We start from the raw sequence: 70,075 nt of genomic DNA, 5'->3' as shown, positions 1-70,075 counted from the left end.
TGAGCTCAGCTGGGGTTAAAGCAAACATTTTCTAGTGTGCAAAACAGCAGCACTTATTCCTGCAAGCATTATTAAAACCTTTATTTGGAAAAAGCTGGTGGGAGTTCTCCATCAAACCACCTGTTTAAAAGCCTTCAACGTGAAGAGAAGCAAACTCTGTAGTCATCCTCATTTTTGTTTTTTCCACAAGGAAAATCTACAGTAAAGCTACTGAAGTTAAAATATGGAGATGGGCTGTTAGCTTAGTCTGATAAGATGTTTAGATTAGGCAGCTAGCTAAAAGCTGCAAGCAGCTGTCCTACTTTATATCAGAGCAATACCTGCAACAGGGGTGACTCAACGAAATGGGGACATAGGGTTTAGTAACCCATATTTATATCAAAGCTTTAGTAACGTTATGCAATCCAAATCCACAACATAAAATATACAGTGTTATATTAATTGTATCAATATTTAATAATATAAAAATAAAAGTTTTTTTTCACAGGCTGGTCAAGCTATAGAAGGGCCAATAGCTGCCCTCTTTGCCACCGGAGAGCATTGAACAACACTTCAGGAATTTGGAGTTATCATAAATGTTAACATGCTAACATTTGCCGTTTAACTATTAGCAACTAAATGATAGCAACATTAGCCACCTGTCATCAGTAATGTAGCAGCCTGTGGACAGTGAGTCACAACTTATTATGGACAAATGGAGAACGACACAGGTTACTTGGCTGTGCAGTGTCAGGGGAACAATAGCTGAACCGAGCAGAGAATCCAGAGGTTTGTTGAACTAGATCTGAAGACCAGAGCTGAGGATCTAACGAGCTGCACACTGCAGCAGAGAAAATAGTGGTTTAAAGAGAGACTGTAGGCAATTGTGGACAAAATGACAAACTTTAACTTTTCTACTTACAAAAATGTTTTGAAAAATGTCTCATTTAGTTTAGCCAGCTGTGACTTGGCTTTGAAATTGTTTTGTGACAAAACCTGAGACAAAAACATGCATTAAAACATACACATGATCACACATCAAATCTACCTAATCCAGGAGCTACAACCCTGTCAGAACTTGCCTGCTGTAAGAAATCTTTTGTGTTTACATGTATGTATTCACGTATATAATACAAAGGGTGGGGTACTGCAGGGGCTGGCAGAATTTTACGTATATATGTGACTGTTTGTTGTTTTCGTTTGTTTGTTTTCTCAGCTTCAATCTGGGATTTTGCAAACATAACACTTTTTAGACATAACTAATTGTTATTCTGTTAAATTAGGACGTTATACAGGCAGGACTTTTTCTCATTTTCTTCTTATCCCTCACTTTAACGTTTTTGTTTGATTATTAGCTATTGCGACTGGCCACTACTTTAATGATAACGTAACAAGCGGTTAATGTGGCTTTTTCACAAATGTACTTTTAACTATAGCAGATAGATCCACATTAAAATTATTTGATTTGGCACAGTTTTTACACTGCATGCCCTTCTACACGTAACCCTCCCATTTATCTAGACTCTGGTCTAGGAGTGCACTAGCTTGTGACTGACTTGAGTTTGGGTTTCTGTCTTTCACTGTCTTTTACGTTTATAACTGTTTAATATGTCAAGGGTATTGAAACGAGAGCTTAACCAGCTTTTCAACATCCCTCAAAGAATTGCTCTGTTGACTATCTTGCAATTTTGGATTATGCAAATTAGCAACTTGCTATTCTCATGATGAGCTGGGGACCTATTCAGGTTATAGCCCACCTCTCAACCCTGAGATAGGCTTCATATCCTGCCCCTGCAACCCTGAGTGGAATAAGCGGTAAAGAAAACTGATGGGTGAATGATGGATTGAGGAAACATGGTGGGTGTATCACTCGTCTCTCTGGTGGAACTTTAAAGTAGAGCCTATATTTAGTATTAATTTCCTCATAATTACAAACTGATATGCAATACATTCCTTGGAATTCTGTTTTTTGTTTGTTTGTTTTTTACATTTAAATATTAAATTAATTGAAAGTTGTCATTACATTTAAAAAAAAAAAACAACAAAAACAAACAAAAACAAAACAATTCTGTGAACTTCATTTACCAAAATGTAAGTGAACACAGTCTGAAATGGCTCTCATGCTGTTGGCTGATTGCAACTTGGTGCAACACAGTTAACTAAAGCAGTCATTTAGCAAGTTTGGAGTGTCATTGCTTTGAAAGTGACCAATCACAATAAGACCAGTTCCTGCTGTGGTTCCTCCCCTCTGTCATTTAACTTTAAAGGAGAGCTTGTACACTCTGCAGTGTTCTGAGACGAATGTGCTGTGTGCCTGGTGGCTGTTGTGCACTTATTTCTATGTGCTGACATGAGTGAGTCTACCACCTCTTGTGAAATATTTATTTGTGACTATGTTTTAGTTATGATCTGCTTGTGACATGTGCCATAAATGTAGTTTCCTGTAATTGTGTGGGCCATGCGCAGCGTGTGAGAGGGCATGATGTTTGCAGGTTTGTACACAGAAACTTTGGACGATGTCCGAGCGTGGCAGTTTCTGCAGGAAACAATTTATGTAATAAAGAGGAAGCCATATACTGCTTGTATGTAGGCAAGCCATGCTGTAAGGATATAAAGTAATTCACTCAAACTGTACAGTAACTCAGCAATTTTGTTTTCTTGTTCCCTCTTCAGCTCTCGATCCTACAGCCGACACAGAAGAAGCAGAAGCCATGAAAATAACAAGTGGGCTCATTTCTGTCCTCTTGTATTTCAGTAATCATATAAACATGGCACTGTACTCTGTAATGATAGTAACTGTAATGATAATCCCAATAGGCACAAAGCTCCTCCCAGTGACCACCACAGAACGCACCATGAAACGGCCTCACACTCCACCTCCCGCTCCCCATCAGCGTCCAGGTCAAGACCAAAAGGTAAAAAGAGCCAGTCCAGGTCTCACAGCCCTGCCGAAGACTTCCACCCATCCCAGAAACAGTCTGTCAGGAGATCCCCATCACGCTCCTACTCTAGATCCATGTCCCGGTCACGCTCTCGCTCCAGGTCCTGGGCTGGACGCAAGTCTGGAGGCCACTGACAGACTGTTCTCCAAAGCCCTGTTTATGTTTCTCTAGAGGTTTCTGTTTAATGTTCACCTCTAGCCATTTTGGACATGCATTACTTCACATTGTTGGCTTCAATAATCTGGTTAATGATTAATTAACTGGTTAATAATGTTCTGTTACGTTCCTCCCAGGTTTTTTTGTTTTTTGTTTTTTTTTTTGTTTTTTTTTTCCCCCAGACGTACAAGCAGCAGTGACAGGAGAACCACAGTATGTGTGCACAAGATTTTTTGCTTTTGTAGCTACAAGCATTATCAGTATTGACTCTAGCGTGTATAACATTTGGTTCCCTGCTCTTGCTGCTGAGAACTGCACCAATTCCCTCCCACACAGAGAGAAGGCTACCTTCTGGATTGGGAAAGTTCGTAACAGAAGAATACCTTAAAGTTGTAAATTTAAAAAAAAAAAGATTGGATATAAGCTACTACTGTAGTGAGCTATGGAACTCATGCAGAGCAATGATTTTGTGCGTCACTATCTATCAATGTAACTGCATGCACTCAAAGTTGAATGCTTCAAGGTCCAACTGTGTTAAGAACTGCTGTTGTGACCTTTATGAAGAGACCAGGGTGCAAGTAGACATGTTAAAAGGTTGTATTTATAGAAAGGTGTGCATGTGTGAAAGGAGTCTTGTGCTTCCTGCTTTCATTTCTTATTTGAATACGGAGGAATCTCTTGCCAAAGGTAAATAAACAATTTTGTTATGTTTGTAAGAAAAGCACATTTGGCTCCTGCTTTTTTTTTTTTCTTTTTTTTGTGTACATGTGTTAAATTAAACTGAAGGCCTGCTTTGCCAGTATTCACAACATGCCCTGGTCTGGTTTAATTTCAGCAGGCCAACTTGTATACTATAGTTATTGTAATTGCTGTGACAATGAAAGATATGCTGATACAGCTGGTACCCAGAGTCATTTTGTTATGTAATAATATACTAAAGATAAGAATCAATTGTTTTTCGTGTCCCTAAGTAACTCCCTTGTTTAAACTGTTATACCTGATATCTTTTGACAATAAATACATTCTTACACTGCTCTAGTTGAACAAGCTGTGTTGTAAAGGTAGTGTCAAACAAGTGTTACTATATCAAGTCAAAAATACTCAAACACAAAGTAGGGGGGTAGGGGAGGGGATTTAATTTTTTGTTTGAGGTTTTTTTTTTTTTCGTTCAAGTTTTTCATCAATTCAAAGAGTGCTTTCTTGTTTTACATTTTGTAACAAATTAACACCAATTGTAAACAGGGCACATTTCATTGTTCTTGGTGACATTTCATCCGAGGGACAAATTAAAAAGCCAATTCACTGATTAAAATTTTGAATATGGAGACTGCCATGCATGATTTAGTCTGGGCAAGAAAAAAAGGTTTACATGAACCAAGAAAAGGCAGTAATTAAAATAATAGACATTTTCAATTGTCAGCAGGCGGAAGAACAGCCAAGAACTGAAAATGTCTGGAAAATATTTGGTCAACTTGGGAATTTCCACCAATGATTATGGTCAGTTTCAGTATGAGTTTTAACTTAGGCACAGTTTTTCTTTTTTGTAAAAAATAAAACAAAATAAAAAAGTGCTATGCTTACACACCATTGTAAGCACATTCACAACTCAAATCTATACATATGCAAGTCTCCTAGAGTCCAATTGGGAGTTTTTTTTTCTATTTTACTTGTTTTTCCCATTTAGCATCTTTCAACCTACACTGCACAATACACAATAAAAAATGTGCAATAACTCTGGAAAGATCAGAGTATAGGGGTACTGATAGATGCTATAGGCAGCTTTTTTTTTTTTAACAAAAATATTCTTCAGTATTGAAGTCAAGACATGACCTTAGCATGTCTCATACATTCAGTGTTATTACTAAAAATACTTTTGTCAAACAGGCCACAAACTTGGCCTGCAAATGTACATATGCTACAAGTGTTTTATACAGTTCATTATTTACATGGCTCTTGAACTCACAAGCTTTCATACTTTGTTTTGTCATCTTTAAGCTGGCCATGAATGGCTCCAATTCTGCAAAGGGAAAGCAAAGAGCCTCAACAGAGAACTGAAAGAGAATCCATAGAAGATAGTCAATTACGCCTCCGTTAATTGAACAGCATCCTGGCCTGTAACTTATGAAAAAAAGAAAACAGTCTGATTGCAGTGCAGAAGGTTAAGGGACAGAAGTGCAAGAGACAACAGGCAGCAAGTGTCTGTTGATTATGGGGTAGTTAACCATTGAGACTTAATTTGTAAACACAAACACCAGCCTCCTGTCTCACATTGAGGCGCTTGGGCCTCTTCAGAAACATTCCTTAGCTCTGTCTCGCCTTGTGCACAAAAGCATACAGCCAACAGGGCCAGGCAATGTGGGTTTTTTTTGAGAAAACAAAACTCAGTAGTCCCACATTTAAGCAAGGCCCCCTTCCGCATGTTGGAGCTGCAGGCACTGTCCTGAAGAGGCAGAGACTGAGGAGCAGTAACGGTACTGATCAGAACAGGTGATCAAGGAGACGTCAAACCATTCACTTCGAGTTGGCAAGTGGAAATGGCAACACTGCCTTCTGCCCAAATGTCCAAAAAAAGAAAAGCAAAACATTGCTTTGGTTATACACAGCACATTATACATCTTTCAACAACCACAACAGAAAGCACTTATACAAAATAATGCTATGATAAGAGTGCTGTAGACCTTGGACACACTCAACTCCAAGTGCATGTGCGCACAGCGCAGTAAAAAAGGGTACGTGAGTTGGTGGTCCAAAGCCAGTGTGCCATGGTCTCTTACTACCCTTCGTTTGAGGTTATACCATTAACCTGTAGTTACACTACAGCTCATCTCCTGTAAAATATCTTTTTTTCCCTGCAGAACTGCAGTTGAGTGCCTTCTTTAGCCAAACAATGAATGTGATATATAAACAACAGTGGGCCCTTGATTAAAAGAAATAAAATTGCTACAAATATGAACCTGCTTTAGCACCTAAAGCTTAAGGAGATAACTCCAAAGATCATTCTTCATAGAAACATAAATGAAACACCATGTCTGTCCAAAGAAGTGGACCGTAAAAGTGATGGGAATTTACCTGACTAATGTTACCATCCTTGTTTGGGGAAAAAAGCACACTCAATCTGCCTTGGCAGCCAAGATTAAAAATAACAAAACAAAACATAAGTACAAAGAATATCCAGTTTGTCATAGTCACAGAAACTCCGCTAAAGGCATCACCGACCAGCAAGGCTGCAATTCTGTAAATTTTAAATGATCAGTTTTTTTAAAATGGATGATAAACAGGAATTGCAAAACATTGCTCCTGTCAAGCATCCACCAACTTTGAAGGTCAGCCAAAAAAAGGAGAGAAAAAGAAAAGAGCTAGAAATACTACAGAACTGAGGCGTTCCTGGTGGGTGGGTCCATGCATTGGCTTATTTTTTTTCTTTAAATGAAGAACTGGTATCACCCCCATCAGGCCTGCACCTTCAGGAGGCTCTTGAGCTGGAAGGTCATAACTTCCCTGTTGTCACAGGAGCCGATAGGGAAAGACACCCAGTGACTAGGGGGTTTGGGCAAAACACTGGGTGAAGGTGGCTCACTGAATTTAGGCCCTGCATAGCTTGGGCTGCCTTGGGTTGCCAGGAGTGTGTTGAGATGAGACACTGCACCCTCCCAGTTCTGATCATAGTTGGTGGAAAAACGGACAGAAGCATTCTTCTCTGCAGACACGGCCTGCCGTGTCTCTGGAGACCTGTGGTAGGCAGCGCCTTTCTCGCTCCGTCGGTGGCCGTGGTGGTGAAGGCCCCCTGCCCCCCCTACGGATGCAGCTGCTCCGTTCTGGTCACGGCTTCGCTGCTTTGCCCGGCCAAGCTGGTGGTTCTTCTTGGCCAAAGGGCGCTCAGGGTGGGTAACTGGAATGTTGTACCTCTCTCCACCTCCCATACTGCTTTTGCTCTACGTGTCACCTAAATTGTGAGAATAGTATTATTAAAAATAAACTCTGGTTATACATTTCTATTCACGCTAATAATCTATGCAATTACAGCGCAAGTTGTTGACTACCAACCGCGAGCACAGGCGCACCACATCACAATAAAAACAAGTACAGAGACTACGTGCAGAAACACCAGACAGCGAGGCTCGCCCATCCCCCACACGGACACCAGGAAAACAGCGCCAGCTCACCTCTTTGTTGTCAGAAAGTTAACCGAGTAGACGTCTCTCTTCAATCTTTCTCCTCCAATCGGGCCCCAGGTCCTCGAAGTAGTCTTCTGTCTACCTCTCGCTGCACATTTGTGTCCAGCAGGGTCTGAGGTTTTCATGTGCCAATAAGCGTTGTTTTCTCGTGAAGCCGAGCTGAACATCAATTCACCTCGGCGCACGATACTCCAAGAAGTCGCCGACCCTTCGGGGCATTAACAAAAAACGCTTATCAGATATGCTAACTTGACAGGACTTAACGTCCATTAGATATGCTAAATAGACAGGACTCAACATAACAATAGCGCTCACAGTGTTGTGACGTGTGACTGGGAACTGACGTTTTCTTCAAATATTCTATTACATAACATTGAAGTACCGACAAAATGACATTTCCTCGCCATTACATTTATAAAAACCTTGCATATAACTTGTAATCTATAGCGATTATCACACGAAAATGTTATGTAAGAAAAGTGCGACATCATAGCCCACTCCTGTTTGCTCAGGCTGGGCTTAAACTGCGGCCAATTTTTCCCTTGTTCTTGTGTAGTAAATTAATAATAAAACGAAATAGTTTGTATACCCTTCATATAGGATCATTTAATTAATTAGCAAATCCAGTGGTTCAAATTCTAACGTTTTTTTATGATCTAGGACGCTCTACTTTGGCACAGAACCAAAACAAAGAAACTCGGTTTAATATGGCGACGAGGTACAAAACTGTTTCTTACCAACTTCTTCAGGCTTGGTTGTTAAAGCCTTTCGTCAGAAAAGAATTTACAGTTAGCTTCTAAACTCCCTCTACGGACTATGTAGGAAGCACAGCAAACTATATCTCCTACAAATCCGTCACTCTCGAAGCTTATTTGGTGTTAAAGGCCGGTGAAGAGATCTCACTTCTCTCTCTCCCGACTCAGAATTGCGACAAAATGGACTCTACAGCAGCGGTATGTACCCCCTTGCAACGCAAATCTAACCAATCATAAAGCGACTACGAAATAAACAACCAATCATCGAAGAGGCAGTCGACAAGTTGCCTGTTGCCAGACTGGTGACGTTAATTGCCGACCCTCCTCTCCTTGCCTTTGTTGGAGCTCGGGTATTTCCCGAGAGAAGTGAAATAAAGAAGGAAAAAACACCACTTTCGGGCTCTGGAAGTTAACGTAATAGACAGGAAATACCCGAGATGGCACGTAAAACATTACATAAAGGTTTAGAGTGAGCATAGAGGCAGTTAAGTGTTATGTAACACCAAGACACCAAGCATGTCCGCTACCCCTTCGGTTAGGTTGTAAACACGTCCAGTGTTTAGATTTACTGAGGTTTGTGCCACAGGAAACTGTTTTGGTTTGTTTTATCACATTTCTTGCTTTTTCAGGTTAACCCCTTTTATGCCCACTTGACACAGCAGCAACAGGCTGTAATAACAATGTCTATGAGCGGTTGTCCATCCCAAAAGTGTTTTGTTTTATTTAAATTCATTGGGTGGAGGTCTTAATAAGGGTTGGGGGGCTATATTACATATATTACCCTGTTTGTCCCTTTGATGTTGGTCTCACTTTTCCTCCCAATCTTTTCAAAGGACTTTGAGGTTTGACTTCCATGGCAGTCTTCCAGTAGGTTTTATGAGCGCAGGCAGGGCTAAGTGTCATCGCTCTGTGTCATCGAGGCCTTGCCTTCTTTTCTCGCCTGGATTTTTAAAGAGTTGCACAACGCTGCTGAAGGCTGAAGGCCATGGCAAGGCAGGACACTCCCCAAAGCAAAGTAATCTCTGAAATGGGGCTGTGCCAATCAAGAGTCAGCTATGTAGGTCACCCAGAGACTGGGTAGGTCGCTAGAAACACATGGGGGGGGTGGAAAGGACTACTCGCCATATTTGACTGGCTGCAGAAGCCAAGCAGTGTCAACACGTCACACAGATAGTGTACAATTGGAAAGTTGGATGGAAACTTTTTTCCTCACACAGAGAAAAAGAACAAAATTACAGATTATCTATTGGCCTGATTGTTTACGGAGTCCTGTTGGCCTACAAACAAGTGATTGAAGTTATGAATATGAACTTGAATGGTGCAAAATGTATGTCATATGCCCACACAAAGGGAAGTGGGGAAAGTACAGAAGCAGTTTCACACAGCTCAGCAATAAGTTCAACACATATAAAGAAAATCTGTACACTCAGTAAACATATTCAAATTAAACCTTGTACATTAGTTACTTAACAAAGAAACTTAATATGCTATAAAAGTAACACATAATTTACAGAATTTAAATATTAAAATGAAACCCATGGTGAAATTGATCTATAAGTGGGTTTGGGTAAAACAGGCACATTAAATTGGAGGTCCTTCTCATCCCTACTGTTATTTAAGATTTATTTAGTTAGCACCACAGTGCGCAGATGAAGTTGGTACACTCAGATAACACTTTTTTTTTTTTTTTGAAGATGTGCCAGCCGCAGATGGTTTTCTGTGAAAAATGCCCACAGAGCATATTTGGAATGAACCACTGAAACCAAACAGGAAAAAATACCATTTCAGATGAAAAAGTTATTGTTGACGTGTAGTTGACAGAACTATTTTCATATATTTATATATATATATATATATATATATATATATATATATATATATATATATATATATATATATATATATATATATATATATATATATATATATATATATATTATTTTTTTATTTTTTTTATTATTATTATTATTATTTTTAATGTGACTTTTAACAGACCACTGATTTACAAAACAGATGAGAAATAATGGCAGTTTTCAACAACATTTCTCAGGTTTCCCAGTTTCCGTCATTACATGAGCAAAGGCTCAATTCACTTGTATTATTTTACAGCTTTATGAATCTAACAAGCTGTTTAAATTACAAATACATTTAACTCCTTATTTGTTTCGACTAATGCTGGCATCACCACACCAGAAATAGCAGTGCATGATTTCTGAATTATTAATGACTTCCTTGCAATCACGGGTATGGGTTTCATTTTACTTTTTGGGGGCAGGGACACCAAGTGCAGGTTATCATCCAATAATTAGAATTTTCTGCATCTGCATGCATGTGCATGGCAGGTGTCATTTTTATTCACTATTTTAATAGAAAATATCTATTATTCTCATTTAAAGTATTTAAGTGCTTATGCATATGCTTAGATGGAGTATGTGTATGTGTCAGCATGACCTTGTGAAAACTGCTTAGCTTTGCTTAACGACGTTTCACTATGTTATCTGCTAACTGTTAGGGCGTAGAAGGACTAAACTCCCAAGATGACCAGTGCCAAGAGCTTCCTGGGAAAAGATAGTGGGAGTTGTTTTCTGCCCAGAAACAGCCCATTGGACAGAAACCTGTTGTAACTGGGAAGATACAGAGAGTTGTTTGTGAAGGTATAAAAGAGGAGCTGAGACACCCCAAGGGCAGAGCGCTCGTAACTCAGACCTGTGATGTTTTGATGTGTGTGTTCACTCTCCTGCATGCATGCAGTAATAAAATAGCTTGACCACAGCTGACAGTGTTGCAGACCTTTTTTTTTTTTTACAGAAAATTCCACAACACTACAAATGAGTCATCCAAGTTTTATGAACTCAGATTTTCATATTACAAATGACCTCTTGTATTCATGCAATGCAAGACCTTGTGTGCAGCAAAGCTAACATAAGCTGAGGGGCGTTGAGCCTGATGACCTACCCACTGCAGTGACCCAATTTAAATAGATAACACAAATCAATACATATATGTAGTCCTAATCCTATACTATGATAAGGTATGCTATTCCCAGGCGCTTTGTTACCTGTGACTGACGGAGTGGGATCCTGGTTATAGGCTGGCCTTGTATCGTCTCGTTCAGCTGTGCACTAACTTGCTCAGGAGTTATTCTTTCTTATAAAATTTGCTGCTGAACTGACTCGGTTAGTGGTGGGTAAGGGCCCAACAGGAAACTTCTGCACGTTTCAGCATGACTGCAGTTAAAAGACTGTTGCCTCAGACCTGAGAGCAGAGCTGTGTTTTTAATTCTCTTGTTGAGAAACAAATAGAACTTACGCAGTTGTGGGTTGTGGGAAGTCTGGTCAACGCTACAGGATGTGGCTGTGACCTATTAAAATATATATTCTCTTTACAGATAAACAGATATCTCTGTGAACTCCATCGAGGTTCCTGCGGCATTCATAATTCTCATGTTGAATTAAAAATTGTAGCTATCACTTTTCATATTTCGTATTCCCTCAAAAAGAACCCTGATCATGTCCCAGTTGAAGTGAAAGTAAACAACGCTCTAGATTGTCTGTTAAATTTCAATTTTTAAGCAAGTGAATATCCTTGTCCTTGTCATAATTAATTGATATCTTTCTCTCACTCAGTTATTGCAATAAACATACAGTTAGGTCCATACATTTTTAGACAGTTGCACTTTTTTTTTTGTAATTTTGTCACAGTACACCAGCACAGTAAATTTCAAATCGAACCGTCAAAATGTGATTGAAGAGCACAGTTTAATCTTTAATTTATGATGTATTTTAAGAAGTACAGCCATTTTTATACAGGTGTGAAAAAGATTGTTTTGAACAACAAAGATTAAAATGAACTTGTATCAGAATGATGACAAGATAAAAGTATGGTGAAAGAAAGGAACAGCTCATGATCTGTCTGTGAAATATGTTATATGTAGGCATGTGTGGCTACCGGTGGAACTGGGCCACTAGTATTTATTGATGTGACTGAGGTGCACAGGGTTATACTCTCTGCTCAGATCAACCAAATGCTGCAAAAGTAGTCAAAATGTGCTTCACAGTACAAATGAATAACGACCCAAAACACTCTGCAAAAGCAAACCAAGAGTACATAAAGACATAAAGAACATAAAGAAATTGGGCAATCTTGAATGGCCAAGTTAGTCACGTGATCTTGAACCTAATGACGCATGCTCCTCGGTTACTATAAAGATGCTATAAGTTGCCTTAATTTCTAATATGAAGGCAGAGAGACCCATAAACAAGCTGCAACTAAGAGGAAACAATTGGTGATATGCACAATTTCCAGGGGCACAGACACAAACAGTGGCAAAATTACAAAACTGTATTATTGTCCAAAACATTATGAACCTGAATGTAACTCTCTGCATGTCCTCCTTCATTACGTATATCCGTGAATCTTCCTTTTTTACTCCTGCCTGGCAGCTCCATTTTCAACCCACTTCGCTGTCCCTCCTCTGTACATGTCCAAACCGTGTCAAACCTGAGCTGTCCCTCTGATGAATTCATTAATAATCCCATCCATCCTGGTCACTCCCACTGAAGGTCTCAGCATCTTCAGCTCTGCCACCTCCATCTTCAAATCGTCCCCAAACCATACATCACCTGCTGCTATCCTTCTGTCACAAATCCCCCCTGGACACACGTCTCCACCCACTCCACCCCGTTTCCCATGACGATGTAATTGAAAGCTATTTGAGTCAGAGATTTAGATTTATCTGTGTGCTTTTGCAATTTTCATTTGGTGCGTTTCATTTCCATATTTAGAAGTCAAGCCTTTCATTTAACAAAAACAAAGTAAACAATTAAGCATGATTAAAGAATTAAGCATCCAAGTAATTAGATTTTTTGCCTGATCATTTTTTCCTGTGTTCTTCATGTCAGTGAACTGATACTGCTCCCTGAGGGTCTGGCAATCTGGAAATGAGGAGCGGAAATTTGATTAATGGATTTAATCCAAATCTGTCTGAAGCAGCAGAGCTGGCCCTGATGTTTGTGTCCAAGGCAATTTCTAAAAATGGATTGTGTAACAGGATGATGCAGTTCAACAGATAATTGAACATTTCAGCTTTTAGTCTGCCCTGTTGTCTGTCGTGTTTATGCTGCACCTGGACAGACAGTGAGCGAGTAGAAATCTTATTGAAGCTGTGCTGCCTGCTCCTAATCACATTTCCTGCTTTCTGTCCTGCTGACTTTATCAGGTCAAAGTAGGAGAAGACACAGCCCGTGCACCAGATATCGCTGCCTTTCCGCGAGACATTTTTTGTTTCCTTTTCTTTTAAAACAGTCATGTAGTAGAACACTAACTCCTTTCCTTCATGAAATTTGATATATTACTTAAATTCGTCAGACCCAGTTACCGACGCATGATTTTCTCTAAATGCTAAAATAGGTTGCTAATTTATTTCAGATTGCCTCGGGTATGTGGTTTAGAGATCTGATTAAATTGTTGTCAAACTAATGCAGCCTATTTTTACCACATGGGACTTAATCTAAATTAAATGACCTCATTGCTGAGTGGACTGCTTGTTGCATTTGTATCTCTAATGAATAATCTTTAAACAAACTTTTAACTTGTCACCTTTAGTCTGATGCTTTTGGCCAGTTTCCTGACTCAGTCATATTGCCTACTGAATCAGGGTTGCCTAGTATTGCCCCCTATGTACTGCCACCAGTACTACAATACAATGGGCGAGTGGACTACTCACATAAAAGGGTTTCAGGTCAAGTGAGTCAGTGCTATCACTATGCAGATAGTATTTGACTAGTTCAATTTCAAAATGCTGAACTGGACACTTGAAATCCTGTCAAAGTAGAGTGGCTCACATTAGAATGAATTTGGTGGTGAAATATAAGGATCAAAAATCAAACATGTAGTCAGATTTATTGAATTGCAACACACACACAGAGGAAAAAACTATAAAGTTGTCTGTTGTACGGGTTTTGATGAATGCTCAATCATCCAGGTAAGGAAATCCCAAAAGTAGCATTTTTAATGTAGAGGCCTTCGGTAAATGGTCTTTGATCATGAGAACTTGCATATTAATGATCAAGGAACTGACCTCATAGCCCATTGTTCATTAAGTTTCAGTCATTGTGCAGATGCATTGTTTATAAAGTTGGGGGAACTTGGAGTGAGCTAAGACTGAAAAAGTCACTTAAATGAGTGATGAAACGTTTCTACCACTGAAAACACTACGCCCAGATGAACATAATCAACTTTTATTTCCTAACAGATTTGTCGCAGTCTGGCGAGGGCAGACTGTATGAATTGACAAGAAGGACCCAAAATGCAGACTCCAAGGAACAGGGAACAAAACTTGAATGTTAACAAAAAGCGAGCCGTTTAATGAGGCTGGTAAAAGGTACAAACAAAAAGCAAGGCAAACTGAAGCAAAATTAACACAAATCTAAACTGGGAAATCTAAACAAACACCTGGTGTAAAGAACATGGCGTGAACAACAGACGACCTGACAAAGAATGACCAGAACACACCGACTAAATACACACAGGAGGATAATGAGGGAAATGGAAACACATGGGGAAACAGCTGACACACATGAACATAAGGACATCACAAGAGGAGAGCAAAACTAAAAACATTGAACATAGGAACATCGGACCTCTGCAAAATAAAACAGGAAACATAATGAGACGCAGACATGACAAACCTGCACTTGACAACGTAAGACACAGACATGAAACACATGAAGGGCAAGGGAGACTTAACAGGGGTTGGAAGACACAAGGGGAATCTAATAACAAATGAAATAGAAAAACTAATGAGCTTAACCATATACTATAAACATCAAAATAAACTAAAACTCAAAACACTGGGTCATAAGACCCAGGATCGTGACAAGATTATTTGTGAGTGCAGAATACACGTTTCATGTCTATCCACATTTAACTGTTCCGTGTTCTTGCACCATATTTGTCATAATATGTGTGCCAGCCAAATGCAGGATGCCAACTTTTACATCTAAAAATCTTTATACGGGTTTGTCGCAATACTGTAGTAACCATCTGTTTTCTTCCACTTATCCAATTCCTGGCTCATGTTGGGGGGGGAGTCTACCCCAGCTCTCATAGGGCAAAAGGCGAGGTACATCCTGGGCAAGTCAGCAGTCTACTGCAGGACAAACAAGAAAACCAAGGAATTAAAGCCATCTTTTTATTATCTACAATTCCTTTACTTCTATAAACTGCAACAAGGTGTTCTTCTAATCCTTCAAGCAATGTTTTATGAGTATAGAATTAATGAGTGAAGCAGGGGTAGGCAACTCCAGGCCTCGAGTGCCGGTGTCCTGCAGGTTTTAGATCCCACCCTAGGTCAACACACCTGAATCAAATGATTAGTTCATTACCAGGTCTCTGGAGAACTTCAAGAAATGCTGAGGCGTCATTTAGCCCTTTAAATCAGCTGTGATGGATCATGGACACATCTAAAACCTCCAGGACACCGGCACTCGAGGCCTGGAGTTGCCTACCCCTGGAGTAAAGCATTAACTAAGTGATCCTGCAGGGACAGGGTATACGCACATATTTCTGTTATGATAGATGTTGTTTTGTCAGATGAATATGAGTAGAAGATAATAACAAAAAGAGGTGGAAAACAATTGCTATTTAAATAGAAATAATCTAATTGAAAGAGGGCTTCACATTGACTAGGACAGTTCAATCTTGACCTTAGGTAGTTCGTTAGAAATAACAAAAGTTCTCTTATTGAGATATTTAGGCACCATAAGAAGCTGTTGGCACTTGCAAAATATGCTGCAAAACCCAATGTGATTATGGCCCACTTCCTCTTTTTTTATGATCATGCTTTTTACACTTAACATTTGATATCTGACACTCAATAATCTTATTGGCTTTTCGCCACAGTCCAACCTCATGAAGCATACTTGAAATATATGAGAGACTTCAAAATTCAAAAGGGTTGATCTTTGAATGATCTACTGGTAATCTCTATTTCTGTTTAAGAAAATATTACGGAAAAAAACAAACAGAAGAAAATTGGAATTTGTGACAGAGAGTGGATAATTGATCAAAAAGTGGGCTTGGTTTTTGTTTTATCTCAGATGTCGTCTAAGCAGCTCCCGCCCCCTCATGTCATCACAGCTATACCCTCCTTGTCTTCTCCCTTCACATGCACACCAGTACTCACGTCTGCTGGTTTGCGTGTCATGCAGCTTCAGCTCTGCGGCTAAGAGGCAGGAAATCAGATATTTCAGTAGTTTGCCAAGAAAGAAGAGAAGGTGAGCTCTAATAACTTTATTTAACACAGTTAAAATTTTTCTCTTACATATGAGATTTAGCAATTTGGTTTAAGTGGCATTTTGCAAGTGTGAAATTGTTAGAAAAAAATATGCTTTCTGCAATATTTCTAATCTAATGTGTAGAGAGTTGACCTGCTGTTTCTGACTTATTTTAATAAAGTCTCTGTTTCCTGCAATACATAAAAGAAGAGTGACTTCAAATAGTAGTTTTATTCTTTTTTTATTCCAATTCTGCCCAAAGGGTTCATGATCTTTTGTAACAATGTGTCAAGGCGCAAAAGTGACTCAAGGGGTTATTGCCACACGACGCTGCGCATGTCACCACAATGTTCATAAAATGTCTCTCAATAAGGATCTTTCTCAATACGTGCTTCCTTTGGCCTCATACATATGCAATTTTTATAGTCTTCACATGGCCGTGTCACAGATACAGTGGAAACAGTATAACGTGGTATAATTGGAACAATGCCACACCTAATCTTATTTATATAATTTCTGAGTGTTTATCAGCTGCTCTAGAAATATATTGCTTCAGGAATATTTTGATTAAACCCTCTGTATTTCATCAGTCATGCTGTTCCCCGCCAAAAAAAAAAAAAAGAACAAAGAAATCCTCAATCTTAAGCCACTTTGTGCAAACATTTAAAGGCAGTTCTTTTCATTTATAACAGCATAATTTACTTCAATGTAATGTTTTTGCCTCAGCTTTCCACAAACCCTTTAATCTATTGATTGCATACAGGCGACGCACTTCACTGGAGATCATTTAATTCAACTGTGACCTTCACCCGCTGATAAAACGACTAAATACAGTCTCCTCTGATTCCACAAGAGGGCACCAACATGGAGCTCCTGTACAGTGACGGCGCAACAGCAGTCTGGAAATATTTCAAAAAAAGCCAGCTAACAAAAACTACATAATTTTATAATGCAGAGTATCCACCCTAGGGGATAAACATTTATGTGATGTGCATAGATGTTCCTGACATGAATGGGAAAGCTAAATGTTTTAGAGATATAGTAGCTGAAATTTCACTATAACACTGAACATATCATGATGAAAAATTGGCTTATTTTTTAACATAACAGGCACAAGGATAGATCTCTGTGTATTTTTAAACTCAATTCAGCCTTCAGTAAAAATCAAAGTGTTTTATGGCTTGCTTGAAACCATGTTCTACCAGGCGACTATCTCTCCCGTAACATCATCAGCTGAAACTGTGATGATCGTGTGTTTGTTTTGGCCTCTAAATGACTTTCTGTCTTGACTCAGAGACGTTTATGTTCCCTTTAAGCTCCAGCTTCAATGTTGACAACAAGATAAAAAAGTAATCCCGTTTTCTGCTTTGTTTGTTTCACCACGGGAAGTTACCTGTCCCGTCCAACCTAATGTGACATACGTCAAAGTGACGGAATCTTAACACATAAAGATGTGAATGAAAGATCAGATTCTGTAGAGACATCTGTGCTTCATAAATAACTTGTAACATTTGTTACAGCTTTTTTGTACTTCATTTCCTAATTATAGTAGCTGGAATGACGGACGGGGAGAAAGCTACTTCTGTAGAGCATGGACACACAGGTAATATCTCATCAACAATAGCTATGCAGCTTTCCATTAATGGTAAAATTCAGTTCTGTGTTATATAAAAAAAAAGGACATCTGTATGTACAGTTGACTGGTCAGCTAAGACTTGTCACGGTACTGATAGTGTTTTTTTCTCCTAGTTAACAAGTCCTGTGTGAATCTGACGTGCTACATGGTCCTGAGTGACGAAGAGAGGAAAGCCATCGGCACCATCTGTTTCCTGGCAGGCCCTGTCACACTACTGGAAAATGTTCTTGTGCTTGGGGTGATTGCTAGCACAGCCACCTTGCGAAAGCGGCCATCCTATCTGTTTATTGGCAGCCTTGCTCTGGCTGATGTCTTTGCCAGTTGTTTCTTCACCATAAGTTTCTTACACTTTCACCTCTTTCATCTCAAAGATGGTCCAGGCGCCTACCTCTTCAAGCTAGGCGGTGTCACCATGGCCTTCTCTGGTTCAGTGGGAAGTTTACTGCTGACTGCTCTGGACCGCTACATCTGCATCTACCACTCCTCGACTTACAAGGTGTTGCTGACACGGCGCAGAGCCCTGCTGAGCCTTCTGATTCTCTGGAGTACAATCATCTTCCTCTCCTTCTTACCTCTAATGGGCTGGAGGTGTTCCACAGGCCTTACTCCACCTTGCTCAAACTTGTTTCCATACATCAATAAGCACTATCAAGCCTTCTGGACCAGCTTCGTCCTTGTGATTCTGGTTCTGATTTTGGGGGCTTATGCTCTCATCCTGTGGAAGGCCCACCGCCATGAGTGCTCAATGACCAGCTTCCAGGGAGCAGCAGGAAAAGCTCAATCTCGCATGAGGATGGATATCCGGTTGGCTCGCACCTTTGGCCTGATTCTGCTCATACTGGTGGGCTGTTGGGTTCCTGTGCTTTCTTTCATGCTAGTAGATGTCTCAGTGATCCTGACCCGAGACCAACAGCGAGCCTTTGCTTTCTGCAGCACCCTCTGTCTGGTCAACTCTTCAGTCAACCCACTGCTGTATGCCCTGCGCTTTCGAGAACTAAGAATTGCTCTTTTGCGGATGCTGCAAAAGCTGTGTTGCAAGGGAAGGTGTAAAAAACTCACAGAAGACTCAAGCCATGGACTACCCTCTGCAGAAGACAACTGTACTGCTTTATCTGACGATGCCCAAGGCCAGAACCACCAGACCTGACTCCATTTCAGAAATGGTCTACAGTCACCAGCTGACCATGAGAAAGTGAAGGAAGCTGAACGTTAAAATAAAAGAGAAGCAATACAGTTCGTGAAACACTTGTTTTCACGACAGCTGTTAGCTAGTGATCAACACCATCACTGTAGATCAGGATAAAATCTGTCTATACAAGGAAATGTCACTTACTGCTTTTTTTTTTATTGTAATTGCGAATAAGCTTGTAAATAAGTAAACAACGCATGATAACAGTACTTGTCAAAACAAAACACAAACCCTGGGAATTACAATGTGACCATTACACATTACTTTAATTATAAGAGATTATAAAGTATGTTGTTGACCATTAATCCGTAATGTTATTACCAGTTAATATGCTTAAAATAGAAAATGATAGTTACACAGAGGACACACGGAGCTTTTTTCAGCATTTTGCAATAACTGCACCCAAAAGATTTAAATGGAAATAAATACCTCTGCACTCAATCAGACTAAGTAAATTGTTTTGTACAAATGTATGCTACTATGTGTTACTAATATTTAAGCACATATAGAGGTCATTTACCTTTGACCTCCATGTTTCCCCTCTTACTACTTTAGCATTCCATGAAATCCTGGTTCCGTGAACTGAACTGCTGACTTTTGGGTTTGCCATTTGTTGCTAGCATGATTCTTTATTTTTCAGTGTATGACCCAGAGCACGCAGGAACAGAGGAAGCAGTGGGTCGCCAATCTGCACATGAATGCCAGGACCCCACAGAATTTCACACAATGCTCACTGCACAAATCCAAGCAGTGTGTAGAGGTGAATGGAGCAGATGTTAGGAAGAGAACGAGCACAGACACTAGAACAGTCTTTGCGATAGTAAAAGCTGGCAGCTGCAGTAGAGCGCACACTGATATGCAGTTACACTCACAGTGACACACAGCGTAACAGAGGTAGATAATCAGAGCTGATGCTTGTTGATTTAGACTTTAGAACACCTATTTCATCCATTGTGTGAACTTATTAAAAATAACACTTGGTCTCGACTCTTTGTATCTTTTTTTAAAGCAAATTACACAAGTACATTTCTTTAATCTGATAAAGTGGGCCCATCTCTGTATCTGTCTTTAAGATGACTAAAGGGACGCTCTCTACCACAGAAGACAATCTGTGAAATTAGCTAGCAGTAAAGCACATGACTGCATTGGAGAAGAAATAGCAGCAGGTGGTGAACGGAACGAGTATGTGGCTTAATTTTTCTCACTACAGCAGCAAAAAGTAGGGCTACACAATTACTGTAAAAATTATAATCTCGGTTACTTCAGGAAGTATTAGGATTGATTATTTTGTGTCATAATCTGACTTCTGAAACGCTGAGAAAAAAAATTGCCTGTTATTCTTCGCCTAACTGAAACCAAAGCGTTTATAAAGAGCCGAATCGGTTTTACAATTCTTGGTAATCAAAGTCTGCCTTCCTTTGATGTTACCTCAAGCTGAAGTAAACCTACCCCCACCTCTAAGGGAGTGAGTTGTAGAGAAGCATGAAAACACACAGCTGTAAAGGAAAGACAAAATGAGAACTGCAAAAAAGAATGCAAAAACAAATTGGTTATTTCTTGGTCATTTTCTTTTACATAATATAAGATGAGCTTTATTGTCACTCCAAGCAAAACTGGAACTGTTGGGAGCCATCGATTTAATCAAATTAAAATTTTAATCATTAGCAAAAATTTAATGTAAAGGATGATCATATGTATACATTCATTTTAAACTAGTCTAAAGTTATAGCCTTGCAATATATAAACAAATAAAGTTATTTTATAAAGATTTGGTGGAAAGTGTTATACAATCAGGTGGTATTTATAAAATTCTTATATTGTTGAGGAAAATGCAATACAATGATTGGAAACTTGACAATAAACAAATGAAGAATACAACAGTGGAGGAAATTAATACATTTTTAAAGATTTACGTCATCATCATCTGCCTCCATCTCACCCTTTACTACATCCATGAACTTTCTCTGTGGTCTTCCTCTTTTTGTCTCCATGTTCAACAGCCTTTTCCAATACATATTCGGTATCTCTTCTCTGCACATATCCAAGCCATCTTAGCCTGGCCTCTCTAATGTTATACCTCTGATATACTTATTTCCAATACTGAAAGTCTTAGTATCTTCAACTCTGCTCGGCCTCCAGTCTTTTTGTTAGTGCCATCATCTCCAAACCACATATCATAGCAGGCCTCAGTATTATCTTGTAAACCTTTTAAACCTTTTCTTTCAGTCTTGCCAAAGTTACTAATGCAATCATGGATAGGTTACTTATTGCCGAGTCTGTGCTTGGTCACTGATGTGTTTTAAGAGATCAGATAGCAAACTATCTCTGTGCGCAAATGTTTGAATGCAAGACATAGCAGATTAAATTTAGATAGATAGTGTGTGTGTGTGACAATAAAGCTCAGTTGTAGAGAATTTATGCTCTAAACTGTTACTTAACCTAATTATTAAACCTATTTAAACCTAACCTAAATATTAAATCTAAATTTTTCCATATGTCGGTAAAAAATTTGGGGTCCGTTTTTAAAATACCTAATTTACCTGAACTCTACGGCGAGACGTCTCGTGAACCTTGAATTTAAGTTCAAGGGAACGGCATCAACATCAACAACAGGGTAAGACAGCCGGAAAACTCAGCCTAGAAGCGCCGTATTAAAAAAGTGAAAACGACAAATTAATCTAGTTAGAATTAATCAAGACATTACAAAAGCAATTCTGGATAAGAATTACATTTCAAATCTGCGAAAAAACACAGAACGATTCGTTGTAAATATTTGAAGACCCCCCTATTTCCGGTAATGGTAGGCTCTGGCTTTGTGACGTTTTAAAAATTCAGCAGGCAGGGTCGGCAGTTGCTTTACTACTGAGAGAAGAAAATCCGTTGTTGTGGAGCGGAAGAAAGGCGAAGAAGAAAACCGAGGAACGTTAAACGTACACACGCACGAGCGTTTAAAGCCCAGCGTTTGCGGGTCGTTTTTCTTCCTGCTTATTATTTTCCGTTTTGTTTAGCTATAATGGCTTGTGGAGCTACGTTAAAGCGGTCGATGGAGTTTGAGGCCCTCCTCAGTCCCCAGTCTCCCAAGCGGAGAAGGTGCAATCCACTACCGGGGACTTCTAGCACTCCGTCCCCTCAAAGATGCAGCCTCCGTCCCGCGGTCGACAGCCCGGCGCATTCGATGTCTCCTCCGGCTACTGGCGGCGAACACAGGCTCACTCCAGGTATGGATTTAGACCAAATTTGACGGCTTTTTCTCCCTTTCAGGGTGGGTGTCATGGGGGAGGGGGTTTGGGTGGAGTGGAATGGATAGCTAGCTACTTGAATGGGGGTTGGAGGCTAAATGTTAGCTTACCTCAGCTAACGTCAGGAAAAGGGAATGTCGTCGCTGATTTACCAGAACAGATCTCGTTACCAATCATAATGAATCAGTATAGGCACCGAAAAGTAGAAGCGACTCTGTAAGTATGGGGCTTGTGGCGTCACTGCAGCTCTCCGTTTTCGTCCTATTCTTTGCTGAGCTGGCTTACATTGGCTAAATTTGTTTTGTCCGTGAAAAAAAAAATTAGATCCAGAGTTGTTCGCTTGGCTAATTCAAACAGTCTATGGCGATAGGGGAAGTTGAATAAACATGACGCCCTTTTACAAGCTTTGCTCAGACAATCTTCAGCCGTGTTACCACGTTCAATTAATATATTTCATTAAACTTTAATTCGTTTAACTAAAACTGGACTGAAAGGACTCAACAGATCTTTCTTCTTTAACCCCTGCTCGTTGGCTCTCCTGCAGACAAATGGCATCACAGCAGCAGCCACATCATTGCAGACTATTAATTAGGAGGTGCCTGGGTAATGTTCCTTAGTTTCAATGCCAGAGTGCCACAATTGTGTTGTATTGAGGTGGGGGTTACCATTATGCACCACAACCATTTCTTTTCCTCCTCAGGCATGGAGGAAGGCATTGTTCATTTCCTTTATGCCTGTACTTCACTCTCCCATTGATTTGAAAATGCAGCTCCATCCACTGTGAGTCTTGGATGGGTGTGTGGGGTGCACAAATAGGCCCAGACTAATTGCTTGTGTATATCCACTGCATCAAGTAGCCTTAATGTATGTGCCAGTCAGTGATATTTGGCAGGATGGCAGCATGAGGCCTAATCAATCGGTTAATTCTGCCAAAAAAAAAGATTGCAAGATTAATTTAGCTCTCTAACTTGCAGAAAACCACACAATTATAAACCCCTAGATTTTTTGGATTTAAACACAAATGTGACTCAGGAGGCAGATAAAGTGTTCTTTTTTGCCTATCATTTGGCAAATACTGAACCCCAAAAACTGCTCCTGATATGTAGAAATTCAAGGCTTTTACTCCTTATTGAACAGTTTGGAACTCACTAGAAAGGTTTTAGCTATAAAACACAAAAGTAAAATTACCAGAACTGAGAAAATCAAATTCACCAGGTCACTGTTGTTGGCCCAGTTGTCTCCTCCATGAAGTAGTTTTAATAAAAAAAAGGCTTAATTATTATTTTTACTTGAGTTATTAAGCAGCTGGAACACGATTTGACTTGATCATTATAGCTATTATTGCTGTTTCTTGCTGGGATTGTGTTACTTGACCTAACTACTGAGTGGGTGTGCATGTCTGTTTTCATTTTCTTTTCCTCCTTGGAACAGCAACATGGATGATGTTAAAACCGAGTGATATTCGAAAAAAGAAATATGCTATTAGTCAGGGTTGTATTCATCAGAACATTAAACCAACGCGACTCCCAGTTTGCACAGTATGCCTGCTGGGCTGCACGTTTGTCTAGTATTGTTTGAACACAACTCTTTGGAATTTAGCTTTCAGTTTTAATTTAAACACCCCAGGATTATGTCTCAGTCTGACCTAATAGAAAGTTTTGGAAACAAGTGAGCAAATACCTACATTTGCTTCCTGATTGGCTTAATATGTATGACTGATAAGAGCTAAAGCTTAATATAGAACTTCTACTTGTGTCTGCCTTTGGGTACTTTTCCTCCATTTGCTATCAGTTCCTCTTGGGTAGATACTGTAATATACTGAAATAATAATACTGAAAATAATACTGAAATACTGAAAATATGTTAAGTTTATTTTGTGACCCAGAAAGATTAATAAGAGTAATTTTAAAACTTAGTAGTGGCCGCCATTGCCGGAAACTGGAGTTTGGCTGGGCCGCGCTATGATTTCTGGGATATGGTGGGCCACGAAGGACACACCCAACCCATCCTTCAAATTCGGGGAAAAGGACGACGCATTTGTCGGCTGCATTCGGAGGAGTCTACGAATTTGGACAGCCTAATCGGTCTACAAATGCGTCCTCAGGAGGATGCAGTCCTTGGTTTTGGACACAGCTATAGAAAACCATCTGGGTGATAATTTGTGATAATTATATGTATAGCAAAAATGTACTGAACATTTTACTGCTTGCAGGCAGCAGCGCTTATTAGTGCAACAATAATGCAAGGTGTTTTCTATAATTCTTCTTCAATGAACTGCTGTCATCTGTCACAAATTGCTAAATTCAAAGTGTGAATGGGCTGATCATCTTGTTGCGTGTGCTATGGAACATAAATTCATGGTGCACAGCAACTTGGGATTCAATTGACTTGTGTGGAAAGGTAGGACAAGTTTAAAAATGATCAAATAAGAACTAATCTCATTGTGCAGTAAGGTTAAATGCACACATTTGAGCTTCTGTTGAAAAGATTCAAGATGGAGTTTCAGCTAGCTTTCATGCTCCCGGTTTCTCATAAAAACGCAACAAAATGTTAACACTTTGGGGGACTCATGCAAAGGGACATAAATGAGGTACCATGAATTTACTTTCAGTAACACTTCCTCATGGTCAGTTCGAGCAAAGAAAACAGTTTTTTGGGTTGTTTGTTTTTTTAATGCCCTACATCAGTACTTTGTGTGGGTTACATTAGTTTATACTGAAATTGTATGTAAAATGTTGATCTAAACCTCATTGAGGTTTGGTTAGGACGCAATCTCTGACAAAGGGGTCTCTGTTGTTGCTGTTGTCTGGACTGTAAGGAAAAAATGTGCTTCATTGTACACATTATTGTATGATGAGGCTGGGGGCAGTGCATGATATTTGTCAGAGATAAGGCGAAGCTGCCCTGTTCCTCATAGATACAGGTGTTTATGGTGGTTGGCTTGCTGTGAAATGTGTTTGATCTCTGTAAATATTAGCAGAAACTAGCCAAAGAATCAGGAGTGTTTTTCGTTTTGAGGGAAGACGGGGCAGTTAAAAACAGTCTTTTTCTTCTTCTGCTGATTTGTTTATTTTGTTTTGTAATTACAGCGTGGCTGTGTTGTAAAAGAATTAGAGTTCAGGAGCTTGGAGTAATGAAGATTTTCCTGCTTTAGAGACACAAAGTCCAGATACCTGATACTAAGCTCATCTTCCCTGAAAGAGGCCTCCCATGGGAGCAGCTCTGCAAGGCTGCCTTTCTGATGTGGTGTGCTAAGCGAAAGCAGCTTTGTATTTAACGAAAGGTCAACTGTCATCCCTCCCACCCAACTCTACCCGCACATGTTTTCCAGCTAGTCAGGTTCTCTCGTGTGCAGACGAGAAGGCAAGAAAACAGGATTGGACGTTGCCAGTGGATCTTTAAGCAATTTCATTTCATACTGTAGATAGGACACCTCTTCTCCTCTGCCAGTCTGGGCTTGTACTTCTGTGAAATTCCCGAAGATGACAAATGAGCGGAGTGTTTTCTTGAGAGGCGTTACTTAAAAGGATAAACTGTGTGGCACTGTTAATTTATAGGTTGGGCAGAAAGCTTCCCAGGTCATAGTTCAAGTGATAACCATAAAAAAGAACATTTAGCATACTATTAGACAATATATCAGGGTCTTTCCTGGCTCAGAATGGGTCTTCGGGTATGACTATGCACCAAAACACAGTCTGAATGTAGTTAAGGCGCCATTGTGTTTCTGTGCAGGAGTAAACTCTGTACTGGTGTTAAATGAAGCCTATTTATCAGAGTGTCTGTACTGACCTAAATGCATAGACATAAAAGGGCTAGTATTGGTAGGAAAAAGTACCAATATGGTGATTTTATTCAATTACATTGATACACTGCTACCAAAACATGTAGGCGCTTTAAACAGATCCCCACACCATTTTCACTTACCAGAGTCACTATATCAAAACAACTTGTAGTGCAGACTATAAGAGCAAATATTAAATATTAAGAGAGAATAAATAGAGAAATTTTGCCCTTTTTTTTGTTCTTCTTTACTTGTTTTAATGTATTATAGGTTATTTTTATGCATTGTATAGACAATAAAAAAAACCACATTATCTTGGTAGTGTATTGTTTTCATTTTAACATGCTGTAGTTATATGTCGTTAAGACTTTTCACAAAGTCTGAAGTAAAGAAAATATCAAAGTTCTGGGAATATCCAAAAGCCTGATTTGTAGTACTGCACTGAGTACCCGCTGTAGTTGGGGTTGTTGTTGTTTGCATACTGTGAATTGGCGTGTCTGCCGTCACTAGGCAGCCAAGCTGTTGATGTTGGACTTGGAGCTACTAAATTTTGAACAGCACCTATGTTTTCTGAATTGCAGGGAGAAGGGGCCAACTCCATACTAGTGTTTTCAGAGCTACAAACACAAGGAAATGCATTTGTTTTTACTGGCAGAGCACTAGCCAACTATTGGCATGATGAGTGAGATAGAAGCAATGAGAGTGTATTGCATGTAACTAGTTTCTACTTAGCTAAACTCTGCCAACCAATCTCACATTGTGTTTTCTACATTATATGTGACACAAAGTGCAGCAACTTTTAAAACATGATTAACAAGAAAAATAAAGGTTTTGGATAGCTTCAAAAAATACATACAAAATACTGCTTTTGTTTTTTAACTTTACTAATTAGTGTTTTGAATGCTTTGGGTGTTGTTTTATATTAGTTGAGTAGTCTGATGTTAGAAAGTCTGATCTCTATGTTAAATGACTAGTTAATTAGTCATCAGAAACCTCCCTACCAGTAAAGCCTTGGTAATACTCTCTTATGGACATGGTTACCTGGAGACCTGATGACCGAGTAGTCATTCTTGTTAGACTTCTTTGAAGTCCACCACCTGGGGCACATGGATGTCAGTGGAGTCACAAAAAACAAACAGGCATACAGACATCTGCACAGACCCTCGTGCTTACTGTGCGATAATATTTACGTGGTTCTGACCTGAACAGATGCTGGTGAACTCGTGGACGTGGAGAGTATAATCTTACATCACAACCTACTTCCCAACATTCGAGATATTTGAAACCTACCTCCCCTACCGCCCTTTACGGGTGGAGGGTAAAATGAAGTGAGTCAGCTTTGTTTTCTCTCCACCATGTCCATGTCTAGCCGATCTTCTGCATATTCACTGCTTAGCCCTTCAGCTTCTCTACAGTGTTGCTCTGGCTTCCGGAAGTCTCTGTGATTGATTGCTTGGTCTAGTTGTGGCAGGGTCATTGTTGCCAAGCAACCCTGTTGAGGCACTGGCAGTTGGCAAAGCTTTAAGTGACATACAGCAGGAGAGGGGTTTCACTTGTCATTTAGATGAAAAGACCAGTGATCAGTGGATACTGTATGCATACAAAGCATGCACTCAGAGGATTGTGTTCTCACTGATACTCTTAATTGATGATATTAAATGGCTAAGGTTTTTGGAGTGACTGTGGTTGAGTGGATCATCGGCTAATTGGAAGGTTGGTGGTTCAATCCCTGGCTGTTTCAGTCTGCTTGCCAGAGTATCCTTGGGCAAGGTACTAAACCCCAAGTTCAGTCTTCATATATGTTCAGTCAATGTGAATGTTAGAAAGTACTTGGATATAAAAAGTAGCACTCATATGACTGTCTGTATGAATAGGTGAATGAGTTGTGTTGTATAAAGAGCTTTGAGTGCTGAAGTAGACTAGAAAAGTGCTATATAAGAACCAGTCCATTTGAACTCTTCAACACATTTGACTTTAAGCGTCTGGCCTTGTCTTCTCACACATATTCATGCAGGCTTTGTTTGATCAAATGTCAGTTTGAGTTCCCTTTACAAGTGGAAGGTTTCCCCTAGTAAACTGGTTCGTGGAGATCTGTAGATCTACCAAGTGGCACTTGGTAGAACTCATAGTAAAGGCTAAAAAAATAATTTCAGCTATTCTTTTGGCTTCCAAGAATTAAGTTTGCCATGATAAAAATTATTAATTCTGTTTTTTCCTTTCAGCACATCCTTTACTTTTGGGCCTCCATAAAACCCTGCCAGGTTGTTGAATGTTTAGTTCATTTCACACTTTATTTTTCAGCAACTAATATAACTTGATGTTTGATTTGTCTTCAGGACAGCTTCAGCATTTTGCCGTTTCTGCAGTTTGTTGTCAAACTTCTTCAACTTCAGTGGTTTTTAAATGGCATCAAAACAGTGATCTGCTTAAACATTGTCCCACATCCCTTTTCTCTTCATACAGCTGATACGAAGCTGCAGAGCCTCTGTTGCCTGTAAGATGACATTGTTCTGTTTGCAGTGACGATGTTTTATTAGTCGCTAAACAAAAAAGTGCCTTCTAGATTGGTCTGATGGTGTTTATGCTCAGAGGGTTTAGAGGCGCGACTACATCCAACAGGAGGATGCATCTCGGAGGACAACAGTTCACCGCACAACCGTATAGAACGCAGTAAATCCTCTGGGTCTCCTCAGGTCTAAACAAGCATATTGATGAGTGGGTTGAAGTGAAAGAATGGCTTCTTACTCTATCCCCAGCCAAAATAAACAAGGCACTTTTCCTCATATAGAGATGCAGAGTGTGTCGAGACTTTATCTTATTCGACTTACAGAAAACTTTACTCTCTCTATATTCTGTTATCAGCTCAGTTTCAGGCCCCTGTGTAGATCTCACCCCACCCCGCCACTTGTTATGTGAGCATGCAGGCCATGATATTAGCTGTTTTTAACACTGGACAGCAGATTAACATAGACTTCATTCTGAGGAAAGGTGCTAGTCGATAAGTTCTTAGATACTGTACAGGAACAAAATTTACTTGTTGTGACACAACTTAAGGAAGAGATGGACATCCATGAATTAGTAGAGTGTGACACTTTTTTACCTTTCATGTCAAGGTGAACTTGAGGTATTGTGTTTGGGATTATTTTGTCCAACTAACAACCTGAAAGTGTCAGATGGTAAACCTTAAAAAGCAGCACATTTTTCTTACTTGCATTAATATACTGGTGCCAAGTAGAGCAGGGCGATATGACCAAAAATATTTATCACGATATACATTTAAAAATTTGCGATAACGATATAACTGACAATATAATTGACACCAGACAAAATACTTTACAACTCCACAACTTTATTAGTGCAAAAAAAACCCATCAATGTATTTTCACTTAAACAAGCAGCTGTTTTTTATGTGCATTAAAGTTATATAAAAATGTAACAGTGCAAATTCCTCGCTGACAGTTTAACCAAAAGGCATTTCAGTGGAAACTGGCCGACACATCCTCAGCATAACCATGTATAATATGCACAAAACTTAAAAAGAGGTTATACACACACAATACGGTAATATTATGTTTAAGCGCAGTACGTATCACTCCGCCTACGATAGCCGTAATGCTCCGACAATCCATCAAGCGGTGCTCAGCAAAGTCGTACTGAAACATTTGACAGATTTTCGAGCGCCGTGCACATAAAATCGTTTCCAGGTCATCATCATAATAATAATAATAATAATAATAATGGATACTTTATTGATCCCCATGGGGAAATTACTTGTTTTTCTCTGCATTTGACCCATTCACTCAGTGAAGCAGTGGGCAGCCCACTAAGCAGGCGCCCGGGGAGCAGTGTGTAGGGACGGTACCTTGCTCAGGGGTACCTCAGGGTAGCCGTTAAGTGGATTCGAACCGCCGACCTTCCGATCATGGGGCGACCACTTTACCTACTGAGCTATCCCTGCCCCTGCCAGTAAACACAACCAGAGTTCATACATAAGGCACACGGGATTATAAGGGGCTCTGTCGACTTTCAGAAAAATCAAAGGATTGATTTTAAGTGCGCCGTATTTTCCAAACAATACGGTAATACCGGCCCGCTAGCATGCGCTACCAAAAATAGTGCTTTGTTGTGTATCTGACGGACGAAAGCTAAACCAGTTCCACACCAGTGAAGCTGCAGCATTTTTACAAACCAGTTTTGGTTCATCCGTTTCATTTTACGAAGCTTACTGGAAAAACGACTTAAACTTGTTGGTTAAATCTTTGACTTTAGTTAAAAAGAAAAAGGCTGCTTTTTTTGTTTCCTTTATGGGAGATTTTGATTTAGTGAGTTAATAACCTGTTAAATTATGTGACCCCATCTTTATATTTTATTTTCACTATGTATGAAAGTTGCTAATATGTAAGAAATATCTGTTCTCTGAATCTGTAATATATGGTGCATTTTGTTTGTATGTTTATATTACTAATAAAAAAATAAAATAAAAAAAGTTTCATTTTATGATCCGCTTTCGCTCTTCTCATTCTGCGTCGCCGCAATGTGCGTATGTAAACAAAGGCACTGCGCATGCGCTTTTTACCCATATTCTATCGCGATATTTCATTTTCCTATCGTTGCCCAAAATTACACCGGTATTACCGTGAACGGTATGATATAGCCCAGCCCTAGTGCCAAGTAATATTTTTTGATAAGACTGACTTATAGATGCACAGTATATAGCTGGCCTGTTACTGTACTTATGTTTCTCTTAGGCTAAAAATGCATGACTCATGCAGCTTGTACAACAATACTAATCACTTTGTACTGCATTTTCACAAAAACTGCTAAACAGACTATAGAAGGACAATGGTTGGGTACCTTGGTAAAGAAGTGATTTCTGTTGCTGTTTAGGTCTGAGCATTTGCACTAGTTGTAACTTGGCTTCACACACTGCTATTATGGAAACTGTATGAAAGAGAAGTGAAAATGATAGTCATAAGATTTAAAAACCAAAAAAGACCTTGTTTGGCTGTGTATGTGTTACAGCTGTGTTAGTCATGTTATTAATGTCAATCTAGTGCACATCTGTTCCTTCTGTCAATATTTTAGCCTATATTGGCTAACAGAGAACACATGGAAAGTGTTTGTTTTTGTTTTTTTCTCCTGGGTTTTTTTCTTTTGTTTTTTCGCTGGATTATATTAACTTTGCTTTGTGGTTGATCTTGAATTTAACAACAGAACAGATTAATGAAAATAAGCAGGGTTTTTTCCTGGAACAAATCTATGTGCGAAAAACAAAAGTTGGCTTATTCTGCTATTTAAATGTGGACATTTAAAGTTTGCATCAAATACTTCTAGATAATTTACACTGACCATCATTTCTACGATCAAATGTCTCAGTGTTGGGAGCATGTGTGAGTAAGTTTTTAATCCTGTTTTTCTTGTTTCCTGTTTGCCCCCCGCAGAGCAAATCTTCCAGAACCTCCGTCAGGAGTACAGCAGGATCCAGAGGCGGCGGCAACTGGAAGGGGCCTTCAACCAGACTGAGGCCTGTAGCTCCAGTGATGCCCCCAGCCCCAGCTCCTCTCTCAATGCTCCCAGCTCCCCACCAGGTAGGAGACGTAATAAACTTGGTTTTCTGCACCATGCATTTTTTTCCTTTTTTCCCCCCTTTCTGGTAAGCATAAAGACAAATAAATAAATAAATAAAACACACAACTGCACAACACACTCACTGCACAATTTCAAGAAAGGCAGATAAACTGTTTCCAAGTGTTGATGAGAGATGTTGACTTCTGCGTGGGGCTGGGTGACTTGCTCCGTGCTCCTGTTGTTGCATAGAAACACGCCAATTTGAAAGCATACAGGAGTCAGGGCATGAGCTTCTTTACATGTAGCCATGCATGCCAAGATACCTCAGTGTTGCAAGTGTTTGTTATATGTGGATGTTTTATAGAGGGGAAGATGGACTTAATTAATATCATTGTCAATAATATACTTTATCATTGGTGAAATAAGATAGCTTGCCAGTTTAGACAGTTTCTATCAGCGCCACGTTGATCATTGTTGATCGCCATCATCATCACCCTTTGACATAACTTTACTTCTGTCCCAAATCTAACCTGCTGCTGGTGAGTCACTCTTATCCACTAGATACGATAAAAGTTTGGGTGAACACAGAGAATACATGCATCATGGGCATATTATCCAAGTGCTGTTGACTGTAACGTATGTGTTTCAGTTGGAAATTTTTTTTTAGATTAACATTAGATTATTTAAATACATACATAATTTAAAGAGACCTGTCATGTTATTACATGGTCAGGAGGAAAAAGACCCTTGTGACTTTGCACTATACAAATACAATAAAATAGAATTAAATCTGAAGCTCATAGATCAGATTCACTAAAAGAGTTGACTTTTTCCCCTCCTCGTCTGCTTTGTGCAGCTTGATGTGGCTTCCATAAAAAAAAATTGGCCCACTGCTATTTTATGTGATGCAATGCATCAGATGTGATGGAATTACAGGCATTGTTTCAAGTTGTTCCATTCAGCAGTGGTTACATTATCAGTTTGGTGCATAAAGTAAAAAAAAAAAAAAAAATCCCAGTGACTGTGTGTAATCCAAGCCTCAGGGCTTTGGGTCTGTGTGCTGTGTGACTCTATGCAGGACGACCTCGTAGATCACAATGACTGCACTGTTACTAACCTGGCCTCTTTCTGTCTGCGAGGCCACTGTTTTAACCTTCATCCCCACTCTGCCATCCTCCACTGTGACTTACAAACATTTTAATCTATCTGGCTCATAGCAGACCTCAAAGATCACTTTGTAATGAATCACCGAGCTAAAGCCGGCTCCAGTTTGAGCCTGGCAGAGACGCTGGGGAGACTCAGAAAGAGGCAGCATTAGTGTTGCATGACCCTCCTGGTCTTTCTGAGGTGAGAGAGGACACAGAGCTGTAATTCTGCAGCCAGCTGAGCAGCTATTAGCTTAGAGAGGATGTTTCTGCCCATGACTGGGTATTGCACCATAGATGTGATTCTGCCTTATTTATAGCTGATCTGATTTGTTTTGCTTTTTTCCTCAGGTGCCTCAAGGAAGGACCAGCCTTCGTTTACGCTGAGGCAGGTGAGCTACCTGTGTGAGCGCCTGCTCAAAGACCACGAGGAGAAGATCCGGGAGGAGTACGAACAGATCCTTAATACAAAACTTGCAGGTAAAAAAATCCTCCTTAATAATAAAATTGAAACAACTCTAATATGAACAGTGCCCTTTATATTCCGGGGATGATGTACAGTCAATGTGACAAGCATTCGTCTTTAGTATTTCTCAGATTTTCACGACTAAGCGTTTACAGTGTGTAGCTTCCTGGGAGTTTAAATGTGCTATTAAATCCCAAGATGAATATTTTATAACAGCTGGAGGGAACAAAGACATAAAGAGGATATAAAATGTCTTTTGGCAACAAAAGCAAATCTGCATTCATTTGAGTATGTCTGCTTTAAAACGGTTAATTTAATAAAAAAAAAGTGTGCTCTCTGTTTTGACTCAGGCCTGAGTGTTTGGAGGGTTTATAAACTTCCAAATTCCAGCTTGGGCTTGTTGTATACAGGAAGTGAGACGATCTGCTACATATCACACATTATGTTTATTAAAAGCAGTGTTGACTGTTGCACACAAAAGTACGTTACTTCTTTTCTTCCTGTAAACGAAAACTTGTTAAGCTTGTCTTTACTTTTGCATTGCTCTGTGACATGGCCCCAGGTGCATTATCACATAGTGTGCAGCCCCTCACACTAACACAAATGCCTGTGCTAATGAGAACACACAGGGTCTTTGCTCTATCGAGGCCGAAAGCCACACAGAACAGTGTTGCAGGGGTCAGCAAACACTCTGCTTTAACGTCACTCTGGGTTCTTGGTTGCTACGTTTGTACTGGCTTGCTGTCAGTTCTAGGAAAGTGGCAATGTCATTGTTAGCAGCTATTTGTGGTCTGAGCCAAACCGTTTGTACTTTACTGATATTTTTGTCCTTCCATTGAGTATAACTCAAAGTAATGGTTATCTGCGCTGCTCTAAAGTTGACTTTTCCTCCTCCACATAACTACAGGGAGCCGATTGTAGCAGAGGTACACTGATTAAAACGGTGTCGGTGAGGTTTAGTAGTTCTACTGATGCTTTATTATGGACAGTTTTTATTAAAAGACCTGGAAATGTGATTGTGAATCAGTTTTCAGGTACTTAGCTTAATGAAAATGAAGACTCGTTCCTCCACCCATTTGATGTTTGCAGAATGTGGCACACACCCTCACCTCCATCCTCTTCTCTTTTCAGAACAATATGAATCTTTTGTAAAATTCACACAAGACCAGATAATGCGAAGATACGGAGCTCGACCTGCTAGTTGTGAGTACTGTTATCTTTATTTACTTTGTTTTTAAGTCTGTTCTCAGTTAAAAAGGACTGCCTCTCTTAAAATAACAACTATTTTGTATTTCAGATGTGTCCTGAGCTCACATCCGTGTGATCCCGGCTTCCTCTAATAAGATGGCTGCTCTTCTACTGCCTCCTTCCAGTTGATTTACATTTTATTTCCCTATCACCGCCCCCTCGTCCCTTCTCAAACTGTTTGGGTGCCATGATTTATCCACTTTTTAATCCAGAAGTTGGTTTCTTACTTCAAAATTATTGCTGCTGGCCAAACTTAGAAAAGTCTGAGAGAAAATCTGTATGAAGCCCGCTATCTTTTGTTTGTTTTGTTGTTTGTTTGTTTTTTTTCTTTCCCCTTCTCTTTTATTTTTTTTTAAATATGCTTTTCTGGACTTCCTCACTAAAGCAGATGTTTGTTGAATCTCTTGCCAGCGCTGTAGAAAAAGCTTATTGGCTTGTGACCGTTCTGTATAACCTTCCAGCAGCTGTATCTACTGGCTCCTGCTTCTCACCTTGTCCCACTTTACTGTCCCCCCTTTCCCAACCTCCCTCCTCACAAAACTTACCCAAAATGTGGATTTTTCTCCCTTTTGAAAAAAATAAAAGTTCTGTGACTAAAACATGTTGTCTGGGTGTTTCTTTAAAGCTCCATATTTATATTAATGTGCACATTAAGCCACAACATCTCATCATAAGGTCAGTAATAGTTGCTCTTTTGTGACATGTTGACCATAAAATATGCTTTTTTTTTTTTTTTTTTTTTTGTATCATCTCAAATGTATTTCTTTGCACACCTAAATGACTGAACTTTGAGTAAAATTATGTTGAACATCATTTTAACCTAAAACAGGTTATTGGAAATTATCATCCTGAAGAATACTGCTGGGGTTTTTTTTGTTTTTGTTTTTTAATCTACGGTTTGGCTTGTCTTCCAAAAACAAAACAAGGGTTATAATTAAATGTAGATAAACGACTAAATTTGAATTTTATTGCTTTTGCTTTTGAATTTTCTGACATTTTGTACAGAAAAATACAGATGAGCTGTGATTAATGGAGTATAATTGATGAATTTAGCAAAAGAGATTCATCCATGCATAATAATAATAAAACCTATTTATGTTGAAATCTCGGAGCTGATGACTTGTTCAAATGGGAACTGTATGGCCATTAAGACTTGTTCACAACTGGTGTCTTATCTACTGTAATCGTTGATTCTAAAAATAATCCCGTCTATTAGCCTTATTTGCGTGCTGTAGCACCCCCCTGTGGTAGATTGGGAGAACTACAACCTCAATATTAAAGCGGGTCTCTGACCTGAGTGAAGTTTATTGACACTGATCAGTTTGAATGAGCCACGCTTCTACTCAAGAGTATTTTCTTTTCTATGTGTGGTTGGACGCTGGGGTGGTTGTATAGTGTTGGTCGGGATTAGGCCACGGCTCCTTGGGACGAAGCACTACCGTGTCTGTGACGTCACTGACCGCAGGTGTGGTACGAGGGGAACAGGTAGGCTGTTTGTGCGCGGTTTGGAAACTTGGGATTTGTGGGGGGGGGAAAAACACAGCTGTGCTGTACCTGGGAAGAAGAAGGGGAGCATCGGGGTTTGTTTATGTCGCGTAGGAAGAAGGAAGCTTCCTGCAGGAAAAAAGCAATGAAAGGCCTATAATTATCAACAAGGGCTTAAGCGTTTTCTTTCAGTCTCTTAGGGAGGGTCAGTCTGAAGAAGGCAGCTCTGCGGGTCGCCCGAAAGCATGGCCGGACTAAGATAAACAGGGGGAGAAAAACCCCACAAAACATTGCTGTAGGTTACTGTTTAACTCCAGTTCTCACCGATCAGCTCTTTCATTCAGGACTTGGAGTCGTTTGATTTAGTTTGGAGAAGTCGGTATTTGTCTCTTTGGCACCGCCTGGAGCCATCTTCTCTCTTCCTGTTGAAGGTTAAGGTGAGTTAGACAAAGTTCGTGATGATCAATTTATTTTATGTATTTATTTTACGCAGCTATCCAAGAAGATACGAGCGCGAATGTAATCCAAAGCCTCTTAATGCCGACAGTCACCGAGCCCTAAAAATCTGACTTCGCCCAGAAAACAGGAAATGCTACAGCACCCGGTAACCCTGCACTGTTACTGTGCTGTGAGATCAGTTGTAGGTCAAAATGTAGGCAACACGGAAGGAAGTGCCATAAAATAACATTATTAATAATAATAAATTAGAATCTCAGCCTATAGTCTTAAAAGTTAGTTTAATGCTTACAGTAACCTTCAGTGTATTTCATGTAGTTGAACTGCACGATTAAAGACGACACCCAGCTTCAGGCCAGCTCTTGTAAACAAGGCTGAAATAATCAGCTGAAACATAACTGATCTAAGTAAAACATTTCTTTAGTCAATTTTCTTGCGCACAACCCGGAGGAGGCTTTATTGAATATTGGATGTTTACTTGTTCTGAGACATGACTGAGAGTCAGCTGCCTTCACAAAACGATGTGTTTGTTTTGGTTCCTTTTTCAAAACCTGTTAAGTGTCGTCTCCCGAAAAACTTCCGGATATAAGGAGAAAAAATAAACCTAAATATTCCTCAATAATCGGAGCGAAACTGAAACAAGAAACTAGACCTTTAAAACTAAATGAAATCTAAAGAAGTCTGAGGGGGGGAAAGAGAAGAGAATTATAATAATTGTTGGTGTCAGAGGAAAATAGGATCGGCTACTGGGTGTAAACAAAAATAAAAATGCAAAATGAAAGCATGGATCCATCTGGCCTTGTGTCAACGATTCAGCCTGCTGGTGGATTAATGGTGTGAGGGATCTTTTCTTGGCAATATGGGCTAAACTCGCAGAGGCAGGTGTTTCTAGCTCTGTGTGACAAAGAATTCAGGTAGTTATGAAAGCAAAAGAGAATCTAACAGAACGTGGCTGTCAAGACATAAATAGATGTGAAATGATCACATACTATTTATTAAATTAATTTCCATCCACATTTTAAAAGCTTAAAAAGCAGCTCCCGCTTCCAGTAGTACTCAAATTTCTTTTACACTAACTTAGAATTCACTTTTAACTCAGGGCTGGAGCAGTGATGGCGGACGATGACCTGGAGCAGCAGGAGCAGTTTCCTGTGGAAACGGATGAGAGGCAGCCGGGGGATGAAGAGGAGCAACCAGATGGTGTCTTGGAGATGGGATGTTTTGAGAAGTTCCACCGTCTTGTCTCCAAATGGATGCTCCCAGAACACTTGCGCGAAAAGTACCTGGAACGTGCCAACTGCTTTCCACCCCCCATCTTCATCATCCTCATCAGTATTGCAGAGGTAGTTCTGCATATGCACACACTGATACTGTACAGGCACTAGGACAGTGATTTTGGTTTACATTAGTATTAAATACATTCAGGGTAACTGTTAATAGTACTGTTTTGTTGTTCTTTTGTTCTTAACTTATTTACTGTACAGTTCTTTGGTCCTGTGCTGGCTTTTTAAAAGTACTTTATAAATAAAGTTGGATTGAATTGGATAGGATAGCAGATATTAATGAGAAATTATTTGTGTCTTATTTGACTGTTTGTATATCTTTGAAAATGTGTGTTTTCACAAAGATGAAGCCTTAAACTGAGAAGCTTTGTTGGGCATTTCTTTCTTTCCATGTCTTTCAACATCTGCACTGCCTCCTCTGAATGTCCAGATTCATCAAGTCATTGTTATCAGTGAAAACAGCGGTAGCTTCAGGTTACACTGAGCTTCACTGCTGGAAGAAGCTTTTCCACAGAAAGCCAGTGTGTCTTTCATTCAGATTCAGTTAAATAAAAAACATCCAGTGGAATTTGGTAGCTCATCAGTTGATTTACTCTGACCTCAAAGAGTTATTTATGATGTACATTATTAAGTCAAGGTTACAGGGAGTGTATTTAAAATCGCCTCTATGTTAAACACACATCACTGTAAGCTCTCATAGTGCCAATGTGAGCTCCTCTTTCTGGCCTTGTTGCCAGAACTTTATGGCTTCTGCCATTTTGGTTTTTTGGAGCGGGAAGTGATCATATTTAGACAAGAGGGTGGAGTGCTAACCTGGGAGCTAACGCCACCGAGCTTGTTTACATACCAGCCTCAATTTCCGGGGCTGAAAATTAAAGAGCCACAAAGTGCCAAGAGGAAGACTTCCTCTACTTGGCCACATGTAACAAAGCTCCCATGTTAAAATGCCCAACTTTCATGTTTACAGCCTGGTCTGTGCAGATACTGTCCCCCGTCACAACAACACTAGAGGTGGTGAATTTCAGTATAACTCGCCTATCTGGATACTGGAGTTAGGCGTGTTGGTACTTTGATTGGCAGCTGTAGCTGAGTGGTGTTTGTTAGGATTCACCTTTGCTCCTTGAAGTCACTTAACTGGATCTCTTCACTTTTTTAGTGTCCTTTGGAGTATTTTTAAAGGCTTAGTTGTATGTGGCTTGCTGTGCAGTATAGATTGTCTGTTTATGCTTCAGTTTCTGTGAGCACATCAGGGCTTGTGAGATAACCAAGTCAGTTTTCTACTTGGTTATATTGTAATGTGAGAGCTGGTGTGAAGCCTGTTGCCTCTGTTTGCATGTTGCCTTGTTCAAACTTAGGAATGAACAGCTCTCTTTGTGGCTCACAGATGTCCAGTGTTGCTGCATTTGAATGCCCATGGATACTTTCTCAGCGTGTTGTTGCTTTATACTCATAGAGATATAACCATGTAGACTCTTTGTATCATCAGACTGGGAGGAGTTTTGAGGTCAAGTTAGTGGGAAACATGTCTCTGTAAAGCAAACCTCAACATCTGTATGTCTAATTCTCTCATCCTTTTGTTTTTTTCACAGCTATTAGATTTAGCTTGACCCTGATATCTTTTCTACAGTGTTTTAGACTCTCATACTTCATGTCTAATGTTTTGTATCCACCCTATTTCATTCATCAGCTGGCTGTATTTATCTACTATGCTGTGTGGAAGCCACAGAAACAGTGGGTGACCCTGGATGAAGGCATCTGGAACAGCCCTTTAACCTACAAGCCTGAATGCCGGAACGAGGCATGGCGCTTTATCTCCTACATGTTTGTCCACGCCGGGTAAGCATGGGTAGAGCTTTTAAATATGTTAATTACACGAGTGAGGCTCTAATCAGTGCAAAACCCCCCAGAAAAACATTTTAAAAAAATGTGGATAAAACTCACTCACGGGTGGTAATTAAACCCAGCGGTCACTTTTGAGATTGCAGGTTTTGCCTAAAGCATCCTGTCTTGTGTTTTTTAACGTTGAGCTTTTAGCTGCAGCAGTAGCCCTTCAAAATTACTCACCACAGAGGTGAGTAATTTTTCATGAAGATGGATAACTAATATTATCCCAGCTGCCATGGGTCGAGAATGGGGGCACACCCTGGACAGATCAAAGGTTTATTACAAGGATAGCACAGAGAGAGGCAGACAGTCACACCTCCCACACCTACAACCAATTTCATTTTGAGCCCCCCCCCAAAGAGGAAACCAGTGCAGGCACATGGATAGCATGCAAACTCAAGTTGAGCTTCAGGTCATGTTAAAGAGTTGCATGGAATCTTGGTAGTAATTGTCTGGCATGGCTGTAAAACCACTGCAAATGTACTGGATGCAGCAAGAAAGAAGTCATTAGTGCATAAGCTGCAGAAAGACTGGAAAACCAAACATCATGACTCCACAGGAAAGCTATTAGCAAAGAGGAACAACAGTCTAACCAGCTCTGACTGAAAAAAACAAACCCTAAGGTTTAAGGCGGGTGATATTCTGTAACAAAAACCTCTGAAAAGACCAAAAGCAACAATGAAGTGTATGCTGTGTGTAGACAAAATCATATAGAGCTTATTGCCACGGACACTCTTATTGTCCAAAACAATTAAAAATACTTACCTGAGGTGTGTTGTTGCCCTGGCTTTTTTCCCCCCATGAATAAACGCACTGTATATTGCTTTGAATCTGGCCTGCAAACTGCTTTAGTATCCTTCTGGAACAATGTGCAGAAACAAACAAACCAAGTTTAGTCTCTTAAAGTAACATTTGTGGAACTGATTTACTAATAAAACCAGTTTAAACAGGCTTAACACTTCAGAATGAGCGATCTAAAAAAGAACTGTCTGTGTTCATGCTATTTTGTCCATCATGCTGTCCTGCATCTCAATGGCCAAGAACTTATTGCCTACTTTGTATTTTCTAGTGTGCAGCACATTTTGGGCAACCTGTTGATGCAACTGGTGGTAGGAATCGCACTGGAGCTGGTGCACAAAGGATTTGAAGTGGGGATGGTTTATCTTTCTGGTGTTCTTGCAGGTGAGAATTACCTTTTTTCTTTCACTTAACAGCCTCAAAACAGAGAACCACCTGCTGGTGGAATACTGAAAGAGGATAGAGGACACACAAAGTGCCATGATGGTTTGGTCTGGCTTTAAATTGGATTGCTGCTATGTCCCTGAGGCTAATCTGGGACTATCGTCCAGTTATAATCGTACAAGTCTGATGTTATCTGCCCAGATGTGACTCTTAATCCAGGTATAGGTCCTTAATCTTGATATATGATGTCCAATCAGGGATATTCTCCACTTCACAAACTTGTGTGGAATAGTCGTTGCAATGGCAGGGCCAAGCCAAAGCATCACGATGTCTACTTTCCTAGGCAGTATGGCAGAGACGGCTCTGTCCATGACCCCAGTCCTCTGGGACTCTAACTACCAGATGTCAGCAAGCCTCCCTTCCTGAGACTCAGCCTTTCTGAAGTTAATTTTCCTGTTCATGTTTGTGTTTGAGTGTTAAAGCTGTGCATGTTTCTCCCTTAGGGTCTCTGGCCAGTTCCATTTTTGACCCTCTCAGTGCCTTGGTGGGGGCTTCTGGGGGTGTTTATGCCCTACTCGGTGGTTACTTCATGAACGCTGTGGTGGTAAGTTCATCAGCAGTTCATCAGGAAATCTGTATTTTCTTTTCATGTGACAATGCAATATGGTGTAGGTAGTAAAGAGAAATGATCTACAGGTTAGTCTTGTAGGTAAAGACTAGAAATTGAAGTAGTAATGTTGAATTTTGTCAGTGCATATGCCCCACAGGTTGGGTGTCAGAAGAGAAAGAAGAATTTGGGAATAAGTTGGGTGAAGAGATTTAAGTCAGAGCGGTAGATATTGGATCAGGCTTGATTAGATACATAGCTGAAGGGAAAAGAGCTGAAGTGTTCATAGATGTGGTATCAAGGACAGAAATGCAGAAAAACAGATCGTGGTGGATTTTGCAAAAAGGATGGAAATGGTTGTGGTGAATACCTACTGCAAAAAAACAACAACATATGAGTGGAGGAAGGTGCACACAGGTGGACTGTATCTTAAGCAGAAGGTGCAATCTGAAAAAGAGGAAGTAGTGTCAGGGGGAGAATCTAACTAGAGATGGCACGATACCACTTTTTTATGTCCGATACCGATATCATAAATTTGGATATCTGCCGATACCGATATGAATCCGATATAGTGTTTTTTAATCAACAACTGTTTTTTAAAATATCTTGCTGCATTTTGTATAAGTTCATACTCAAGTTTAAAACAACAACTACACTAAAGCTATTCTGTTATACCTGTATGCAAAAAAAATATTTCATAGTTCAGCAATACTGATCAATCTAATAAACTCAAACCTACACCATCCTCCCTATTCTGGTATTTTAAAGAGTACTTAGCGTAAATATTAAGCAACCTAACTAATAGGGTTCCAACTCCCAGCAACAACAAAAATAAATAAAAAATAGGGAACCACCCCTCACGCTCCACCTCATGATGCTTAATCGACGTAATCAACCTTAATTTGATGCAGTGTGAAAAAAAATGCACAGAAATCAATTATTTTTCAAGAAATATTAAATAGATTCAACATCTTTCTTCAACAAAATTGCAGACTGCACAGATGGTACCTTCCCAAAGGAAAAAGTACTATAGCTTACTAGGGTATATATATTAGACTTAATAGTCACTATATACAGTAATTGACTTCTATTCATTTTACATCAAATTAAAACTTTGGGTGTCAGATAATTATTGATTAAAAGCTCGACATTTTAAATGAGAATAAGAAAGAAAAGTATGTCTTTGTGCCCCCTTTTCCCAGTTAATGCCCTATCGGCCCCCCTGGCTAAACTTTGCTAGATCCGCCCCTGCACAGTTACCAGCCGTCAGCTACGTAGAAAAAGATCCTGGAGTAGAAAGTAATATTAAATAAATTCTAACAACAGCTGATCAAGCTTAAACGTGCTGCTGTTGTTCAGCCGCTGGTTTCCTCTTTCTGGTGCAAAGTGGGCCAAAAACAAACAAGAGAGACAGACTCCCGACAGAAAAGCCGATCAGCTGATCGTTAAGCAGTTTCATGATTGAAGTAGCAGCAGGAGAGGCAGTCGCTCCATATATCGTTTGTTAAGCTTAACGCAGGAATGCTTTACAAACATTCAGAGATGGACTTACACACTTGCTTTACTTCTCTCGGGGATAACTTTGTCGGAGATGAAATGCCAGGTTGCTAGCGAAGCTCCACATGCTATCCAGACCACCTACAGGTCCCCATGCCACAGCCGCTCTATCACGTGATGCATACTGCTCCGAAGTGCTAACGTTCGGAGGCGAGTTATGGCGTGTTGCAAGTTTTGTGAGGTGCTTTCGTGATATTTAATGGATCGGATTACATTTTTTATTTTTCTCCGATATCCGATCCAGTAATTTAGATCAGTATCGGACCGATACCGATACGTAATATCGGATCGGTCCATCTCTAAATCTAACTGGGCAACATTGGATGGTAGTCTATAGGATGACTTTGGAAATCAACGAGAGGAAGTGTGTTCATAGCAATAGTTCGCACAGCTTGTTTAATTAAAGGGGAACTATTCTGTTCTTTTCCTTTTCCATGATTTTGTTGTTGGATGCAGTGGTAGTAACTTTACATAGTGAACAGTGTAAATTCTTTTTAGCCCTACATTGGGCCTTAGGACAGTCCCTTAGTTCATCCCCTCTTTGAAACAAGCCATTTTAGGTTCAGTCCTTTTAAGGCAGCTTTCTTATCACTGGCTGACCTCTGCAAACAGAGCGTTTGTGCTAGCTACTGACAGCCACTGCTGTCTGCCTGAAATGACCACATTCAAGTTATCAGCTTTCATTTTACATCATACAAAGTGGTCATGATGAAACGGAGCATTTAGAGCTCTGGGAATGCTTTTGGCTCATAAGGATTATTTGTATATGTGCTGACCTCATTAGGTGAATTTTTATTTGATATTAGTAATTAAATTTTTTATGACCAAAAATAGAGAAAAACAAAATAGCTGTACATTTACATTTCTGATCATCCAATGCCCCTTTTACTTACAAATATATGGCAGATGTAAATTACTGTGTTAAGTTTAAATCTAAGTATTGATCTGGTGTTTGCTTCAATCTACAGAATTTCAGAGAGATGATTCCTCTCCTTGGAGTGTTTCGTATCCTCTTCATTGTGGTCTTTGGTAGGTTCTCCTAGCTGTGTTTTGGCCTGTTTGTGTTTTTGTACCTGAGGAAATTACCTTCAGAAACATTTGATTTAAAACTGTTTGCTTTTTCCCAGTTGGTTTAGATTTCGGGTTTGCCTTCTACAGAAGATTTGTCAAATATGAAGATGGTTTACAGGTATGATTTTGCTGCTGCTGTGCAAAAGCCATAAACAAACAGGGCCTTTTGTTAATCTCCTCTGACACAGAAGATGCCTCAAGACAGATCCAGCTAAGTCAGCTAACCTCCCCCAGCAGCAAGCTTGTTTTGTGATAGCATTACTTCCTTGTGGCTACAGACGAGCTCAGTAGCTCTTGCTGAAACTTGATTATTCATGCCGATACGCGCTCCTCTGTGCAAAACATGCCAAAGCTTTCCACACAACCAGAACACAACCTTTTTATTTGGTTATTAAACTGGTCTTGCAAGTTTTCTGAGTCGCTTTCCAGTGGGGGTGGGGGGCAGTAGCGTGACTACATTGTAAATAGAGTGAAAGACTAAATGTCGTCTTTTCTCTTAGGTGTCCTTTGTTGCTCACTTTGGAGGAATTGTGGCAGGGATGACCGTCGGCTACGTCTTCTTCAGTGCTTACAATGAGAAGCTACTCAAAGATCCACGTTTCTGGATTTGTATAGTGGGCTACACAATCTTTGTTCTCTTTGCTGTGTTCTTCAACATCTTCCTTTCTCCAGCCCCGTAGGAGCATGAAGCTGCACTCAGGTCCTGTTTTAAACTCTAAAATTCTTGTGTCACTCAGGAAGCAGATTTTTACTGATTTGTTGTAGAGAACAGTTACTTTTTAGGGACCCGAACATTGATTTGTTGGGTTTTTAGCCTTCTTTTTTTTTTTTTTTTTTACTTTGAGCTCTCTTTAGGGCTGAATTTGTGTGAAATGGCTCCTCCTGCTGTTTATGTGTAGTGTTGCTTTAAGGCTATGCAGATGAAAATGTGCCCATTGAAGCATTCATTTTGAACATGATGGGGCAGTTATGTATGACTTAATTAACATATGTGGTTTACTTTTTCCTTGTGTGCTTTGTTTTGACTTTCTGTATTTTCCACTGTGTTCTTTTTATTTGGATCATCGAGGACTGCCATTGATCCACTGTTCATAGAAAAGTTTCTTACACTGCTTAAAAACACTATGCACTAGACGAAAACATCATATTAACATCTGACATCACATTTTAAGAGTTTTTATACGTGACAGCCATAACTATATGTTTACACTGATGTAATGACTGGAAGAACAGGGTGAGTGTCCTTAATGCGTTTTCTTTAGCTATGAAGCCGCTTTACTATCAAGCATGTTATTTTAGAAATGTACTTTTTTTTTAAACAAAAAATATTTTTTGTTATTGAAACTGTAAATTATCTAAGATTGTGTGTAAACTATGACAAAAAGACCAAACAGACCTTCTACACTGTGTTTTCATAAACAAGTCACATTTGTAAATATTTTTTTCACATTAAATATGGAACTTCTGAAGATTTATTTTGTGTTCCACTTGGTTAAACCTGGTTTTGATCAGGTCCGCTGGTGGTATGCATTTACATATTCTGCTCTCTGTGTTCCAGATGTTGTTGTTGTGGGGTAGAGTCACCATCCCTCCTTAATAGCACCATAGCCTGGGTCAGATATAGATACAGCCAGTAGGTTATCTACTAATAAGTGATCTGATTTAAACGTTTCTGGGTAATAAAGTGTTGGAATTAATCTCCCATTTATGTGCAGATGCGTGATCAAAATTATGGTTTTTAGAGAATCATTTCTGAAAAGTTCTCCCTTTGACATATTGGAGATGTACTGAAGTTTCTCCTCAATAAATTAAACGAGATCAGTCTCATACAGCAGCAACCCCACCAAGAACAGTTACAAATATGACCAGCAGAGGACGCACTGTGCCACACTACTCAGTAATGTCTAAAAAACAGGATAGAAACAAATATACAGGCAGCTCCAGGAAACAGCTGCTTATATGGCAACTAATCTGCATCTGTACAGACAGTAAGTAAAAAACAGGTTTAATAAAAATAATAATAAATTAAAAAAAAAAAGCTTAATCTTCATTTGATAATTAAAGCTAAGCACAGAGTGAAAAATCCAGTCAGAAACATCACAAAACACAGACATGAGCTACACTAGATGTAAACATTTTGTCAGTACCACCTCCAGTGGGAAACCTATTTTATTTCAGGCCAAAGTCAGCAAAGTATGTTTTGGCCCAATGCAGGCACGCCCATTCTTACCTAATGCACTAATATGTGTGATGCTAATATGTTTTTGTTGCAGTTTTGATAGAAATAAATGCAGAAACGGGGGGAAAAAGTTTGAAAAAAAATAAGCCCAAATAAAATTAAAAGTATAAATATTGCATTACTTTAGTGTTTTTTAAAGCTCTGCTACATGTGGAGAAGTTGCATTAAGACAGATCAGGGACTAATATTGCTAAATCTCACCTGATTGTTGCGGTTAAATGTAATGTGTAGAAATAAGCACATCTGGGAAATTAGCACACTGACAACATCGATGTGCAATTCAGAAAACTGCTGAAGTTTAGAGTTGCCGGTCTCAGGTTCGCCTGCTGCTCATGTTACCACTGATGTTTCTTAGTTAGAGGAAAGCAGTCTGATTTATCCCTCAGTCATGCGACGATGCTGGGGCAGAGGGCTCAGGTTGGTTTTGTGCAATATTTTTGATACTCTGCTTACATTTGGCACTCTATATGAATCTGTGCCAGCACTCTTATGTTTAAAGAAATTAAAGACTCATTTAAAAAAACAAAAACCCACAGCATCCTCGATCCACCTACTGACATCGAGCATCCGAAAGACGAAGAGGATGGTGAGACAGATTTTCCTATGGAAGTGGAATGAATATGCACCAGCTCTAAAACCCCCCAGAGGAAGTTCCAGCCTCTCAGCTTCACTCTGCCACGATGACTGATAGTAATTCAATAACAGAGAGACATTAACCAAGTAAAAGCAAAGAAAATCTGCTGAATTAGTCCAAACGTCAACATTTCCAAGGATAAAATGTCACATTTGGAGAAAATGGACAGCAAAGATGATTTCAAATATATGGCAGATGTGATCTCTGGACAGGTCGTAACCCTCTTCAGCAAATCATCATATGCTTGAAATCATCTTTGGAAATGCAGCTTTCTGCAAACGTGATGTTTTCTCCTTGTTAACATTTCATTTTGTTAAGCTGAGATATATTACATCTTGACAATACCACTGTTAACTACCCAAAAAAAATTTATACTGTGCACCATTAGTCTAAAATACTGCTGCAAATGTTGCTGTTTGAACTAATTCAGCAGATTTTCTTTGCTTTTATTTAGTTACTGTCTCTCTGTTATTGACTTACTATCAGTCATCGTGGCAGTGAAGATGAGAGGCTGGAACTTCCTCATGGGGATTTTAGAGCTGGTGCATATCCATTCCACTTCCATAGGAAAAATCTGGCTCACCATTGTCTTCGTCTTTAGGGTGCTTCCCCTTATGGCTGCAGTCGAACATGTGTGGCTCAATGAGCATGCTGACTTTCTCTCCAATACCAAGCAGCCTGGGTGCAGTAGATCCACTACTGGGTGCTGCAGACCATTTTTGGGTCTTCTCCCTCTCTGGTTTCTATGGGGCACGCTCTTGATGGGCTCTGGATACTAGAGAAGGGATGGCAGAAGAATAAAGCTCCCCTCACTCCAACTGGTCGCGGCAGATGGCCGCCCCTCCCTGAGACTGGTTCTGCTGGAGGTTTCTTCCTGTTAAAAGGGAGTTTTAGAGCTCAGGATATAGCTTCCTCCAACTACGAAACATTAGTGGTAACAGAAGCAACAAACGAATCTCAGATCTGCAAATCTAAAAATCATTACAGGACACAGCGGTCCAGCCTATAAATGCGCTCCTTTTACAATGAGAAACTTTACACCAGCTGCTTTATTTTTATTATTTTTTATTTATTTAGTAACTTTAGACATGTCTGCACTGGGTAGACACAGGTGAGCTGTGACAACGGTGCTTTGGCTGTTTTATTCATTTAAACCCTCCTCTACCAGTCGTTTAATTTGTGGATTTCCAGAAAAAATCTTGTTAAACAGAAGAACATCTGATTGGAAGTTTTCTAATGTAATTTCAGGTTTCACAGCATCTGGACTGGATTTTAAATCTCAAATGACACATTACTATAAGCACTTATCTGAACAAAAACAATACTGTCAGTTTTCTTCGCCCGTTTCACAGTTTTGGTTTTTGTATGCACTTGGAGAAATAGGTTTTTAAGTGTGGAAGAAAGCCTAATGTGCTCTGGTCCCCAAGGTCTTTGTGCTTGGTGTTTGTTTTTTAATGTGTTTTATATCTGGTTTCTTTCAGCGGGTGATTGAGGATGTGTGTTAATGAGCCTACAAAGCTGTAAATGACCACAGTAACTCTGTTGCATTACAGAACTCACTGATTGTTTGCTGTAAATAAATTGATTAAAATTGGAAAAACAAACAAACAAACAAACAAAAACAGTGATTACATGGCCATGTTTTATTTTAGATGTGATATATTTTTGTGCACCTACACCAGATTTTTGTAAATAACACACATACATTGATCAGTGTGTGTCCTCTTAACAAGACAGGAAAGTAAAACAAACAGCTTAATGACTACTGTCTATTACTAACCCACTCGTCATGCTGAAAGTCAGTTTCTACTATAAAGCTATACTAAAGACTAAATAAACCAAAAAAAAACCAACACTTATATACATTCATGTACAAAATAAGTTAAATCAAAAGTAGTAAAGTAGAAACTGAGATTTATAAAAAAGACAAAACAGCAACATAAAAATGTTTAGTTTTCACCTAAGTGTTGTCTCGCCTTCAATTTTTAAAGTGATAGCAACGTAGAAACAAAATGCTGTTGGGTTGGGGTCTAGTTAGCTGTGCCTCCATCTTCAGGTACAGATTCATAACGCTGGAGCTAGAAAGACAGAAGAAAAAAAACCCAAACATCAACATTAGTCGAGTTCACAAGCCTTTCAGGAGCTCCTTGTGTCCATGCAGACTGTCAGATAAAAAAAATAAATACACACTGTTACAGACAGGTATCAAAAAGCATCATGGCAGACAACACACTGACCCACGAGAAGCGATACAACACTCATACCAGAAGCCTCGGAATAGAGCTGTACCACGACAAAGGTAGGACGTGGTACATGATTGAGGTTTGCTTCTTTTGTCCTTACTAGTCTGGACACACTACATCATAACAAAACTACCAGACAGTCACAAGGAGTTTTTGAGCAAATTCCTTTTCATTGCACTTCAGATTATGTGATTGGTATCGGAAAGAATGTATGGAAAAGATTACATTGAAAAATTATGCATGATCCAAATTTTTCCAGCAAAACAGTTTCCCAAATATGACGTTAAATATTGAAAACAAACAACAAACTGGGAGGCATCAGCTGCATGTTTTCAGGAAAGTATCACTCGTTTACATTTGTAACGCTGGTTAAAACTCGTTAATGCTTCAATCGAACACACTGCTCCAAGGTCATGGGGTCATTTTGTCTCCCTTTGTCTCATTTCAAGTTATATTGGATATGTCGCGCTACTTTTGTGCATGTTAAAGTTTGTACTCTGAACTTTAGAATAATTGAAGACTAAAAGATCTATTTTTGTGTTGTATTAACTTATGTACTGATGAATTGTGAAATCATTGCACAACATTTTTTTGCTTTTTATTTCAACTTGTGGTATCTTGGCATTAATTTATTCTGGCCAGCTGTAGGACACCATGTCTTCTTTGCATTCTGTGTCTAATTATAATGACTGTGCTTCAAAAATCTTAAAATCTAAATGAGGTTTAAAAAAAAAAAAAAAAAAGAAGAAAAAAAGTCTTTTTACAAACCACTGGAGGCTTACCTTTGCTTTAAGCTCTTTATTTTCCCCTGCCAAGCGTGCACACTTTTGCCTGAGATTAATCACCTCCTGCTGCAGAGCCTCAGCATCTTCTGAAGTCTTCCCAACAGCACCGAGTTGCTGCTTGACAAATCTGGTAGAAGGAGCCAGTTAAAGAATCTACAGCGAGTGTAATTTCTGTTCAGACTTGTAGCTGGGAGGGAAAATATCAGCTGAAGGTTCACCTCAACACACAGATCATAATGTTGCAGGCTCATAATGTTCAGAATCAGCTTGTGCAATTAGAAGGATACTCCAAAGCGTTGTTGGGCTTTTCTTGTTGTTCATATAGCGACACTAGAACTGAAGACCAGGAGGGGAGAGAAAAGAGTTAAACTTTCTACTTATCACTGACTGTCAGTAAATACTTGGATGGACTCTTAGTTCTGTTTACTTGACCTCTGATAACATAATTCGTGAGTTAAATGGCAAATTTGGACTGTTTACTCAAGCAAAGTCCTTGTACTGTGCATTTACGTTAACTCAAATTATAATCTAATGAATTTGAGAAGTTCAGCACCATTTCTTACAGTGAAAAACAAGTCAAAAATTCTTAATAGGTGGAAAATCCTGCAAAAAATGTATGTTTGATATGTTACATTCTCTATCAACATTACATTAGCTATCAATCCATGTTCTTAAGATGTGTTTACTATAAAGCCTGACACTGGTGAAAAGGTTTTCGACGTTTCCCCTCAAGGCTACTTGGTGTCAGATAATAATTTGCAGCACTGTCAGAAGAGGGTCTAGCTTTCAGTTATGCTCTGCAATACTTTGCGAATAGCTCCCAAAGCTAGTATAATGACTTTAACAGAAAAGAAATGCACCTTACCACTAGTTAGACTGTCAACAACACCAGCTTTCTCCAAGTATCTCCTAAACTGTTCCCTCTTGGGGTCTGGACCCTGCTGGAGGAAGAAAAATTAAGACATTTTATTACCAGCTAATCATAAAGTACCTTTAAGCTGTCACGTCTTGCCTATTAGAGTGGGCCAATATGATTAAGAGTGTTCTCACTATTTGTAATTCCCTCGTATTTAATGCCCTGGACTTCAAAGGTGTAATAAAGAAAGTATAATTTGTAGCCGTAGCTAGTTTATTTACGTTCTCCAAACTCTGTTTACCCACAAACATTTGCAGACCCCCATCACCGAGAAAGCCCAAATACAAGCCGTCACAGGTGCGATGGCGACCTCCCGATGAGCCTCCCTCCCTGCTAACATTAGCTTAGCTGTGCTTGAAACACAGGACATGAAGCGGGTTCTTAAAAACAGCAGAGTAAAATGAATACAATGACAGCACACGCGCTTACTTTATAATGTGCCATAGTAATGTCGGTTAGAAAACTGCCTTTTTCGTGTAGACAGCTCCTATATTTAGCGTTCCGCTTAAAATGGGAGCACCTAACTTTGAGAATCAGGTACACCGCCGGCCGGGTCGGTAAAAGTTTACTTTCGTTTATCTTCTTCGCTCAACCAACTGCTCCGCAGAGTCAAAGCTGCATTCAGGAGCTCCTCGGGAATATAAGAACGTGCAAAGGTTCCTCGTCACGAAACCAGTGATAAATTCTTACATATCTCCATTTCTGTTGTTTTCCCTCTTTTACAAAGCACTTAAAATTGCACTCTTAGGCCATTCTGCGATTGGAGGGCAAATAATGCGTCAAAACTGCTAAACAAAACAACAACAAAATAATATCATTGTGTTTAGGAACAATAATAAATAATAAACCATCAAAAAATTAGGTGTGTCCAGCTCAGGCAGTTTTTATACAGATACACTAGGTACACTTTTTAAGAGTTATTGTAGTTGCCGTATGCTATGCGGCATTGCATAGGCAATATAATTTACACAACAATGGATTTATTTACTCAACATGGATTATTTAATCTGTCCTGCAATTGCGGAAAGAAATAATTCCTACATTTCAGAAGGCTCATGAAAGCCTTTGCTTCACTGTAGTAGGCGCCTGCTTCCATCTGCTGGTAACAACACAGAATAACACCATAACACACTCTGTTTGGTTCGTCTTCATTAAATGTTCCCTTTTAACCCAAGATCATTTGTGACTATTATTTTAGTCCACAAAAAAAAAAAATACTCTAGGTGGTTTAAAATAGCTCATTTAAAAAAATGAAAGGTTTTATTTTCTCCTCTTTCGAGCGACAGTTCATAAAACAAGTCCGAGTACTAGTCAGGTGACAGCGGTGAACCTCATTAAAGTGACAGGCTGCTCGGCCAATCACCTGTCGAATTGTAACCAAAGCAGCGAATCAGAATCAAAGGGCGGGACTAAATGGTGAGGTTTTTTTTCAGGGCGAGAGGAAATCCTAAGGAAATGTGTGGGATCACGCTCTGCGTTTCCAAGTGGCTCAGGCGTTATTGACAAACTATCTCCATCGGGTGACGTTACTTCATGGTGCCTACCAACGGCCCGCTACAAACAAACAACTAACCGACAAAGTAAACGGGGGGAATAAGGGGGGAAGCGACCGTGCTTAGGACAAAATGTCGATTCAGTACGAGGTGGAACAGCTGTCTGACAGCTACGGGGTTGCGGACTCGTTTCCCAAAGATTTCGGTTATGGTGAAGAGGAGGCCGACATCGAGGACAGCCCGGCACCGTCCGACAGCAAACCCAGGATCCTGCTTATGGGCCTGAGGAGAAGCGGCAAATCGTCGATACAGAAGGTAGGCGGAGATGTTAAACTGTTAGCCTTCCGAGGCGAGCGCCGCCTGCCTCAGCCTCACGCGAGTATAAACGGGACGTTAGCCAAAATAGCTACCGAGTTGGGTTAGCATGTCGCGAGCGATGACGGTTATCAGTCAGCTGACGGCGTGCTCAGCTACGTAAGAATTGAAGAAATAATAACAATAATAGTCATAATAAAGAAAATTTGTAGAAAGCTAATGGTCACTTGGTTATCTGTGTGAACTAACACCGGTGTGTCCGCAGGAGTGAATTATTAACCAGCTGAACAGAGGCGCTCGGTGCATCTTTAATGGTGCGTGTGTACATGCAGCATGTGACTGTTTGGTTAACAACTTATCCGACATGCAAACAAAAAACAGAAAAGAAAGTCTATGTCAGTCCCACCCAACTGTGCGGTATAGATTTGGAGTGTGCCTTTCACATGATATCAGAGCGACCACACCTTTCGGTCTGCAAGCCATAACACTTTTTAAAATCAGTGCAGCACGTGCAAGGCCTCTTTACCTGAGTCGTACCCATTTTATCTCAGAAAGAGGGATAAAAAATTTGTTCGGCCGCTACTTACCCCCCTCCAGTAACTGCCCCTGTGCATGATGGACTATTCAGACGCTCCCACACTCTCAAAAAATCAGGAACAGCCAGGACTCCAGTATGCTCAAGGAAATTAAGCCCGCCGTATAGTGACACAGCTCCTTGTTAGGAGATGACCTCAGTAGCTGCTCTGAGATTGCTATGACCAGCGGCACCTGTGTTTTCACCTGAATTCCTAATTATTAATTTCATAAACAGTTTTGGCCTTCCATTAAAGCATATTAATGACTGTCTATAAAATGTTTTTAAAAAGTGATGCTTAATTTGCTTAAGTTTGAAATGCATTTTTGATTTTTTTGATTTTTTTTTTTTTAAATGGCCAAAGATACTTAAATCTATGGATGATGATTAACACAGACTTTTTGCTAGCTAAATGCAGGGAAACGCCACCCTCACCCCACAAAGTAAAACCCTGTATGAGTGTAGATGACATTTAATATGAAGGCAAAACCTCTGTCAGCTTTGGTGACTGCTGTAAGCCTGGAGCCAAAAAAAGTTGATATTACAAGTTATGGCAGAGGCAACAAGCCACCAACGCCTGTGGAAACTTTGCAGTTGTTGGCAAAGGGGGAAGGCACATTCGGAGGCAGTGAGAGAGAAGGAAAAGCAGGAGTGTGGATAACAGAAAAGGGACTTGTACCGTAGATATTGTGGGTTGGTGCTAGGGATGGGCTCAGGCGGAGGCAGATGACTTGCTGTTTCCTTAAAAGAAAACAGGAAAAAAAGTTTAAAGAAAAGTTAATATATGTAAAGAATAATAATTTTAAAAAAAAAGTTCATTACTAGTAATCCAGTTAACTACAACATAATTAAAAATAGGCACAGTATAAGGCGGAATGATAAGATTCTTTAAAAAAGTCCAGAAACTGAGTCTCAGTTAATTTTGTTAATTCCCCAAAGTATGGAATTGTAACTGTAAATAATCAAATGACCACAACCACCTGTCATGCAGCAAACCCTCAAGGCTGGTTCCACTTTTTCTATTTTTTTTCCCTTTTTCTAGTCTTTATTTCATATTTCATCTATAGGCTGCTCAGAATATGTTTCTTGGCCTGCCACTTTCACTGTTGTTGCACTGTTGTTTAATAATAGATTAGACGTAGTTGACCCTTCTATGATATTTTATTATTTATGTTCAAATCCAAGGGGGAAGTATGAAAAGACTGCATATAGCTTGACGTGCTGCAAACCTAACCTACAGAAAGTGCATGGAGAAACTTTCTTGTGACGAAGCACACTTCTGTGCCAGTGCATATATGTGCACTTGCACTGTGTTTGCTATAATCCATACACCCTCAAGTCGAAGATTAACATTTCGATGTAAGCTGCCAACTGGGCCCGAGAATCATGTGATTTGGATTTTTGCTGGTTCATCGGCCGGTGACCTCAGTGGACGACACATTGATTTAAAATGCCAGCAGGGGAGCAAATACTCCTACCACATCACACGTCCAATACATCTCGTTTTCTACCCTATTTGTTAAGCCTTCCTCTCATTAATTGTTAACTTCAGTTCAATGTACAGCAGCCACTTTACTTTCCGCAGCGTGAAAAGCTGAAAAATGCTGACGAGAATGACGTGTTGCAATGGATCTGAGTCTGCAGTGTTTTGCCCTTTTCCCTCTTGTTCTACATGTGATGTCTGGATGATATCCTTGTGCTAGAGTAACACTATAAAGCAAATTACAGCACTATTGTGATAATCTTTCACATGACTGCAATATTTTAATAATGGGATTATGGAACAGCCATTTGTAAACCACAAGTGAAGAAAACCTTACACGTGTCTTCACACATACAAATGTACGGTCATCGGACTTAAAACGTTGCTGGATGACTTCAAGTCTGTTTAAATTCACACCCGCAACAAAAGTTAACAAGGTTATTATACTGAAATTTTTTTATTTACACATCTGTTAGACCCCCTCTTTATGGCCACCTCCTCAAACTCTTCCGTGAGGACAACCATCTCAGTTTAAACCTATCAAATCTCCATGAATCTGCCCAGGGTCTCCTTTTGGTAGGACATACCTGAAATTACTCGTCTAGGAGTAACAAGGCATCTTAGTCAGATTCTCAAATCACCAAAGTCCCTCCTTTCAGTGTGGAGGAGTACCAGCTCGTATGTGAGCCCCTTCCAAATGATCTAGCTCCCCAGTTTTTATTGAAGTATTTATTTAATATAAAAATAAAAACTAGACTTTAGAAATAAAGAATTGTAATAAAACTAAATTGATATCCAACACTCTTGATTTAAGAAAAACATACTTGTTATGTCAGTGGCAGTTAAGAATTGATTGCAGTATTGAAAATTTGAAGAAGCGCATGTTTGTCTAGTGACTACAATGATTAGCGCTGTGTCCTCTGTCCCCAGTATTTCCAATAAATAAAGATGAAGTAACGAGAACAGACAGATGCATTTTTTTTCCCAGCAGCTAGTGTCAGAATTACCACAGATTTGTGGTCACTGCTATATTAAAGTTTCAGTGACCCTCTTACAAAAGTGCAATTTCTCATAATCCCACTGTTTGCTGAGTGTCATCATATACCAGTTTTCCCCACTAAATTTAATTAATGTAAATCCGGTTCCTCACTTTAGACTCTGTTTGTATTTATTCAACTGAAACATGGCATCAATTTTCATTTCAGGTGGTATTTCACAAAATGTCTCCCAATGAGACCTTGTTTCTGGAGAGCACCAACAAGATCTACAAGGATGACATCTCCAGTAGCTCTTTTGTCAACTTCCAGATCTGGGACTTCCCCGGCCAGGTCGACTTCTTTGACCCCACCTTCGACTACGAGATGATCTTCAGAGGAACCGGGGCTCTGATATTTGTTATTGATGCTCAGGTGAAGAGAAAAAAAAAGAGGAAGAATTGTTTGATAAGATAAAGTGTAGAAGTGCAAAATCAGACCGCTTTCAGAATCACGACCACTTACATTTTTATTAAGATGAAACTGTACAGAAGAAGAAAACAGGCATCCAAGTATACACCCATTTCAGCACTGAAGAATGAGCTGGCTGATGAACAGCCAGAGTGGCTTGAATAAAAGACAATTACATGCCACGGCTTTTATGCCTGCGCTGTCCACATGACTCTGAGTGCTTTCAAGAAGTAATCTCAGCTGCGATATAAGCCACAGCTCATCTGATTGCATGGCTTTATTTGTGCTCAAGGTGCATCAGATTCAATTTGCTTCAGCAGTTGGTCACACAGTGATATGAGAGGAGAGCTGTTTTCCTTTTGCTGTTTTGGGAGGCGAGGCAGAGGTGCATTTCCTCAAACCTCACTTTAAACTGATGAGAATGTACTCCTCCATGTTATCTGAAGTGACAGCTAATAATTATGTTGGGCTTAGCTCACAAGACTGTCATTCTCACTTCTTTAAGAAGAAGCACATCTTGATTTTCCTGTTTATGTCACTGTGATAACTTTTTTCTTTTTTTTTTTCTTTTTTTTTGAAGGACATTGTTGGATATTATATACACTCTTACTACATTAAAAATTTTTCTCATAAAGTTTTTAAGGTTAAAAAAAGAGCAGATTATGGATGTAGTGTTCTGTAAGAATAAAGCAGCATGGTAGTATTAAAATTGTTAAATATTCTATGCTACATGTTGTTTCTGGTTTTGTGTCCAGAACAGCAGATTATGCTTTAAATCTCGTTTTAGATTCACTTTGTGAACATGCCTGTTTTTGTGTCATCTTCTTTGTTATAGGATGATTATGTGGAGGCTCTGAGTAGGCTTCATCTCACTGTGTCGCGGGCCTACAGGGTCAATCCAGAGATAAACTTCGAGGTGTTTATCCACAAAGTTGACGGCTTGTCAGACGATCACAAGATCGAAACCCAAAGAGACATCCATCAGAGAGCCAATGATGATCTGGTAGATGCCAGTTTAGAGAAGCTGCATCTCAGGTACGATTAACTTGTGATTATTTTTATCATCTGTAAAAGCCAGAATAAGGGGGGGGAAGACATCCATCCTGTTTTATATTTGATTTTCAGCAAACAAAGTTTCACACACTCAATAATGCAATACAATAACTCTACTGTTAACAGATTTAACTAATCAAGAAAACAAGCCACAGCTTATATGGCCATTAATAAGTTGGTACAGCAGTTAATCGCTTACTCCAAATCTCTCAGACAAAGCATAGTCTCTCAACAAAACTGGCTTTATTCAAGACAGTTTTAACATCCGTAATCACGTTGTCGTAAACAGACATGAGTAAATACAAGTCAGTGCAGACACAAAAAGACAACCTCACTGACTGGTAATGACACATGAGACTGAGAGATGTTTTAACCTCTTCCACAAACGTTTTATACTTGGCCCCACTCATCCTATTTGATAAAAATGGTTTAAGAGTATGGTATAAAATAGTTTTTGGATTTTTTGGTAAAGTGTTCTTGCTTCAATCAGAGTGGCTTTTTGTTTGTTTTTCCCTTTTTCAATAATTGCAGTAGAAAAGCCATTGGGATGGTTGTTTTTATTAATGTCATTTGGTAATTGGTGTTGTTGCTAATAATAAGGCCTAAAAGTAGCTTCTGTTTCCGTCATTATATATCCAGTAGTCTGTGTCTTCAACATTGTCTGCATAGTTTTAGTGTTCCTGTGAGATTCCTCTTTGACCTCTTAATGAAGCAAGAGTGGCCTCTGCCACAGCTATCAGAGCTGTTGTGATTAAGGCTCCAAAGGGCAGAAAAACTTGAGATGCAGAAAGAAAGCCAAAGTACACATCTGCTGTTTGGTTCATCTTTGTGTGCACATAGCACACCATGGTTTGTTTGTTTTCTGATATAAATGCTAAAAGTTTTAACTTTTATATAGCCTGAGGACTAAATATGTTCATTTAGTAGTCTTTAGATTGAAGAAATGATCTTAAATTTTGTCATAGAATGCTATTAATACTTTGCCATTTCGCACAATGGATGTCATGGCTTCAGTTTTTTAAAATTCTTTATTTGGTTTGTTTTGATGTGTGGTTGGTGTCAAAAATTCACCATCATAGTAAATTCATCTTTTGAAGCCTCAAGTTACTTGTTTTGGCTATACTCATCCTACCATTTTGAAACAAGAGGAGGTAAAAGTAACTAAACAAACATGGACATTTGATACTTTAAGTACTTCTGCTTTTGATTCTAATAGGGACCATCATATGTGTTTGTCTAGTCTCGTCTAACTCTAACCCTCAAAGAGTTTCCCAGTCTTGTTCTCTAAAACCTAAAGAATTATGGATTTGATCAACTGGTCCTGTAATGGAATTGACACCCTGCTAGGCTTGGGAGAGCCCGATTGTCCTGCAGAGACATTTGCTGCCGGATACTCGATGGTCGGTTGCGTCGTGTCTAGCGACACTCTCGATGGAGGACAATGAACAACATCTACCAATTTGGAACCATGATAACAGAGTTCTGGCTGATTGGAGCTGGCTTTGACCTGGCTTATCGAAGAACAAGAAGCAGCTACAGCTGTTCAAAATCCCATAAGGCTGGCCGATATGATAGACGATTGGCAGGGCTGTACTCAGACTGTGTTTTGAACGCAATATGGATAAGATCTTGGAGAAGAACAACGGGAATGGACAGAACTGGTGACCAGTGATGGACATTAGACCAACTGTAAAAGTTGGATGCAGTTGTTTGCACTAAACCCAAACATTCACGATCTTCACTCATGCGGCCCGTTGGCGCCAGCTGAAGGCTTGCCAAAGTTGAAGCTGACTGGAACAACAAATTCTTCCCATGATAACAGGATTGTTGACGGAACTCTTTGTCCCTCCTTCAAGGCCACCTGGGTCCACTGGAAACTGTTGACTGATGCTTAACTGGGCGTGGTGACGCTTTCTCTTAGCTGAACACAGGATACACACATGCGCACACACACGAAACACGTACACTGATACGCCCTCACTATCACCCTCCCTACCCCGGATCCAACGCCTCCTCCCATGCTTACCTCCCATCCAATGTGGACACCGGATCAGCTGGAGGCGCAATCGAAGATTGCAGCGGTCCCAGATCAGCTGTACACACTGGAATACTCTCCCATGTTGCTTGTCTGTATTTTTTTTGGGCAACTGCAACTGACAAATAAAGGCTATCTAATCTCTCATCATCATCATCATCATTTACAAAGTGAACAATATGTTGTATTCATTAAGATTTGAAAGTAGTGTTTAAGACTAAACTTGTCAGGAAAGGGTTTACTTTGGTCATAGATCTGTGGAGGTGAATAGACATTTTGTCAGACAGTATAAAAATGTATCGCAACTTCTTAATTTGAAAAGTAAAGTCAAGGCCAAAGTGTCTTAGACATGCATTGTTTCAAATGGCTACCACATGATTCATTTTTGTGATATTTTCTAGAGTTAAACTAGTCCAGAATTACTAGATACTGAAATTTATGTTGCAGCTCTAATAAGATGAGTTAATGTTAATTGCAGCCTTTGCTCCGACACACTGTATAAGAAGTCTAAATGTGTTGTGTAGCACATTAAACAGTCTGTCGGGGTTAAGCCTGGGCAGCTCTGCAGCAGCTTTACTGTTGATTTTTAGGACTGTGTTGGCACACTGTGGGGTGTTTTATGTGGAGTGAGATTGTTGTTTATTCCGGTTAGACAGCCTGAGCGGTCCTGGATATATAGTGGATCTCTGCCTCTGGTGCTTTCTTCACCGTAATACATTGTGAAGTTGAGCTCCTGCCAAGTGTATGCAGACACTTCCATTTGGCTCACACCACTGTTTTCTCAGACACAAACTTTTTATTTATACATCTCACTAACCAATGTCTATAAGTCATGTGTGCCTAGTTTTCAGCAGCCTTATGAAGACTGTTTTGTTTTTTTTATTTGTCGGAATTTTTTTGCCAAGTTAGCATTAAGTTTTTATCCTTGTGCTTTTGTCTGAATCAGGCTTTAATGCTTTGATTCACATCTCTTTTCTACAATTCTGCAACTGTTTGTCATGTGATCTTGTGACTCTATGTATTTTTACCTGGTTTCATATGCATTTTGAGGAAGTGAGAAGTGTTTCCTACTTGTAACAGCTTATATGCTTCCTTTTTTTTTCTTCATCATTCAGCTTTTACTTGACGAGTATTTATGACCACTCAATCTTTGAAGCCTTCAGCAAAGTGGTGCAGAAGCTCATCCCACAGCTCCCCACCTTGGAGAACCTCCTAAATATCTTCATTTCTGTAAGCACACAAAAACCAATCCTTTATGCATAAGAATTCTCTTGCAACTTTGTCACTGATGGAGTGATTTATGTGTGACAGCGTTCATGGCGTGAGTCATTGCCAGCACGGAAGCCACATTAGTGTTGGCAGTTCCTCCACTGTCCCTACAGCCTTTTCTGAAGATGTTTGTGATCCTCAGTTGTAATGCTACTTTGTCCCACACTGGTAGTAGTAGTCGCTCTGTAACTTTTAACTGTTTTATCTCAGGGTATGACTTTTGAGTGGAGAACAGCTGTTTCTTCCTTAAATGTACTAACTGGTTTGGTAAGATTTACTGTATCAAGGCAGTACATTCAGTAAACAAGTTCATATTTAGTTAGCCAAACCTCATCCAAAATAAACTAGGCAAACTAACAGTTACTTGCCTCTTTACTTATATGAAAAACATGTAAACAAAAACAAACAAAATGCTCCAAAGTTATTGTAAATTTAAATTGGCAGCATCTTCAAAACAGCTTTAATAACTTTTTGCCTTTTTAAAAAAAAAAAAAAAAAAAAAAAAAAATATATATATATATATATATATATATATATATATATATATATATATATATATATATATATATATATATATATATATATATATATATATATATATATATATATATATATATATATATATATATATATATATATATATAAAAATGCAGGATTTATTTTACAGTTGTATTAGACTGCATCAGTTTAAGCTTGTTGTGTTATGAGTTGACAGTTGTCTTCACATGTAAAGCTTTAAGTATAAAGCATTGACTTTAGCTTGCTCTTATGACACATTGTCTTCATACCTGAGTTACTGTGAGATCTGATTGTGTATATATGTTATAATACACGATAAAATGATGAAAAAAGCCACAACTTGCTCATTTCCCATTCATTTTGTATTCATAATGTTCTCATAAATATATTAATTTTTTATTTTTAAAAAAAACAAACATTTATTCTCATGACATTTCAGAGTCTGCTCATTTTCTTTGCTTTATATTATTTTGCTATTTCAGGCTTTTAGACCATTAAAAAAAACTTTTGAATTTTACAGCCTGATCATACACAAATCAAAAATCTGATTTTTGTTTTGTTTGGTTTTTTTTGGGTTTTTTTTGCAGCCTTTGTAAAAAAACAAACAAACTGTAACTTAGTTTATTCTCTCAGTAAGGGATCTGCTACCAGACATTAATTGTAACAGGAAGTAGCTTCCTGTTTCTTTACCATATTACACTTTTGACTGCCTCTTTTTTCTGTCTGTCTTCTTGTTGGTGACAGAATTCAGGGATAGAGAAGGCCTTTCTATTTGACGTGGTCAGTAAGATCTACATCGCCACAGACAGCTCTCCTGTGGACATGCAGTCCTATGAACTGTGCTGTGATATGATTGATGTGGTTATCGATGTCTCCTGCATCTATGGGTGAGTTTTGTGCTTTAGTGATGCACCAAAAGAGGTCAGAGTTGAGTAATGAGTGCTCCATGATTTGATAAACATAATTTTGGTCAGTGGTGTCTACAAAGTTAATTTTATATTAACTTTCTGTATTCATTTGCATAATAATAACTACCGTCATATTTGCTTGAATCTTTTGAAATCTTTTAAGCCTTTAAGAGACTGAGTTCACCCACGTGCTGTCTGAGGGTGCTTTCATTGAAGCACGACTTAATTTATGCACAATTAATAACCTCATAGACAAGCTGCAGTTTATTTCCCATTTCCTCTTTGAATGTTACAGTGTTTTGTTGTGTTTCACTAGTCTGAAGGAGGATGGCAGCGGCAGTGCCTATGACAAGGAGTCCATGGCCATCATCAAGCTCAACAACACCACTGTGCTGTACCTGAAAGAGGTCACAAAGTTCCTGGCCCTTGTCTGCATCCTGCGAGAAGAGAGCTTCGAGCGCAAAGGTAAGCTGTCAGATGACCTGTGATCCTCTGCTGCTCACTTGGCTTAATTTGGTTAATGGTTTTGGCTTGTGTCAAATGTCTTCATGTTTTCTTTCACTTTGTTTATCAGTGCAGTATTAGTGTGTGTCTGCATGTGTACAGATGGAGTGAAATTTGTAAACCTGGATGTTATCATGCACTGAAGTACATTACACAGAAAGATAGCCAAAGTTGGGAGTAATAAAAGGAAGCAGTAATTGACTTTCAAGCTCCAAAAACAGGAGATCCACCACTTACAATTAATTTAAATAGCAACATACTGGATGGCAGTTTGGGTGAATATCTTTGTGGCTTGTGATTGTCTGAGCCCATCTGCAGTTTGTTCCCCCATATTATGGAGAGTGTAGGAGAGTGGGTTTATTTTGATACTTAATTGTGTGTCTCCTTGAGAATTCAACACAGTCGATGAATTCTTGAGTGAAATTAAAAGTTTGTCCCATCACAAACTTTAAGCTAAAGCTGTTGTGCTAAAGGAAAAAGATATCAATTTGTAATTTGTATTTGAGACCCTGATCATTTAATAGCATGTTAGCCCTGGATCAGTTTGTGTATTCAAACAAGCTATGGGATGTACTATGAAGGACCTTCAACATAGCTGGGCTTTCTTTGCATCAGCTGGCTGGACAAAGCCTAAACCTCAGGATGTCACATTATGGTTGTGGGCTTTCTCTGCCTGTCTCAGAGTGCTTCAGGTTCTGTGAGTGTCACCTACTCTGATGAGAGACATTATCAGATGATATTAAAATGCTGATAAGAATCTATAAGGAACATAAAAAAATCTAACATTAAAATGCAATACTGCAGCAAACGAGATGAGATTAATGCTGAGCATTAATAGAGCGCTGAAATTTTAAACATCATACATTTAAACATTAAAAGGTTACTGTCCCATAGCCTAACAAAGGACACATGGGAATAAAAGTTAAATTCAATTTACCGATCGCATACGTGTTCTTTTTGTTTGTTCTGTGTGCTAATTGTTAAAATCCCTAATGACCCTGATGAAGGCCACAAGCCGAAACGCGTTGGTCAATTATTAAAGTTGTTCATCTTCCCTCAAGTGTTGCTGGAGTTCCTGCTTTGTGAATTCTTTCATCGTCTCCATGCACCTTGGAAGCAGGTGAAGTTGTGCCAGAAAATTTTGCTGCGAATTGTTAAAATCCCAACAGCAGTATAAATTATAAAAACACTTTTACATTTTCTGCATCACCAAAGGGAATGCATGCACATTTCAGTGAGTTTTGAGTTAGTGTAACATTTACTCAACAAGTCCACATATAAAATGTTCCCTTAGCAGAGGATCTATATCAAATTGTAAAGCTGTAAATACAGAACTCGTTGAAAACGTGCTGCTTCCAGCGTAATCTTTATAATTGGCAGTAGCATATGGCAATTCTATAGATTTGTAGACTTTCAGAAGCACTGTTACTGCTACTGTTTGAATCCCAAAGCAAGACTCCAGTTTGGCAACTCTAAGCTTCAGCTCCCTCTACAGGATTGTAGTCTGGAGACTGGCTCGGCTACTTTATGACTTTAATGGACTTTAGCCACTACGTTGTTGACAATGTTTTGGGTCAGGTCATGCTGGAAGAGCCATCCACGACCCGTCTTCAGTGTTCTGGCTGAGAGGAGGTTCCTGTCTAACATTATATCTTGCCCTGTCCATTGGGCCCTCAGTGTGGAGAAGTTGGCCTGTACCCTAAACAGAAAAAGCGTAATACTTCCACCTCCAAGCTTGACTGTGAGGATGGTGTTCTTTGGATATATTCAACATTTCTCTTCTTCCGAACACTGTAGTTCAAGTTGATGCCAAGGTAAATTTTGGTGTCATCTGACCACAACACTTTCTCCCAAGCCTTCTTTGAGACATTTAGATGTCAACTGATAAACTTCAGATGGGCCTGTTCATGTGCCTTCTTGAGCAGGGGGACATTTTTGGTCCTGCACGATTTGAATCTATTACAGCATACTGTGTTACCAATGGTGTTCTTGGTGATCCCAACTCTGTTCAGATGATTAACATGCTCCTCCCATGTAGTTTTGGGCTGATCCACCCCCTTTCTCATGATCCTCACCCCAATCCTGCATAGAACTCCAGACGGAGGGCGATTCATAGTGATTTTAGATTTTATTCAATTTCCAAAAAACTGTACCAACAGCTGTCACGTTCTCACAAAGCTTCGTGCTGATGGTCTTGTATCCAGCCTTGCAGCTCTACGTTCTTGCTTGTCATGTCCTTTGACAGGTCTTTGGTCTTGCCCATGGTGGTGGAGAGTGTGGATTTTTTTTGTTAATATTCTCTCCCTCGTCATCAAAATATAACTACCATTTAAAAAAATTAGTGCCAGTTCATTTCATTGGAAGTGAGCAAACAGTCATTGGACTGATCAGTTGTTTAATAACATAGTTTTTTGTTTTTCGCTTTCACAGGACTAATAGACTACAACTTCCACTGTTTCCGGAAGGCTATCCATGAAGTCTTCGAGGTGGGAGTTTCCACTCCGCGTTCAGCTGGTCCACAGGCAATGGGCTCACCCTGCTCCAAGGCTGTTGCACTCAATGGCACACCACGCAACACCATCTAGATGCTGATGCAAAATTAAAAAACAAAAAGATGCAACAAGAAGGAAGAGGAAAGGAAAGATTAGGAAGGTCTCGGGAGCCTGTAGAGAAAAGACTACAAAACTGGGGCTCACCAGCGCACCAGTCACTATCCCATGCTCCCAGCACTTAAAGCACTGAGAAATGCCTCAAGCCAAGAGTGTGGGAGCAGCAGTGGAGCACAGAGGGGTCAGGCCAAGATGGACGATTGAAGGGAAATTCAGGCATCAGGTAAATGCAAAGCACTGTGTTAGCTTTGAGGAAGCCGAGAGACTAAACTGCACCTGAACAGGAAAAGGTTCAGGATCTTTCTTTGGATTTCTTAAAGCAGTCAAAGGCTGTGATAATTAGCTGCTGTTTCCTCTGTATGAACAATGTGATGTGGGGGAATAAAACCCTCTGTTATAACCTCTTCATATGGACAAACTGTTAGTTTGGAGGCTTCTGTCTCGTGATGAACCCACCCCGACCACTTCTGTGCTGAAAAAGACGATGGACATGTTCAGAGATGGCCTTATGTAGATAAAGCTTGACTGTAGTGCAAGCTTTTTCTCTCACCACCATTCACCTCACCTTACCTGAATGCTGCCCAAAACTTGCTTTTGGTTTGACTTGTGAAGGGAAAATAAGGTTTTGTGAGCAGATTAAAAAGGGATTGTGTTGTCCAGTTAAAGTGAGTGTGTGTGTGAGTGTGTGTGAGAAAGGTTTTGATTAAATCCCAAGCGCGTTATTGTGAAGGAACTTAACAGAAAACGTATATATGTCCTTTTAGCTAAGAGCAGTTTAGCATGATTAAACTCCTGTCATTCAGTGAAAATAACTCTTCTGTGCTTGTGCTCCACTGAGGAACAGCTTCTGATTGACTTTATGATGAATAGAAAAAGGAGTTTACTGGAAATTTGGACATACACATTGCAAAAGCACTGCCACCATGAATGAATAGGAGCCAGTTACACTATGCCACAATTTAAGAAAAAAATTAATTAAATTTGTTAAGTATGAATGAGGTGGAAGGTTGATGAACAGGTGGACTCACGGTTTAGGATTGTCAGACTGGTTGCAGCATACTTGCATGCTTTTCCACTCAGTCACAGTCCCGCCAAAAATTATTAACCCATGTAGCAACCTGATTTAGTTTAGTCCTGATGAGCGGGAGTCACAAGAGCAAATCATTACTCCAAGCATGCATACATCAGTGTGTTTTTTCAGTTGAATTGTTCTCAACCAAAACATTGCTTCTTGTTTTGAAAAGGGGAGAGTGGAAATGGAATTAACAAAGAAACTCAAACTGCTAAAGTAGGAGAAAAAGACCAAATTTTATTATAATCGCCATTAAAATGAAATGCACTGTTCATGTCTGTATGTTTGTGTTTGCTTCTGTCAGGACTGAGAGGTAAAAACTCGTACCGGTTGCACCTAAAGATCGGGAATTTGACTCAGGAACCAGGATTACCACATTATCTAGCTAACTTTTCTGAGTAAAACTAAGTTCTAGCTTTGAAGGTGCCCCTGGTTTTATTCAGCAAAGTTATTCAGGTAATTCTGGTGCTCCTTGAAACTGGCCCGAGAAGTTGTTTCATTAGTCACCCGAGAATAAGTTGCCGCTTCATTGTTGCACATCAGAACTGTGGTGGATGATTGATTTCATGTAATGTGATGCTATACTGTGTGAAATAAATGAAAATTTAAAGTGTGTTCTTGTGCTTTTATTAGTTCGTTGACTAAAGAGATATTTGAGAAACTTGCAACATGTGTGGAAATGTCTGCATTCTGCTTGACAACCCTTTCTTCACTATCTAATGCAAAAGTGCAAACAAACACAAGATGGTGCTGCAGGACCATCCAAGCCTCCTCTCCACTATTATGATATTCAGTTTTCTCTTTGCCAAGACCAATAAGTCTTTTTCATACTTGTTAAAAATACAGAAAGTGTGCATTCATTGCTTCACCTGTGCGGTGAATTATACAGCTTGTTAAATGTCACCAGCGTCTATAACAACAGCGAGAACTGCTGCTTCGTTTATTGGTTCTGCATTATGAGCATGACAATAGAATAAATTGGATTACTCAGTATTGAGGAAACGCAGGTGTTTACTCGCATCCAATTTCTAAAAAAGGCATCTTTATGTCGATTCAATGTTTTCATGTTAAAATGCCAAATAACCGATTTTAACATTTATTTGCTCAACAAAACTACTCCAATATAAAACAAGACAGACTGTTAATTGTCAGTTTTCTTAAAGTTGGCTGTTGTTCAGATGGCATAATAATGAGTGGAGAAAGACCCCCCCTCCCCCCCCCCCCCCCCCTTTCTGGTTTAGTGCATATAAAAACAACTCTGTGAATAGCTTCACCATGCAAGTTATTCACCAGTTAAGTTAAATAAGCCTCACAGCTACTGTCACGACCCATTATGTGGGGAGTAGGCGAGACAGCTAAACACCACTTCCACACAATTTAGATGCAATAAAACACTGACAGCTTTTTTATCCACTTCATTAAGCCAGTAATTTCTTATAAAAATCTCCCGCATTAATCCTGCCGATGGTTTCCCTGCGGTTCCTTAAGCTCTCCTCCAACCTTAGCCGCCTTGCTTTGATTCTTACTCAAATAGGCGCTAATTTGAGATAAATTATGCATCCACATGTAGCCTACCCATGCCAAGGAATATAAAGTGTGACACTGTGAAAGATGGTGAATTAAAGCAAAGTGTGATACCTTGACGGACTAATGGCAGATAGGTTAGGCCTGTCAGCCGGATGGTTTGTTGATCTGCATGTCACTTCACATTTGAAGAAGTAGAGAGGTCATGCTTATGATGTTTTGAAGGTCATTTGAAGTCATAGCTATTCCTGGAAGACCTTGCGGTGAGATGAAGAGCCCATGATATACTTAAATGAAGACACTCTAAAAGAATAAACAGAGTCATTTTTAGTTGTCCTTTAATTCCAATATGAATATCAAACATTTTTGATTCCATGCAGGGAAATTCAAGTGTCACAACAGCTGAAATACAAGAACAGATGCACACATAAGTAAGTTCAACAGTCAAAATGTATCTAATTTATCTAAATATGAGCATCTTTTATATGCCAGCGTAGCTCGAGAAATTAAAAGGTATTTAATTCTGTATATGCTGACGCGAAGTACACCGAGACAAAAATAGTAGCAAATAAACTGAGGCGGCAACAAAATCTGAATACAGAAAAAGCACTTGAGGGAACAAAAATTGTCTGGTGGTTAACGTGTCTCATGCCTGCAGACAGCTTAAAAAGCAGCTATTGCACTTGTACTGTAGCAGCAAAAACAAAGCGTGCTTCTAATAATGCAAAACCTGGATGTGTGCACTTCATCCCGAGCAGGTGTATTTATTGTCAGTTTGCTGGAAAAAAAAACCCCCAAAAACCTCTCTTCATTTACCCAGGCTGAATTTAAAGTGACTGAAGTAAACTACATGCAATCAAGATATTGGTAAAATAATATCCATGAGCTACTGTTTACTGGAACACCTGGGTCACCTCGTGTCCACTCTGTATCACAGTGACTGAAAAGAATCTGTAGATGGGGCTGTTGTCTGCTGTTTCAGCTGCCGTCTCTTGCTCTTTGGCCGGTCTTTCTGCTCCGTGGTGCAGGCAACATGGAGATCAACATCACACGCGGAGACCTTCCAGTCAGAGAGAGCTGGAGAAAAAGGAGACTGTGGGGAAGTTGAGGAAGCAGCAGAGAGCGAGCCGTATGATGTACAACTGTAATTTAGCGCTGCAGCAGGTCTTGAAATTGCCTTGCTTTATCAAAGGCAACACTCCTCCTTCCCATGTCCCTAATAAGTAAGCATAACTAATAATGAAATAAAGCGAGCAGAACATACTTTTGCCTGTGATGTCATGCCCACTTCCGCACGCCGGTCCGCCCATCATCTCAGATCTCTTAGTATCATTACGACGATGATATTGCTATTACGTTCTTAATAAAACTCAGTCAGCGGTGTGCTATCTCCCATCTTTACATTTTATTAACCATGCTTATGAGAGATGAGGGAAAAATGATGTGGCTAAGTAAGACGTCGCAGATAGGTGACAGATGTAATACAGGCTACACTGGAGCTCCAGTGAGAACAATTATCCAGCATAGACAAGGCAAGCTGGTGCTGAGATGATCTGACATCAAAAACTGTAAGCAAGGCAGTTAGTAGCACGATCATAGCAGTTCGGCTTTGCTTATAGTCAAAACTGGAGTTCCTAATAACGTGTAATACAAATATGAACTGCTCCAAAATATGCACAAGACATCTTGTAAATCACAAAAACCAGATGCCTAGTCGTGTAACAGGATAAAGGGTGTTCAAAAGTTCTTTGTTTCTACCTTTCTTCTTTTAAAAAGATGGCTAACTTAAGAGATTTGTGTGTCTTTGTAATAAATGAATTGGGGTAATTGGATAACAGATTGCCAATCATAACAGAAAAGTAATAAAGGCATTATTTGGACAGTAATTGAGTCAGTAAGTCACTACCTTGGTCCAGCTTCTTTGCTTACTCATTAACTATCCTCCTTCATTTTGGAGGCTTTATTTGTTATCTCTCTGGTACCTAGGTTAAAAAAATCAGTCAGGTGGACAAAGCTTAAGTAAGGAAATACAACTTTCATGGGGATATTTTGGTATCCAATAAAAACCCATCCATGCCAAAAACATCACCTGATTTTCCCACAGCCGACACACAAACAGAAAACCTAGTTTGAGGTTTCTGTTGCAACATATCATTAAAGCAAAACAGACCTGTCATAAGGTGTTCACTGCCTTTTTTTTGAGAAGCTAACCAGTACAGCAAACTGCTCTACTACCCTTAATGTGCAGCAATGGGAGAAGCGGTATGAGGAGAGGGGAAAAGGATAACGACAGTGGAAGTTAGAGGAAGGGACAGGCGTCTCCTGCATTTTCTGGTCAGCTAGCAGAGCGTGGAACGAAGGGGCCAGCGGGCCAG

The 70,075-nt window shown here is 39.5% G+C and overlaps 7 protein-coding genes across 15 annotated transcripts in view; 5 read left to right on the top strand and 2 right to left on the bottom strand.

The window, feature by feature from the left end:
• The window catches only part of srsf10a (serine and arginine rich splicing factor 10a), an 8,869-nt gene extending 4,001 nt beyond the window's left edge, over positions 1-4,868 (top strand). For all 4 annotated transcript variants that reach the window (XM_080897140.1, XM_080897137.1, XM_080897139.1 and 1 more), the window contains 2 exons: positions 2,653-2,703; positions 2,797-4,868. In XM_080897140.1, coding sequence (XP_080753266.1) covers positions 2,653-2,703; positions 2,797-3,055 — 310 coding nt within the window. In that variant the 3' untranslated portion in view covers positions 3,056-4,868. The remainder of the gene's footprint in view (positions 1-2,652; positions 2,704-2,796) is intronic.
• pnrc2 (proline-rich nuclear receptor coactivator 2) lies at positions 4,608-8,190 on the bottom strand. The gene is made up of 3 exons (XM_080897141.1): positions 7,990-8,190; positions 7,241-7,460; positions 4,608-7,020 (listed from the first exon to the last, which is right to left on the bottom strand). Exon 3 carries the CDS (start codon positions 6,995-6,997, stop codon positions 6,527-6,529), a length of 471 nt encoding a protein of 156 aa, XP_080753267.1. The 5' UTR covers positions 6,998-7,020; positions 7,241-7,460; positions 7,990-8,190; the 3' UTR covers positions 4,608-6,526.
• A 7,993-nt stretch (positions 8,191-16,183) lies between these two features.
• On the top strand, positions 16,184-19,996 carry cnr2 (cannabinoid receptor 2). The gene is made up of 3 exons (XM_080896802.1): positions 16,184-16,283; positions 17,833-17,886; positions 18,033-19,996. The coding sequence occupies exons 2-3, from the start codon at positions 17,841-17,843 to the stop codon at positions 19,064-19,066; spliced, it is 1,080 nt and encodes a 359-aa protein (XP_080752928.1). The 5' UTR covers positions 16,184-16,283; positions 17,833-17,840; the 3' UTR covers positions 19,067-19,996.
• A 1,937-nt stretch (positions 19,997-21,933) lies between these two features.
• Positions 21,934-35,154, top strand: akirin1 (akirin 1). Its single transcript, XM_080896280.1, has 5 exons — positions 21,934-22,326; positions 31,570-31,716; positions 33,193-33,321; positions 34,439-34,510; positions 34,605-35,154. The coding sequence occupies exons 1-5, from the start codon at positions 22,122-22,124 to the stop codon at positions 34,613-34,615; spliced, it is 564 nt and encodes a 187-aa protein (XP_080752406.1). The 5' UTR covers positions 21,934-22,121; the 3' UTR covers positions 34,616-35,154.
• Positions 35,155-35,894: 740 nt separating this feature from the next.
• Positions 35,895-45,907, top strand: rhbdl2 (rhomboid, veinlet-like 2). 3 transcript variants are annotated; one of them, XM_080896048.1, is made up of 8 exons: positions 35,895-36,040; positions 37,596-37,839; positions 39,467-39,615; positions 40,733-40,845; positions 41,349-41,449; positions 43,978-44,038; positions 44,137-44,198; positions 44,581-45,907. In XM_080896048.1, exons 2-8 carry the CDS (start codon positions 37,609-37,611, stop codon positions 44,758-44,760), a joined length of 897 nt encoding a protein of 298 aa, XP_080752174.1. In that variant the 5' UTR covers positions 35,895-36,040; positions 37,596-37,608; the 3' UTR covers positions 44,761-45,907. The 3 variants fall into 3 exon arrangements, with proteins under 3 accessions (XP_080752174.1, XP_080752173.1, XP_080752172.1); XM_080896047.1 differs by lacking the exon at positions 35,895-36,040 and adding an exon at positions 36,047-36,335; XM_080896046.1 differs by lacking the exon at positions 35,895-36,040 and adding an exon at positions 36,047-36,477.
• Positions 45,908-48,581: 2,674 nt separating this feature from the next.
• Positions 48,582-53,447, bottom strand: LOC308405217 (c-Myc-binding protein-like). Of its 4 annotated transcripts, none has more exons than XM_080895689.1 (5): positions 53,293-53,447; positions 50,847-50,922; positions 50,269-50,317; positions 49,979-50,108; positions 48,582-49,031 (listed from the first exon to the last, which is right to left on the bottom strand). In XM_080895689.1, the coding sequence occupies exons 1-5, from the start codon at positions 53,317-53,319 to the stop codon at positions 48,984-48,986; spliced, it is 330 nt and encodes a 109-aa protein (XP_080751815.1). In that variant the 5' UTR covers positions 53,320-53,447; the 3' UTR covers positions 48,582-48,983. The 4 variants fall into 4 exon arrangements, with proteins under 4 accessions (XP_080751815.1, XP_080751816.1, XP_080751818.1 ...); XM_080895690.1 differs by having other exon boundaries at positions 50,847-50,919; XM_080895692.1 differs by lacking the exon at positions 53,293-53,447 and adding an exon at positions 51,327-51,521 and having other exon boundaries at positions 50,847-50,919.
• rragca (Ras-related GTP binding Ca) lies at positions 52,308-66,790 on the top strand. Its single transcript, XM_080895688.1, has 7 exons — positions 52,308-52,705; positions 55,968-56,171; positions 57,043-57,242; positions 60,411-60,525; positions 61,828-61,970; positions 62,308-62,456; positions 64,926-66,790. The coding sequence occupies exons 1-7, from the start codon at positions 52,523-52,525 to the stop codon at positions 65,078-65,080; spliced, it is 1,149 nt and encodes a 382-aa protein (XP_080751814.1). The 5' UTR covers positions 52,308-52,522; the 3' UTR covers positions 65,081-66,790.
• Positions 66,791-70,075: the final 3,285 nt, after the last annotated feature.

The sequence above is a fragment of the Rhamphochromis sp. 'chilingali' genome (assembly GCF_963969265.1).
Source record: "Rhamphochromis sp. 'chilingali' genome assembly, chromosome: 11".
NCBI lineage: Eukaryota > Metazoa > Chordata > Actinopteri > Cichliformes > Cichlidae > Rhamphochromis > Rhamphochromis sp. 'chilingali'.
Note: the sequence above shows the minus strand (reverse complement) of the source record. Positions and strands in the feature narration are given on the sequence as shown.

Coding starts and splice junctions, on each gene's coding strand:
- pnrc2 (XM_080897141.1), bottom strand. CDS start 6,997: ATGGGAGGTGGAGAGAGGTACAACATTCCAGTTACCCACCCTGAGCGC.
- cnr2 (XM_080896802.1), top strand. CDS start 17,841: ATGACGGACGGGGAGAAAGCTACTTCTGTAGAGCATGGACACACAG. Junction 17,887..18,032: donor TGTAGAGCATGGACACACAG/GTAATATCTCAT, acceptor TTTTTCTCCTAG/TTAACAAGTCCTGTGTGAAT.
- akirin1 (XM_080896280.1), top strand. CDS start 22,122: ATGGCTTGTGGAGCTACGTTAAAGCGGTCGATGGAGTTTGAGGCCCTC. Junction 22,327..31,569: donor CGAACACAGGCTCACTCCAG/GTATGGATTTAG, acceptor TGCCCCCCGCAG/AGCAAATCTTCCAGAACCTC. Junction 33,322..34,438: donor CCTTAATACAAAACTTGCAG/GTAAAAAAATCC, acceptor TTCTCTTTTCAG/AACAATATGAATCTTTTGTA.
- rhbdl2 (XM_080896048.1), top strand. CDS start 37,609: ATGGCGGACGATGACCTGGAGCAGCAGGAGCAGTTTCCTGTGGAAACG. Junction 40,846..41,348: donor TCTTTCTGGTGTTCTTGCAG/GTGAGAATTACC, acceptor TTTCTCCCTTAG/GGTCTCTGGCCAGTTCCATT. Junction 41,450..43,977: donor ACTTCATGAACGCTGTGGTG/GTAAGTTCATCA, acceptor TTCAATCTACAG/AATTTCAGAGAGATGATTCC.
- rragca (XM_080895688.1), top strand. CDS start 52,523: ATGTCGATTCAGTACGAGGTGGAACAGCTGTCTGACAGCTACGGGGTT. Junction 52,706..55,967: donor GCAAATCGTCGATACAGAAG/GTAGGCGGAGAT, acceptor TTTTCATTTCAG/GTGGTATTTCACAAAATGTC. Junction 56,172..57,042: donor TATTTGTTATTGATGCTCAG/GTGAAGAGAAAA, acceptor TCTTTGTTATAG/GATGATTATGTGGAGGCTCT.
- LOC308405217 (XM_080895689.1), bottom strand. CDS start 53,319: ATGCACAGGGGCAGTTACTGGAGGGGG. Junction 50,318..50,846: donor TGTTGACAGTCTAACTAGTG/GTAAGGTGCATT, acceptor CCTGGTCTTCAG/TTCTAGTGTCGCTATATGAA. Junction 50,109..50,268: donor AAGCCCAACAACGCTTTGGA/GTATCCTTCTAA, acceptor TCCTTCTACCAG/ATTTGTCAAGCAGCAACTCG.